General features: G+C 42.5%; 2 protein-coding genes and 2 non-coding genes across 6 annotated transcripts; 1 reads left to right on the top strand and 3 right to left on the bottom strand.

Annotated features, from left to right (window-relative positions):
- The first annotated feature begins 21562 nt into the window (after positions 1 to 21562).
- TRNAS-GGA (transfer RNA serine (anticodon GGA)) lies at positions 21563 to 21635 on the top strand. The gene has a single exon. It is a non-coding gene; the product is annotated as a tRNA-Ser (tRNA).
- A 4374-nt stretch (positions 21636 to 26009) lies between these two features.
- AICDA (activation induced cytidine deaminase) lies at positions 26010 to 36824 on the bottom strand. Its single transcript, NM_001038682.3, has 5 exons — positions 36744 to 36824; positions 31299 to 31446; positions 28362 to 28635; positions 27978 to 28093; positions 26010 to 27175 (listed from the first exon to the last, which is right to left on the bottom strand). The coding sequence occupies exons 1-5, from the start codon at positions 36749 to 36751 to the stop codon at positions 27122 to 27124; spliced, it is 600 nt and encodes a 199-aa protein (NP_001033771.2). The 5' UTR covers positions 36752 to 36824; the 3' UTR covers positions 26010 to 27121.
- Positions 36825 to 43286: 6462 nt separating this feature from the next.
- TRNAE-UUC (transfer RNA glutamic acid (anticodon UUC)) lies at positions 43287 to 43359 on the bottom strand. Its single transcript has one exon. It is a non-coding gene; the product is annotated as a tRNA-Glu (tRNA).
- A 14220-nt stretch (positions 43360 to 57579) lies between these two features.
- Positions 57580 to 69339, bottom strand: MFAP5 (microfibril associated protein 5). 3 transcript variants are annotated; one of them, NM_174386.2, is given in 10 exon segments: positions 57580 to 58016; positions 59697 to 59770; positions 60710 to 60797; positions 61696 to 61725; positions 63277 to 63312; positions 63712 to 63744; positions 64229 to 64273; positions 67192 to 67227; positions 68753 to 68812; positions 69278 to 69339. In NM_174386.2, coding segments are annotated over 9 exon segments (513 nt in total). In that variant the 5' UTR covers positions 68811 to 68812; positions 69278 to 69339; the 3' UTR covers positions 57580 to 57903.
- Positions 69340 to 71446: the final 2107 nt, after the last annotated feature.

Raw genomic sequence — 71446 nt, 5'->3', positions numbered from 1 at the left:
TCTGCACCTCTATATTCCACTGTCATCTTTTTGTTGACATCTTCTATCTTTTCTTTGTTCCTCTCTTTGTTGACGTCTTCTAAATCTACTTCTTTAGTTAGGCCTCTCTCCTAAAATAATTCCCAGCAAAACATCTGCACCCATATAGGCATAAGAAAATCAAACTCAGTTTTTGAAAAGCAAATATTCTTTATTCTGTAAAATAACTCCACTATCTACTTAGTCACTCAAAGCAAAAAACTGAACCTACAAATGGTTGTACTGAGTGAAGTAAGCCCGACAGAGAAGGACAAATATTGTATATCACTTATATGTGGAATCAAAAAAAAATGGTGCAAATGAACTTATTTACAGAACAAAAATAGAGTTGTTACAGATGTAGAAAACAATCTTATGGTTTCCAGGGAGGAAATGAGGGGAGGGATAAATTGAGAGATTGGAACTGACAAATACATACTACTGTATATAAATAGATAACTAAGAAGGATCTGCTATATAACACACAGGAAACTCTAATCAATACTCTGTAATGATCTATATAGGAAAAGAATCTAAAAAACAGTGAGTTTATGTGTATGTATAACTGATTCACCATGCTGTATAGCCAAAAGTAATACAACATTGTAAATAAATTATATACCAATAAAAATTTAAAAATATATAACATTTAAAAAAAAAAAAAAAAAAACAACGAAAAAAACCTGAGATGTCTAGAAATTTCTCCTCACTCTGCCTTCCCTCTACTGCAGAATGGTCAGGATAGGTAGTAGGCTAAGATGGTAGAAAAAAATTTGTGTAATCAAGAGTAATTAAGATGTAAAACTAGGGGTGATTGGACATGGAGGTTGCAAAAGAAGGAGGTGTCCTATTGTGCAACTGAAATATTAGTGCAATCAGAGTGTTGTTCACTGACACAAAGCACATGATGAATATTGTTTGATATATCATTAAATAAATACTTTTTTGGCCCTCAGCATGCCATATCTTAGCTCGGCAATCAGGGATGAAACCTGTGCCCACTGCCATGGAAGTGTGAAGTCCAAACTACAGGACCACTCCCCAAGTACAGGAAACTCCCCAAAAGTACTTTCTAAGCCTACAATTGCTAAGTTGCATTCTGTGGTGACTACTGCTGCTAAATCGCTTCAGTCGTGTCTGACTCTGTGTGACTCCATAGACGGCAGCCCACCAGGCTCCCCCGTCCCTGAGATTCCCCAGACAAGAATACTGGAGTGGATGAGCAGAAAAGCTCAAAAATCAAAAAATGAATATCAAAAGACTACCCTTGTCCTCCACGCAAAACCCACCCAAACAGCCTACCATTTCCCTAAAATGTTGATACCAGAAGCTTTAAGGTACTTAAAGCTGCAGCAGTAACTGTAGAAAGCACGACACTACAGAGGAAACTCCACAAAGGGTTCAGCAGCCGCCCACCCAGTCCTGACCACCACCACCCCAGTAATGTATAAAAGCTCCTGTAAAGTTTTTTTCTTATGCTAATAAAGGCATACTAGACTCTCTTAAAGATTCATTATGGACATTCATTTTTATTTATTTATTTATTTTGGACATTCATTTTTAAAACACGCATTGGGAACTTTTCAGAGATTCTGTGCAGAATTTCCCAGCTTCTTAAGAAGCAAACTTTAAAAAGACACATATTTGAAAGTCATGTAAAAATAGAGTTCCATGAAACACACTTTGAGAAATGGAGAACATCTGTAAGGAAACTGAAAAGCCTAGGAAGGAAACCCACTTCTGCGGAAATGGTACAGATTTAAAATATCAACAAAACTGCAAATGTTTGACAGGTGGCAGGTCTCTTATAGGTGCGAAAATTCTGCCCAAGCAAACTTTCAAAAATCAGGTGAAGCTAGACGAAGTTGAATCAAGAAATTCTTACTCACTGGTAATCAGGAAATTAGCCAACCATTTGAGTGGCTGGGATAAAGTCTCTTTAATAGATAAAGGGGTTAGGCACCAAGTCACGTCTGACTCTTTGCTATCCCATGGACTGTAGACCACCAGGCTCCTCTGTCCATGGGATTTCCGTGGCAAGAAGACTGGATTGGGTTGCCATTTCCTTCTCCAGGGATCTTCCCAACCCAGGGATTGAACCTGCATCTCCTGCATTGGCAGGTGGATTCTTTACCACTGAGCCATCAGGGAAGCCAGTAGACATAGATTCTCATTCTAACTATACTCCCTCTAGTTATGACGGTTATCCTGGTTATCAACAGATTAGGGAAACTTTAAGGTAATTTCAGCACCCAGAAAAGTGAAGTCCTACTAAATGCAATGATATTGCAAAGGAATGATATAAGCATCTGAATGCAGAGTTCCAAAGAATAGCAAGAAGAGATGAGAAAGCCTTCCTCAGCCATCAATGCAAAGAAATAGAGGAAAACAACAGAATGGGAAAGACTAGAGATCTCTTCAAGAAAATTAGAGATACCAAGGAAACATTTCATGCAAAGATGGGCTTGATAAAGGACAGAAATGGTAGGGACTTAACAGAAGCAGAAGATATTAAGAAGAGGTGGCAAGAATATGCAGAGAACTGTACAAAAAAGATCTTCACGACCAAGATAATCACGATGGTGTGATCACTGACCTAGAGCCAGACATCCTGGAATGTGAAGTCAAGTGGGCCTTAGAAAGCATCACTAGGAACAAAGCTAGTGGAGGTGATAGAATTCCAGTTAAGCTATTCCAAATCCTGAAAGATGATGCTGTGAAAGTGCTGTGCTTAATATGCAAGCAAATTTGGAAAACTCAGCAGTGGCCATAGGACTGGAAAAGGTCAGTTTTCATTCCAATCCCAAAGAAAGGCAATGCCAAAGAATGCTCAAACTACCACACAATTGCACTCATCTCATAAGCTAGTAAAGTAATGTTCAAAATTCTCCAAGCCAGGCTTCAGCAATACATGAACCGTGAACTTCCAGATGTTCAAGCTGGTTTTAGAAAAGGCAGAGGAACCAGAGATCAAAGTGCCAACATCTGCTGGATCATTGAAAAAACAAGAGAGTTCCAAAAAAGCATCTATTTCTGCTTTATTGACTATGCCAAAGCCCTTGACTGTGTGGATCACAATAAACTGTGGAAAAGAAAGAGATGGGAATACCAGACCACCTGACCTGCCTCTTGAGAAACCTGTATGCAGGTCAGGAAGCAGCAGTTAGAACTGGACATGGAACAACAGACTGGTTCCAAATAGGAAAAGGAGTACGTCAAGGCTGTATATTGTCACCCTGCTTATTTAACTTCTATGCAGAGTACATTATGAAAAACACTGGGCTGGAGGAAGCACAAGCTGGAATCAAGATTGCCGGGAGAAATATCAATAACCTCAGATATGCAGATGACACCACCCTTATGGCCGAAAGTGAAGAGGAACCAAAGAGCCTCTTGAAGAAAGTGAAAGAAGAGAGTGAAAAAGTTGGCTTAAAGCTCAGCATTCAGAAAACGAAGATCATGGCATCCGGTCCCATCACTTCATGGGAAATAGATGGGGAAACAGTGGAAACAGTGTCAGACTTTATTTTTCTGGGCTCCAAAATCACTGCAGATGGTGACTGAAGCCATGAAATTAAAAGACGCTTACTCCTTGGAAGGAAAGTTATGACCAACCTAGATAGCATATTAAAAAGCAGAGACATTACTTTGCCAACAAAGGTCCATCTAGTCAAGGCTATTGTTTTTCCTGTGGTCATGTATGGATGTGAGAGTTGGACTGTGAAAAAAGCTGAGCACTGAAGAATTGATGCTTTTGAACTGTGGTGTTGGGGAAGACTCTTGAGAGTCCCTTGGACTGCAAGGAGTCCATTCTAAAGGAGATCAGTCCTGGGTGTTCTTTGAAAGGAATGATGTTGAAGCTGAAACTCCAGTACTTTGGCCACCTCATGTCAAGAGTTGACTCATTGGAAAAGAGTCTGATGCTGGGAGGGATTGGGGGCAGGAGGAGAAGGGGACGACAGAGGATGAGACGGTTGGATGGCATCACCGACTGATGGACGTGAGTTTGAGTGAACTCCGGGAGTTGGTGATGGACAGGGAGGCCTGGCGTGCTGCGAATCATGGGGTCGCAAAGAGTTCGACACAACTGAGTGACTGAAATGAACTAAAATGCAGTGAAATGCTTGGTGACTTGAGATAATGGGAAAATTGGGATTACAACTGTTCTGCGGTATAGAAAAATATATATAATTACTGATGCCGAAAGCTCAGTCTCTGTACACTGATGATGAATCAAATATCGGATGCAGAGTTTTGGGAGAAGTAGGAAAGGATTGCTTGGGACTTTCCTGGTGGTCCAGTGGTTAAGACTCAGACCTTCTAATGCAGGGGGTGCAGGTTTGATCTCTGGTCAGGGAAACAAGATCTCACGTGACTGCCTTGTGGTGCAGTGGAAAAAAAAAAAAAAGGTGACCTTTATTACTTTGCCAGACAAAGCGGGGACACAGCGGGCTCCTACCTTTAAAAACTGTGTGCCCCAACTTGGAGAGGTAATTGAGAAATTTTGTAACAATACTTCCCAAGGGTGGGGTTGCTGACAAGATTAGAGTATAGGATCTCAGGTGGTCTCCTAATCTTAATGAGCTTCTCTGGTCCCTTTAGTCTTGCCTAGGGTGGTTTCTTGGCTGCTCCTCCCTTGATTAGCATCTTGTTAGAATCTGCCCTTTGGAACTTAGGGAAGGTCGTGGAGGTTGGAGTCTTGCCTACCAGAGATGGCGGAGCCAACACAAGAGGCCTCGTACCTGACAGTCTCACAGAGTCCTACTCAAGTTTCATTACCCACCACAATAAAAAAGTCTGAGTTTATAGATTTCCATGAGCTTCCCTGGTGGCTCAGACAGTAAAGAATCTGCCTGCCATGAGGGAGACCTGGATTTGATCTCTGGGTCGGGAGGATCCCCTGGAGGAGGAAATGGCAACCCACTCCAATAGTCTTGCCAGGAAAATCCCATGGACATTCCAGGGGTCACAAGAGTCAGACAGGACTGAGCAGGCATGCACGCACTTGTGGTGGGGCACAGCCTCCTGGTTGTGGCGGGCTTCAGTAGTTGTGGCTCCCAGGCTCTAGAGTTCCTGTCAATTGTTATGCTGTAGACAAACTTTAGCTGCTCCAGGTCATGTGGGATCTTCCCAGATCAGGAATAGAACCCATGTCTCCTGCAGTGACAGGAGAATTCTTTACCACTGAGCTACCAGGGAAGCCATGACCCATGCTTTTAAAATTCTTGAAGATAAAATGTTTCTCAGCTGACTTCTACAGTCAGCCAAGCTGTCTAATATCAGTGGGAATAAAGACATTTTTGACATGCAAAGTATCAAAAAAAAGTGATTTTCTATGCTCTCTCAAGAAGCCACCAGAGCATTTGCTACATCAAAATGAGGAACTAAATCATAAAAGGAGAATGCTTGGAATTCAGAACACAAGTAAGTCAACACAGAAAAGAAGGGGGAAAAATTCACAGGATGATAGTGAAGGGAGAGCCCAAGGCAACAGAAAGTAATGATCTAGTTTGGAGAAGAGGAGTACAAAGATCCAGAAGAAGGTATCCAGGAGAATGTATCCAAAAAAAAAATTCCAATTTTCTTACATCCTTGCCAACATTGGATAATGAAAAAACACACTCATGTGTATCTTCCCTTTATTCTCAACCTGCTTTTCTATATTACTTTTGACACTAGAGGTGTGGGTTTTTGACACATCAAATAACTCTCTCATTCTCGGCGCTCACTATCAGGTATTCCACAGATCTAATTCAGTTCTGATACTATCTCAGGTCAGAGCCCACTGGTTAAGGGCTCAGTCTCTCGAGACTGCCCCCACTTTAGAAGTCAGTTGAAAGTCCAGGTTGGGCTTCCCTGCTGGTCCAGTAGTTAAGAATCCGCCTGTCAATGTAGTTTGATCCCTGATCAGGGAAGATCCCGCATGTCTCAGGGCAACTAAGCCTGTGCACCACAACTACTGAAGCTGCAGCGCCTAGAACCTGTGCTCCCCAACGAGAGAAACCATCGCAAAGGAGAAGCCTAAGCACTGCAAGAAAGAGTAGCCCCCGCTCAATCCAACTAGAAAAAGCCCAAGCACCGCAATGAAGACCCAGTCAAAAATAAATAAATCTTAAAGAAAAAAAAAAAAGTCCAGATTGTTACCTGTGCTTCTTGTAAACTGAGTATAAATTTGAGATTCCCTTGATTGACTCTTGGGGTTCCATTAATTTGCTAGAGTAGCAGTTCACAGTATCCGGGAAGCCAAATGACTTACTAGATAACCAGCTTATTAACCAATTAACCAAGGATATTAAAGGAGACAAATGAACAGCCTGATGAAGAGATACACAGGGTGAGAACTGGGAAGGTCCTGAATCCAGAGGCTTCTGTTCTGGTGGAGTTTGGGGTGTGCCCACCCTCCTGGGATATGGTTACTTTCTGGCTCACCAATATGAAAGCTCTTGGAAACCCCTCTTTTTGAATTTTTATGAAGGCATCATTTAGTTCAGTTCAGTCGCTCAGTCCGACTCTTTGCGACCCCATGAATTGCAGCACGCCAGGCCTCCCTGTCCATCACCATCTCCCGGAGTTCACTCAGACTCATGTCCAGCAGAATTCACTAAATCATGGTCCACAGTGATTGAACTAAATTCTCTCCAGCTTCTTTCCCTCAAGGTCAGGGGCTGAACTGAAAGTTCCCGGCTTCTAGTCACCTGATTGATATTCCCAGAAGCAAGACTTCAGCTTTAAATGACCTAGGGGGATTTCAAAAGTCACATGGTAACTGTAACAATGAACACCTTTATTGTGCTCTGACACTTGGGAGTTTCGGAGGGTTTTAGGAGCTTTGTAACAGGAACAGAATGAGGACTAAATAATATTTCTTATTCTAAATCACTATGTCACACTGGATATGATCAATCTCTTAAACATTTGACAGTCTGATGGATGAACAACAGCACTTCAATTTCTAATTCTTTATTTTTAATTTATTTTTTAACAATTTATTTTATTTTATTCCCTGGTGGCTCAGACGGTAAAGCATCTGCCTACAATGCGGGAGTTCAATCCCTGGGTCAGGATGATCTGGAGAAGGAAATGGCAACTCACTCCAGTATTCTTGCCTGGAAAATCCCATGGATGGAGGAGCCTGGTAGGCTACAGTCCACGGGGTCGCAGAGTTGGACACGACTGAGCGACTTCACTTCACTTTATTTTACTTTGGCTGCTCTGAGTTTTTGTCGCTGTTCAGGCTTTTCTCTAGTTTCGGTGAGTGGAGACTACTCTTCGATGCAGTGTTCCGGCTTCTCACTGTGTTGACTTCTCTTGTGGAGCACAGTAATTGTGTCGCACAGGCTTAGTTGCTTGGCAGCATGTAGAATATTCTCAGACCAGGGATCGAACACACGCTTCCTGAGTTGGCAGGCAAACTCTTATCCACTGTACCACCAGGAAGTCCTAATTTCTAGTTCTTTAATTTGCAATTTCCAGCATTTTGTGTGTGGGTGTTCATTGACTGTCTTCTGGAAATTGTGTTTTGCTGCTGGGAGGAAGAAATTTCCCTCTATTCTTCTAGCTTCTTCAGGCTGGTCAAAGAAATACACTGACATGGGACAGATAACAGGAGAAAATTAAAAGTTCAGTAACGTGTACATGGGAGTGTTAGTCGCTAGGTCATGTCCGACTCTTTGTGACCCCATGGGCTGTGGACCACCAGGCTTCTCTGTCCATGGAATTCTCCAAGCAAGAATACTGGAGTGGGTAGCCATTCCCTTCTCCAAGGGATCTTTCTGACCCAGGCATCGAATCAGGGTCTCAAGCATTGCAGGCAGATTCACCAGGGACACCCATATTCACAGGACTGACCCAGGAAAACAGAATAACTGACCCAAGTGGCTGAAGCCCTAATTTTAAATACCATCATCGGCTGAAGACAAAAGAAGAGGCTGGAAGTAGTGATTTGGGATCTCAAAGGGGAGGAAGGCAATTCACATGGAAATGGAAACTGAATGGTAAACAGAAGTTTTTCCAGGCTATGCATAGACATCAGAACACCGAGTGTATTCTCATCTCTAGGACCTGCCCAGTCTCCATCACACCCTCAGCGCTTCTTTGCAGATATTTCTGGTGATAGCTCTATTCTGGGAATAGCAGCTATATACATTTCTTAAGGCAGTTAGAGGAAAGGTCAAAGTTTTTTCTTGAGTCTTTTGGGCTTTGATTGCAGCTTGAACTAATCCACATGCCAAAGACTTTTAGGACATGCTTTTCTACAGTCCTTTGCCCCACGCCTCCCCTACTTTTTTTCCTATTGGTTCATCTTCACTCTATTAATTTATGAGGAAATTTTGCAGATTTCTGTTTCCTTGGAGGCTCAGACAGTAAAGAATCTGCCTGTAATGAGGGAGACTCAGGTTCGATCTCTGGGTCACTAAGATCCCCTGGAGAAGGGAATGGCAACCCAGCCCTGTATTCTTGCCTGGAGAAATTCATGCACAGAGAAGCCTGGTGGGCTACAGTCCTTGGAATCATAGAGTCGGACATGACTGAGAGACTAGCACTTTGCATTTTAGAGAAAACATCTATATCTCTCATTTGTGATTTTTCCCGGTCTCTTGACTTTATTGAAACCGAGCTGGACTGTGTGGGGCCTTCCTAGGTACAAAAGCCCCTCTGTGTCCCCCTTGTTTCTTGTTTGTTAGAAAAAGGATTTAGTCTTCAAGCTCTCCCCTGACTTTCAAAGACCAGATTTCAGCAGTTACTAATTAGGAAGCTGAGAGAGTGCAGAAACTTAGGAAAAGCAGTCAAGAAGCAATAGTCCCTTCCCAGGCGGCTCAGTGGTAAAGAATCCGCTTGCAACGCAGAAGACACTGGAGACTAAGGTTCAATCCCTGAGTCAGGAAGATGCCTTAGAGGAGGAAATGGCAACGCACTCCAGTATTCTTGCCTGAAAAACCCCATGGAGAGAGGAGCCTTGTGGGCTACAGTCCATGGGGTCGCAAAGAGTCAGACTCCACTGAGCAACTAAACAGCAAAGAGCCTTCCTTCCTCTTCAAGGGATTTGCCTGCTCACTTGCTCAGCTGCATCCGACTCTGACCCCATGAACGGTAGCCTGCTGGCTCCTCTGTCCGTGGGGATTTTCAGGCAAGAATACTGGAGTGGGTTGCCATTTCCTCCGCCAGGGGATCATCCCAACTCAGGGATCTAACCTGCATCTCGTGTGCGTGTGTGGTGTGTATATATAACAATCCAATGCATATCTTTGAATTGCTCTGCAGAAAATAGGACCCCAGCCCAGGTGAAGGATGCTGAACACAAACATGTGGACTCTAGACGGGTTGGAACCAGAAGGTTGATGACTTAGATTTCTGAAGCACCACCCTGTTACTTCATCACCAACCAATCAGAAAAAAGTCATGCCCTCTGCAGCCCTCACCCCAAATGGTGCCTTTAAAAACTCTTCCCTGAAAGCCATCGGGGAGTTCTGGTCTTTGGGATTGAGCCGCCCCATCTCCTCCCTCCATACTCTGCAATAAACGCTGTCCTTTCCCCTCACACAACTTGGAGGCAGTAAATCGACTTTGCTGCGGGACCGGCGAGCGGATCCAAGTTCAATTGGGTAACGTTATGAGTTTTCTTAAGAGGAATTTAAAATTTTACGTAGTCAGATATATAATTTCTAGTTTATATGGCATGCTGATGAAGATACTTTTTTTATGGGGACTGATATTATGAATTATAATGTGAATTATAATAAGGAATACATATTGGGACTTTGTTCCCTTTTTAAGGCTGCCCTTCTAAAACAGTTGGAATTTCCTTAGTGATGAGAGAGATAAAGGTGTTTTGCTATGTTAATGAGGCAACTTTTGGAATGCCCTTATGTCGCCTAAGGATAAGGGCTGGTTGCCAAGGGAGATACACTATGTTTGTAGGATTGGTACTTTCCGTTCCACCCTTGGACCTTCTAGGAGGGGTTGTTGCTGTTCAGTTGCTAAATCGTGTCTGACTCTTTTGCTACCCCCATGCAATGCAGCACGCCAGGCTTCCCTGTCCTTCACCACCTCCAGGAGTTTGCTCAAACTCATATCCATCGAGTTGGTGATGCCATCCAACACTCTCATTCTCTGTCATCCCTTTCTTTTCCTGCATTCAATCTTTCTGAGTATCAGAAAGAGCCAGTGAGTTGGCTCAGCGGTAAAGAATCTGCCTGCCTATTCAGGAGACGCAGGTTCAGTCCCTGGGTCGGGAAGATACCCTGGAGGAGGAAATAGCAACTAATGGCAACCCATTCCAGTATTCTTGCCTGGAAAATCCCATGGATGGAAGATCCTGCCAGGCTACAGTCCATGGGGTCCCAAAGAGTCAGACACAACTGAGGGAGTGAGCACTCACGAACGTGTGTGTTGGTTGGGGCCAGGGGCGGGGGTGGGGGGAGGTGGTAGAACTCCCCGGCAACAGTGGAATTGGGTCCAGAACCTAATTTTGGGACCCCCGGAATGGAGGCTAGCCCACTTTGAAACTTGAGTCAGCCCTCACGTAAACAGGAAATGCCCCAGGGTCCAAGAAACCTAACATAGACCAGTCACAACCCTCCCACTCCGCTTTATCTTACCTAACCCTAGAAAATAAGCCTGCAAGCCTTACAAGAAAACCCCTGAGCTCCCAATCATGAATGGCTTGTTTACAAGTTGCTGCTTCTAATGCTTTATAAAACTCACTCTAGCCTAGACATCCCTAGGGAAGAGGGTTCCACAGCTTCTGAGGCTCTGTATTCCCCCAATTTATGGTTTGTTTTCCCTCTGTGTAAAGAGCATCAAACTGGTTACTAAGGTTTTTTTTTTAATAATTTTAAAAAATTATTTTTGGCTGCCCTGGGTCTTCATTGCTGTGCATGGTTTTCTCTAGTTGAGGAAGCTACTCTCTAGCTGTAGTGCCCCGGCTTCTTGGTGCAGTGAGTACTCTTTCTGTATGTGTAGTCAAGGGTATGGTTTTTCTAGTAGTCATGTAAGAATGTGAGAGTTGGACCAAAACCAAGGAATTGATGCTTTTGAATTGTGCTGCTGGAAAAGACTCTTGAGAGTCCCTTGGACTGCAAGGAGATCAAACCAGTCAATCCTAAAGGAAATCAACCCTGAATATTTATTGGAAGGACTGATGCTGAAGCTGAAGCTCCAATACTTTGGCCTCCAACGTGGGGAGGATGAGTTGACAAGCGAGATAGAGTAGACTCACTGTTGTTAGTTAAAAGAGCCCCTTTGGGATGCTGGTCATACGTTTATAGTCTTTAACCTGCCCTATTGTGTGGCATTTCCCCACTGAACTGAGTTGGTAAGGTGCTGGCTTGGAGTATGCTGCTGCTGCTGCTGCTAAGTCGCTTCAGTCGTGTCTGACTCTGTGCGACCCCATAGACGGCAGCCCACCAGGCTCCCCCGTCCCTGGGATTCTCCAGGCAAGAACACTGGAGTGGGTTGCCATTTCCTTCTCCAATGCATGAAAGTGAAAAGTGAAAGTGAAGTCGCTCAGTTGTGTCCGACTCTTTGCGACCCCATGGACTGCAGCCTACCAGGCTCCTCCATCCGTGGGATTTTCCAGGCAAGAGTACTGGAGAGGGGTGCCATTGCCTTCTCCATGAAGTATGCTGACAGCCAGTTTTAGAATTCTGGCAGATGAGAGCAATAAAAAGACTTGAGGGACAGAAAAGTTTTAGATGAGTCTATCTGAGTTGGATAAGAAAGAAAATGAAGAAAGGAAGAGGGCTGGTGGGTTGGGGAAAGTCAGAAAGGTCACTGAATTGAATCTTGATAAGATCATTATACAGGTTTTGTTGTTCAATCGCTCCATCGTGTCCAGGCTTTTGGGACCCCGTGGACTGCAGCACACCAGTCTTCCTGTCCTTTACCAACCCCCGGAGCTTGCTCAAACTGATGTCCATTGAATCAGTGATGCCATTCATCCCAATTTATCCCCACCCTAATCATTCTTCATTTTCAGAATTTTCTCAGATTTCTCACATGCTTTTTCTACTAAATAAACTTTAGAATAATTTTGTAAGAGTTCTTAAAGAGCCAGCAGAATTTTCAAAGTGTCACTAGTCAAAGTCTAAATACCAGATAAAAGAGGTAGCCCTTCCTCTATTCTCCAATTATGTGTTAACCTCATGGATCCATTTTTTCCCAGTCAGGTTTCTGGAAATACTAGTGTAGACTCATTTTTCTATTTCTTTGTTTTAAAAAAATTTTTCTATAGCTGTCCAACTTGGCATGTGGCTTTAACTTCCCCAACAGGGCTGAAACCTGCACCCCCTGCATTGGGAGCGCAGAGTCTTACTACTGGACCACCAGGGAAATCCCTCATTATTCTTTTCTGTATCTTTTGTTGCTCAACTCCTTTGTAGGCCTTTGCTAAGGCCACCAATGGGCTCTCTTCAATATTTAACTTCTTTTACCTATTTGCATTGTTCATATGTTTGAGCACATTATACTTGGAACTCTTCGATATGCAAGACCTATTCTCTCCTGGTTCCCTTCTTTCCAGCTTTCTTCTCAGGCATTCCTTTCTTTGTCCACCACTGAATTATTAATGTTTCATAAGATTATCAGCTCTCATTCATTCATTCACTTATTCAGTAGATTGAGTAAAACCAATTTGGTAATCAGTTCAGTTCAGTTGCTTAGTCATGTCCGCATGGACTGCAGTACCTCAGGCTTCCCTGTTCATTACCAACTCCCGGAGCTTGCTCAAACTCATATCCATTGAGTCGGTGATGCCATCCAACCATCTCATCCTCTGTTGTCCCCTTCTCTTCCCACCTTCGATCACCCCCAGCATCAGGGTCTTTCCAAATGAGTCAGTTCTTCCCATCAGGTGGCCAAAGTATTAGAGTTTCAGCTTCAGCATCAGTCCTTCCAATGACTATTCAGGACTGATTTCCTTTAGGAGGGACTGGTTGGATTTCCTTGCCATCCAAGGGACTCTCAAGAGTCTTCTCCAACACCATAGTTCAAAAGAATCAGTTCTTCGGTGCTCAGCTTTCTTTATAGTCCAACTCTCACATCCATACATGACTACTGGAAAAACCATAGCCTTGACTAGATGGACCTTTGTTGGCAAAGTAATGTCTCCGCTCTTTAATATGCTGTATAGCAGTAAATGGGCTCCCCTTGTGGCTCAGCTGGTAAAGAATCTGCCTACAATGTGGGCATGGGTTTGATCCCTGGGTTGGGAAGATCCCCTGGAAAAGGGAAAGGCTACCCACTCCAATATTCTGGCCTGGAGAATTCCATGTGGCCGCAAAGAGTCGGACATGACTGAAAGACTTTCACTTTCACTTTTTCACTTATATAGCAGTAAATAAAACAGATCCTGTCTTTGCTTTCACAGTGATCAAACATTAGGTTTCCCATACTATATCAACACACTTCCTGGGACATCTCATTCATTTCTATGGCTTCAACTACACCTATAATCAGAAGTGGTCATCATAATATATTAACATCCATACACCAACTAAATCAGAACAGAGTATCAACCAATCAGACTGTCTGGTTGTAAGCTGTTGGAGTGGCTGAATATCAGCTCAACCTTTAATATGTAAATATGATTTACATATTAAGTGGTAGTCTGGTAGTAACAGGACAGATTGGAACCTCCAGACTACTCAAATTCCAGCTGCATGACCTGCGGCAAATTACTTCACCTGTTAGTGCTTCAGTTCCCTCTCCTATAAAATGAGATAATGTACCTATATCACAGGGTTGTTATGAGTCATACAATATAATACATATAAAGCATTTAGAACAGCCTGGAATATAATAAGCACTCAATAAATGATAGTTATTATTATTTATTATTTCACAACTATGTTTCCTTTTTTTTTTTCCCCCCCAATAATTTGCTTATTTATTTTTGGCTGTGCTGGGTCTTCATTTCTTTGAGGGCTTTCTCTCGCTGTGGTAAGCAGGGGCTACTCCAGTTGTGGTGCCTGGGCTTTTCATTGCAGTGACTTCTTTTGTTGTGCAGCACAGGCGCTAGAAAGTGCAGACTTCAGTAGTCGTGATTCCCACAAAGGCTCAGTAGTTGTGGCACATGGGCTTCATTGCTCCATGGCAGGTGGGATCCAGGGATCAGGGAACGAACCCATGTGTCCTGCATCGGCAGGCAGATTCTATACCACTGAGCCATCAAGGAAGTCCAGAGTCATTTTATTTTGTAGTGAAATACTTATGAAATGTCATTTTTGTGTGAACTAATGTGAAAACATTTCATTAGGAATTTAAACTTTTCTAGTTAGGAAAAAAAGTGTTGGAGTTTGCAGTCCAAGATTTTATTCTCTCCTTGACTGATTGTGTGTTTTTTAGACCCTAGTTCAACTTCACCAATTTTCATGAAGGCCTTTGCAAACTTCTGTAGCTCACTGATTTTGATATGCTTTATCCCTCTTGGCTTAATTTCACATTCAGATCTCATCTATGATAAAGGGTACATGAAGCTCCCTTGGGATTTAAAATTAGAAGGAAAAAGAAACCAAACTGCGTGGACCATGACAGCTTTAAAACCCTAGGGGCAGAATTTATTTGATTAACCCCCAGAGATGGTTATTTGTACTGGGTAGGTTTCATGGTCCAAAGATTAGGACAGCTTGTTAAGCATCAAGCTAGCCAGCCTTTCTGCCTGTCTTCCTGATGGCCTGTGACTTCACAGACATGTTCTGTCCAGAGCTGGCTCTCCCTACAGCAAACTCTTCCAGTCCTGAAGATCATACTTTTCCTGGCCTCTCAGCCAAGATTTGGGATAACGCCTAAACCCCAGGATACTTCATTATCTCTTTTTGGCTCCCATAAACTCTTATCTTCACCTTATAGAGTGTACACTCTGTTCTTGCCAGAGTTCTGATTTGTTATGAAGACAATCGGAAATATATATATATATATTTTTTTTTAACTTATTTTACATTATAGTCGATTAACAATGTTGTGATAGTTTCAGGTGGACAGTAAAGGGACTCAGCCATACATATCCATGTATACTTTCTCCTTCCCCACCATACTTCTCTCATCCAGGCTGCCACATAGCACTGAGTAGAGTTCTCTGTGCTATACAGTATGTCCTTGTTGCTTATCCATTTTATTATTATTATTTTAAAATATTTTTTCATTTATTGGGCTTTTCCAGACCTTAGTTTTGGTATTCGGGACCTTTGGCTGTGGCTTGAAGACTCTTAGTTGTGGCCTGCTGGATCTTACTTGCAGTGTGTGTGATCTGGTTCCCTGACCCGTGTCCTCTGCATTTGGAGCGTGGAGTCTTTTCCACAGGACCACCAGAGAAATCCCTATCCATTTAAAATATATCAGTGTGTACATGTCGATCCCAAACTCCCTAACTGTCCCTTTTCTCTATCCTCCCCTCGTGGAAATACATTCTTGTTCTTCCCAGATTTTGTAGGCATTGGCAATATTTGTGAATGTATTTGTGGATCGGCATATGAATGCATGAATTAGTGAGTTGTGGCTTACACAGCCAGGAATCCACAGATAGCCGCTCTCAGCTTGTACACCTGTGTGGAATGGAAACTGGGGACAATTTTTGTGTACCTAGCTCTGCAGGGCCAGCAGAAAAACCAGGATACCATACTGCAGGGCGACTACCCAGAACCTGTCTTTAAGTCACATGACCTTCCCACACTGCCAAGTATTGGAGATGGCCAAGGTGTCAAAAAAAATACTTCATCCAAGCATCTACTCTATTTTTCTTTTTACTTGAGGCTAGATGTGGGTTTCTGAGCTAGAAGATCCAGGAAGGATGTTTATGAATAGACAAAAATTGTTGAAGATGAGAATCTTAAGGGTTTAACTTTATCACCTTCAGTAACTTAAAAGAAAAGAGAAAAAAAGAGGGGGACGGGCTTCCACTTTGGACTGGAGAGAGCGGGGCATCAAGAAACAACCCCTGCATGCCCCGCCCCCCGCAAAAAAAAAGCAGAAACCAACACAATTCTGTAAAGCAATTATTCTTCAATTAAAAAATGAATAAATTTGAAAAAAAGAAGCAAACCAGTCAGATCTCTTGATTGAATTTTCTCTTGATAACTGATGCTTTCTTTCACTTTATGCTACAACTTAATATCGTAAAAAAACCTGGTAAGTGGTATGGAACTCTTCCTGGGTTTATGATAGTACATTGTGCTATGAGCAAGCTGGTAGGATAAAACCACACTTGCTGTAGACAATATACTCTTGGTAGAGGAGCGAATTATTCTACCGGTTTTCTGTGAAGGCAAAGTTGGTGGGTCAGTCATGTTCTCTGGCAGATAAATGGCAGGGGTATTCTCCCAGGTTCTGACTACTCATCACTGAGAGAACTCAAGAGGACTTCCCCAGTGATCCAGTGGTTATGACTTCACACTGCCAGTGTAGGGTGTGTTGGTTGATTGGTAGGGGAACTAAGATCCCACATGCCATGTGGCCTGGCCAAAAGATTAAAAAAGAGAGAGAGAGGACTCAGACAGTGCTTTCTAAACTGGTGCTATCAAAAGGGAGCTGTATGAGAGATTATATAGCCAGGTTAGCAATGGAGGTAAGATAATTCAAGAGTCTTTTGGGGAGGAGTCACACCAAAGGGCATGCAGGATCTCAGTTCCCTATCCAGGGATCGAACCCATGCCCCTGCAGCGGAAGCAAGGTGTTCTAATTACTGGTTAGCCAAAGATTTCCCAGAGTCTTAAAGTAATATGGAAAATTACCTGTGTCTTCCTGAATCCCCAAATCCTTGAATATGGAAATGTTTGTATAATTTTTCAGCTGTATCTCAAATCACATTCCCATGGAGGGTCACATGTTTCCTATGAATGTTCTCATTCTACAAGGTAGTAAATTCTTTAGCCTTAAGTAAAGTTTTTTGTATTACCTCAAGGCATATTTTTCCCCCAAAAAGAAACAGAAGTTATCCTCTGCATAACAATGCATAACAAATACTAAAGCCATGTTGAAATATAGATTCTAGGTTGTTAGTTTCCTTTACACCAGCCTTAAAGGTCATGCACATACAAAATAAAAAGTAGTGTATATTATAGCAATTTAGTCTCCTAGGGAAATACTAAAACCATACGGAAGTAGAAATATTTTTCCTTTCTATCTGGGTTCTTTGGCTGGTGTAATTAATTAGCACAAGACAGAGTAACCAGAGGAAAACAGTTTTCATTTTGTGTATACAGGAGCCCCATAGAAATATGAGATTTAAAGAACTAATCAAAGCATAGAGCTTCTATGTAATTTAGGCAAAGAAACAATCGGTTGTGAAGAATGGACTGGATAAAAGGGGTTTGGGCTTGCTATAGTATGCAGATGAAGAAGTAACAAGATTTGCTTACATACCCTTCTTGGCTCTTAATTTCTTGTCTCTCGTGGCTCAGTGATGAAGAATCCACCTGCCAAGCAGGAGACTTGGGGTTCTATCTATCCCTGGGTTGGGAAGATCTCCTGAAGAAGGAAATGGCAACCCATTCTAGTATTCTTGCCTGGAAAAATCTCATGGACAGCCCACCCCTGGTGGGATAGAGTCCACGAGTCCCAAATGACTTAGCAACTAAACAACAACAAAACAAGGAGGGTACCTTTTGCCTGAGAGGTTTAGCTCTAATTTAGGTAGACAAGGGAGGGTCAGAATGTCTTTGTACCAATTTTACCATCTTTCAGAAAACTAGAAACACTCTCATGGGTTAATGGGAATCAGTTCAGTTCAGTCACTCAGTCGTGTCCAACTCTTTGCGACCCCATGAATCGCAGCACGCCAGGCCTCCCTGTCCATCACCAACTCCTGGAGTTTACTCAAATTTATGTCCACTGAGTCGGTGATGCCATCCAACCATCTCATCCTCTGTCGTCCCCTTCTCTTCCCACCTTCGATCATTCCCAGCATCAGGGTCTTTTCAAATGAGTCAGTTCTTCGCATCAGGTGGCCAAAGTACTGGAGTTTCAGTTCAATATCAGTCTTTCCAATGATTATTCAGGACTGATTTCCTTTAGGATGGACTGGTTGGATTTCCTTGCCATCCAAGGGACTCTCAAGAGTCTTCTCCAACACCACAGTTCAGTGTATTATGTATGACTTGGGTTAGGGGTAAAGGCACCAACTGGATGCATACAAGGCCTTGAGGGAATGAGTCAAGGAGATAGCTAAATGTTATCTTAAGACCTATAAGCCTGAGGCAGTCCCTCCTTGGGGGATGAAAGTGTTTAATATCTTTTTTTTTCTGTTTTATATTCCTTTGTGAGAGGATCATTCAAGTGCAGCCATGAGGAGACACAGTAAAGTTTATTATATTCACAGATCTTAACACAGGAGGCACAGTATGCCACACAGGGTCACAGGGAAGAACAGCAGAGTGGTCAGGAGACACAAGACAGAAAGGACAGGTTTAGATCAGAACCATTATTGGTGTTTCCAGGAGGAAAGGCCAGAAGACGTGGGTTCGATCCCTGGGTTGGGGAGATCCCCTGGAAAAGGAAATGGCAACCCACTCCAGTCTTTTTACCTGGAAAATCCCACGGACAATGGAACCTGGCAGGCTACAATCCATGGGGTCGAAAAAGGGTCAGACATGACTTAGCAGCTAAACAACAAAGAGGAAGGACACGGCAGTGCAGGGTAAACAGGTTAAGCCTGGCTAGTTTGAATTAATTTCATCGGGTTCTAACCTATGGTGTGTTAGTTGCTCAGTTGTGTCCAACTCTTTGTGACCCTATGGCTCACCAGGCTCCTCTGTCCATGGGATTTCCCACTCGAAAATACTGAAGTGGTTTGTTATTTCTTTCCCCGGGGGATCTTCCCGACTCAGGGATCTAACCCTGGTGTCTTGCATAGCAGGTAGATTCTTTACCGCCTGAGCCACCAGAGCTACTCTAACCTATAGGGATGGTCGATAGTTGCCTGCTACCTGACCCTGGGATGATTAAGAGAAATGAATAAAGTTGTTCCTCAAGAATCAAAACCGGAACTGGCAAGGAGTAAGGGTGTTTGTTGAGCAAGGTTTGGTTGGGACCTAAAATGGATGCATCTTTACAAGGCGGGACCTTGAGACCATAAGCGTGCAGTTGGCAGTGGATATTATTTTCAGATTGGTTAGTAGTGTCCCTGAGTTAGATACAGTTCAGAAAGTTCAAGTTCTCAGTCATGGAAGAACATGTCCGAAACTACATCTACAATGGCTACCCAGTTCCATTTTGACGCCATTTTGAGTTTTAAATGAATTCTTTTCTTTAATGGTTAATTCTTTTCTTCAATGCATATTTAAATGACCACACAGCAGGCTGTTCTAATTAGCGTACACTTACAACAGGTAGTAAGCCAGGATGACTTAGGCATACCTCAGTACTGTAGGATTTCTTCCTTCATAGTCAACTATAACTTCTACAGCTGATTAGCAAAAGATAGGTGCTACTCCCTAGAAGTCACATCCCTTTTATGAGGACATAATTATTTTTTGTTTGAAAAAATCCTTTCAGACATTCTTTATAGCCTGCGGGTTTAAAAATTAAACCCCTCAACTTAATAAAGGGTTTTTCATGATCAGTCCTGTGCTGCCCCACCCTCTAGACTCCTCTTCTCCTACAGCTGCACCTCCTTAAATGTTACCCTAACCTCTCCATCTTTAAAGTGCTATTCTCTCTGCCAAATGTATCATTAGCTCTTCTCACTACTAATTTTTCATTTAAACAAGCGCTGGGACGCAGAATAAGGGGAACTTTTGGAATGTTAGCTGTGTTTTCTTTTCTTTTTTTTTAATGGCATGTGCAATTTCCCCAACCAGGGATCCAACCCATGTCCCCCTGCAGTGAAAGCATGTAGCCTTAACCACTGGACCACTAGGAAAATCCTTGTTTTATTTCTTTAAACATTTTTAAAAATGTATTTCTTTATTTCTATTTTTGGCTGCATCGGGTCTTAGTTTCAGTACATGGGACTCCTTCGTGGTGCACAGGCTTAGTTGCTTGGTGGCATGTGGGATCTTAGACCCCCAACCAGGGATCGAACCAGCATCCCCTGCATTGGAAGGTGGATTCTTTACCACTGGAACCCCAGGAAAGTCCCTTGTGTTTACTTGTTGATTGTGCTATTTGTCAGACATTTATGAAAATTCTCAAACTGTTGCTTAGGATTCTGGCACTTTTCTCTACATAGAATTTTATTTTAAAAATTATTTAAGGACTAAGAATAAAAAATAGAGGGACTTCCTGGCAGTCCAGTGGTTAAGACTCCATGCTTCCGCTGCAGGGGGCATGGGTTCCATCCCTGATAGGTGAACTAAGATTACAAAAAAAGAACAGAAGATTGGAGAATCTATGAAAAGCTGAGGTCATATGGAGCAGGAACTTTCAGAAGAAGACAGCAAGTAATGGAGGCGAACAGAGGGAACCCTTGTTGTTGTTCAGTTGCCTAGTCACGTATGACTCTTTGTGACCCCATGGACTGCAGCATGCCAGACCTCCCTGTCCCTCACCATCTCTCGAAATTTGCCCAAGTTCATGTCCATTGCATCCGTGATGCCATCCAGCCATCTTATCCTCTGACACCCTCTGCTCCTTCTGCCTTCTACCCTTAGGGAGAAAAAAGACACTGAGAGAGACAGAAGCCATGTGGTCCCTGAAAAAGCCAGGAAATGTAGCTAGTCACTAGAACCTCTTCGTGGTCTAGTCACTAAGTCATGTCTGACTCTTGCGGCCCCATGGACTGTAGCCCACCAGGCTCCTCTGTCCATGGGATTTTCCAGGCAAGAATACTGGAGTGGGTTGCCATTTCCTTCTCCAGAGGATCTTCCTGACCCAGGGATCAAACTCAGGTCTCCTTCATTGCGGGCAGATTCTTTACTGATTGAGCTATAAGGGAAGCCCAACCTCTTAGTCACTAGCAAAACCATCTCATTTTTCCAGTTATTGTCTACATGTGACTGTAAAACAAATTTGCTTTTTATGAGTAGATTGAGTTAGTCTCTGCTATCTGCAACAAAATGAGCTACACTATGGAAATGACAACCCACTCCAGTACTCTTGCCTGGAAAATTCTATGGACAGAGGAGCCTGGTAGGCTACAGTCCATGGGGTCACAAAGAGCTGGACACGCCTGAGCGACTTCAGTGTCAATGTCAAGACAAGTATTGGGCTTCCCTCATAGCTCAGTCAGTAAAGAATTTGCCTGCAATGCAGAAGACCTGGGTTTGATCCCTAGGTCAGGAAGACCCTCTGGAGAAGGAAATGGCAATCCACTCCAGTATTCTTGCCTGGAAAATCCCATTGACAGAGGAGCTTGGTGGGCTACAGTCCATGGGGCCGCAAGAGTCAGACACAACTTAATGACTAAACCACGATTAAACCAAGACAAGTATGGAGCTTAGCTGGGTCAGTGATATGAAGCAGTTAGTACTATGACAATCAAATCTGCAATCAAATGTTAACTCTCTGTGGTAGTGGGTTGTTTTTTTGTTTTTGTTTTTTTTTAATTTTACTTTGGTTTTTTTGTTGCTGCTGTTTGGTTTCTTACATATACATTCTATTTTATGGGTCAGCTTCCCTGGTGGCTCAGAGGTTAAAGCGTCTGCCTGGAATGCAGGAGACCCGGGTTCGATCCCTGGGTCAGGAAGATCACCTGGAGAAGGAAATGGCAACCCACTCCAGTACTCTTGCCTGGAGAATCCCATGCAGGGAGGGGCCTGGTAGGCTACAGTCCATGGGGTCGCAAAGAGTCGGACACGACTGAGCGACTTCACTTTGGTGAAGCAAAGAGTCGGACACGACTGAGCGACTTCACTTTGGTGAAGCCCCAGATATTCGGTCAAACACTGATCTGGGTGTTGTTGGGTATTTTGTAGATAAGAAGTCAGTAATCCCTTAGATAAGAAGTCAGTAATCCCTTAGTTGGAATTCCAGTGATTAGGACTCTGCTTCCACTGCAGGAGTCACAGGGTTCAATCCCTGGTAGGGGAACAAAGATCCCGAATGCCCTGAAGCACTGCCAAAAAAAAATGCTTGATTGTATTTTACATAATCTGAGTGGGTCTTATTCAGTTAGTAAGGATTTAAGAGCAGAACTGAGAGGCTTCCAGGGAGATATTTCAGTAGAGGACTGAAGCTTCTGCCATAGAGTTCTCACCAGTCCTTCGTGCCACCCTGTGCTGCAGATTTCAGACTCTGTGCCAGCTCCTACATCTTAATGTATATCTTTTTGTTTGTTTGTTTTATTTTTTCTCTTTTAAACTTTTTATTTTGCATTGGGGTATAACCAATTAACAAACAAATGTTGTGATAGCTTCTGGTGAACAGCGAAAGGACTCAACCATATATATACACGGATCCATTCTCCAAACTCTGCTCCCATCCAGGGACATAACATGGAGCCACATAACATGGAGTAGAGTTCCATCTGCTATAATGTATATATCTTTTTCTGGTTCTCTTTCTCTGATGGAACCCTGACTCCCTTTCCTGCACATTGTCCAGCCTTTAAAGTGTTTCATAAATCATTGGTAAAGAAAGTTTCTAGACATGTGCTCACCTATGCACTCGAATCTTCTCAACCCCTGAAATTAGTGAAATAGTCTGTATGTTAGTAAATAAACATTGGAGAATGGAAAACGAGAATTGCTATTGACTCCTAAGTTTTCAATGGTATTTTTCTAAAATTTTAACTATTAAAAACTTATGCTTTTTTTTGGTAGAACTGTATGGAGTAAAAAGCATTAAGTTCCCTTTCCCCTACTTTCTTTCTCCCATCCTACTTTTCTCTCTGGAGATAACCCCAGATGAGTTTGGATTTTATCTTTTCAGTCTGTAGTGGCTAAGTGTTATGTGTATCTTTAGGTGTCCAACTCTCTATGACCTCATACACTGCTTCCCAGGTGGCTCAGTGGTAAAGAATTCACCCGCCAATGCAGGAGACTCAGGAGACTTGGGTGCCATCCATGGGTCGGGAAGATCCCCTCGTGGAGAAAATGGAAACCCACTCCAGTATTTTCACCTGGGAAATCCCATGGACAGAAGAGCCTGGTGGGCTGCAGTCCTATTGTGCTCAGTCATGTCTGACTCTTTGTGACCCCACAGACTGGAGTGGGTTGCCATTTCCTTCTCCAGGGGATCTTCCTGACTCAGGGATCGAAACTGTGTCTCCTGTATCTCCTGCATTGAAAGGCAGATTCTTTACCACTAGTGCCACCTGGGAAGCCTGAAGAGGAGAGGGGGCCCTGAAATACCAGGTGGTTAGTTTTTATGGGCTGAGTAGTTTCCTGGGCTGATAAGTGGGAGGAACATTCTAACCAGCTTGGAGGAGGGGTGGGGATTTTTCAGAATGGAGCCACCACCCACTTTTTGGCCTTTTGGGCCCTGAACTGTCCTGGCCCCTGTGGGTGTGTCATTTAGAGGATAATGAATTATAATTATTGTTTAATGAGACTCAAGATCTACTGAAAGTTAAATCTAGTTGGTTCTAAGCAGTTTATGTTAATGGTTGTGTCCTGCCCCCTTTCTTCTGGTCTCCAAATCTATTTGTTTTTAGTTCAAGATAATATGCATTCAAATATAGTATAAAGAATCCTACATTAAATATTGGCATTTCAAGCTGAAAGTTTTAAGAGAATTTGAGTCTCTACACAGTGTTGAGATGTTTGGAATACTTAACTTTTATTTTACCTTTTTATAGGTTTAATTTGTTAGATTTCTTTGCAACAGGCTTCAGTAGTTGAGACTCATGGACTTAGGTGCTGTGTGGCAAGTGGGGTCTTCCTGGACCAAGGATCAAATCCGTGTCTCCTGCATTGGCAGGTGGACTCTGGACCACTGGACCATCAGGGAAGTCCCTAGGTTTCTGTCTTCTGAACAGAAAATGGCAATGCTATTCACTAAAATAGTGCCAGCTTTGTGTAATCCTCTAACTTCATACGAAAAATATATGAAAAGTTAACATCATACCCATTTTACAGATAGGAAAGTAAAACTTTACAAAGGTTAAATACTTTGCCCACTGTTGCAGGGAGTCAGAACTCTGGATTTATCTGTTTTGGAAGTGGACTTATACAATACTTGGTATTTTATATCTGGTGTCTTTCACTTAGCATAGTGTTTTGAAGGATATATTGCAGGATATGTGTGTGTGTGTATCTGTCACTGTCATTCTGACTCTTTGGTCCCATGAACTGTAGCTGGTCAGGCTCCTCTGTCCATGAGATTCTCCAGGCAAGAATACTGGAGTGGGTTGCCATGCCCTCCTCCAGAGGAATCTTCCCAACCCAAGGATCAAACCCAGGTCTTCCACATTGCAGGCGTATTCTTTACCATCTGAGCCACCAAGGAAGCCCAAGAATACTGGAGTGGGTAGCCTATGCGTTCTCCAGGGGATCTTTCTGACCCGGGACTCACACCGGGGTTTCCTGCATTGCAGGTGGATTCTTTATCAGCTGAGCTACCAGGGAAGCCCTTCCACTTTTAGGCTACTACCAGTAATGCTGCTAGAATATTCATGTGCAAGTTTTTGTTTGAACCTTTGTTGTTAGTTCTCTTGGGTGTGTGCCAAGGAGTGGAATTGCTGTGTCATACAGTAATTTCGTACTGACTTTTGAGGAACCACCAAACTTTTTAATGTAATTTCATACTGACTTTTGAGGAACTACCAAACTTTTTAATAGTGGTTACACAATTTTACATTTCCTCTAGCCAATATATGGTTCTAATTTCTCCACATTCGCACCAACAATGGTTATTTTTTTAGTTTGTTTGTTTACACCCATCATAGTAACTATAAGTGGTATCTCATTGTGGTTTTCATTTGCATTTCCCTCATGACTAAGGATGTTGAGAATCTTTTCATCCGCTTACTAGAGGTCTGTGAATCTTCCTTGGAGAAATGTATCGGCATTTTTTTTTTTTTTTTTTATGGAGCCACACAGCAGGTGGGATCTTAGTTCCCAAACAGGGATGGAACCCGAACCCCCTGCATTGGGAGCGCTGAGTCTTAACCACTGGACTGCCCAGAAGTCCCTAAATTAGGTTGTCTATATTCTGGATACTAGACTCAGATAATATCTGTAAATTTTTTCCTCAGTCTGAGTTTGAAACCGAATCCTCATAAAACAGAGTTCCTCTGCTGAATTTATGATTAACATCTCTATCTAAAATTTTGTTCCCCTCTTGTCTCACTCCCGTTCCCCTCAGTATTGAGTCCTATCAAAAGGAGGACTGAAAAGGACATGCCCAGGAAAGGCCGCGCTGTGTTCCCTGTTTCTTACTTGTAGAAAAAATCTTTAGTATCTTAGGCTTTCCCTGAGTTCTGAAGAGCAGACTTATGCAGGCATGAATTAGGAACTTTCTCAGACTTAGGTATTTGATAAACTTTGAATTAATTTGTGTGTGTGTGTGATCCATATTCAGTCTTTTGTCGATGGATATCCACTTGTTCCAGCATCATTTGCTGAGAATACTGTTCTTTCTCTACTGAATAGTCCCGGCACCCTTGTCAGAACTCAGTTGAACATAGATGGGTGCACTTGTTCTTGGACTCCAAAGTCTATTCCATCATACGGACTTTTCTGTAGTTTAACTTTTTAAAAATCACCTTTGGAATTACTTTGGTTTGACCTTTTATCTCCAAAGCTCCAAAATTATCATTTATTCAGCTGATTGAGCCAGAATCAAATTTGCTGTGGGAAAAATTTACTAAAAAAATCAAGAAAATGGATTTCATAGCAATGTTAATACAATGTTAGACTATGTTACAATTATATGGTTTACTACTAGCATTTCCAAAGGTATAAATGTATGAGACATTACAAATCCATTTTAACAAAACAAAAAGGAAAATTATGATAAAAATGAGACACTGCATACCATAAACATACAATATGAATACATGAATAAGGATTTTTAATATTTAATTCTTTCACAAATTATGTACAATAAGAGTAAAACAGTACAATTATGCATTCAAGTTTTTTTCTTTTTTTGCTTTCAACTTTTCCTGTAGATCTGTTTATCTGCATTGCAAGGGTTGCTAGGTAATAGTTGTGTTATGGTTATTCTGAATATTTTTCTGACAGTCCATGATAGTTATTAGGAACAAATAACCAGTTTGTGCTGTGGTGGATCATTCCATTTTAATGGATAAAACACTATTTCCTTGCAATGCTCTGTCGTCCTTCTCTCTCAAATACTGTCTTCTGTCACAGTCTCTTATATTGTCACATCTTTGAGAGAAGGGACCCATACATGCAAAAAAAAGGGAAAAAATCTTGACCTGGTTGACTTTGCTGAGGTTCAGAGAGAATGGACTTTTTTCTTTTCTCAACATTCAAGCAACTCCCTTCCAAGTGTTCACTAGTTACGTGGGAAATGTGTGTTTGCACAGTTAAGATTCTAAAAGGATCTTTTTGCAGATTTGTTACCTGAGGTATCAATTCACTTGTAGCATGTCTTTTCCACAGCCCTCAAATTCATTTTAAGCTCCTTTATTATACAGCATCCTAACGGTGATCATGCATATTCCGTGCCAAGAAAAAATTAGTATGTACAAACATTAAAATCAGGCTTCAGACAATTAAACACAGAACACATGCTTGGATATTAATGCTTTGAACAGACAGCTTGGGGTTGCAGTCACCCAGGTTCTCTCATTAGGTTCTGTGGATCACAGGGTGGCAAGTTTGTTCACTTGAAAGTGAACCCCAAAGGAAAAGAGTAGAAAAATCTATCGTTAATACCGTTAGAAAACGCAGAACAAGAATCAAATAATTAAAAATACTGGTCATAAAACCTCTGATCCTCTCACCATGCTCCTCAGCATTAACCTCTTGCTTTCTCTGCTTAAAAGTCAAGAGTACTGACACAGGGGTTCCCAGGCCCTGCAGTTCTGCCATTTCCCAGTAGGGGGCGACGTTACATTGAAAAACTGAACCAGTGTTTTGGCATTAACCCTGGTGGGTCTGTGTTCCTTCTCTTTTCAAGACAGTTTTTTAAAAAAAGTCCTCTATGAATACTTTTTTTCTAAACTCAAAGTGAGAGTTGAAGAACAGCAGAATTCTTCAAAGATAGTTCTTTTACACCACTATAGATACTTCTTTGTATGTGACATTCTTGAAGGTTGGTATCAAAGTCCCAAAGTACGAAATGCATCCCGCAAGTCATCAACCTCGTAGAGTGGCTGTGGAGAAAGACAGTGGGTGACTTTGTAATTTTTGTGTTAATTTTTTCTTTTTAAAATTTATATCTTTTGGTTGCACCACATCTGGGATCTTAGCTCCCCGACCAGGGGTCGAATCCATGTCCCCTGCCCCAGAAGCTCAGAGTCTTAACCACTGGACCACCAGGGACGTTCTCATTAATATTTTTTAAGAAAAGAAGGGGAGAGGGAGAGGAAAGAGAAAGAGAGGAAGAAATTTTCCTAGCAGTAAAATGGATTCTGAGGAGAGTCTAAGTTAAAGATGTGAGTGAGGAAAAGAGAGGGGAGGGGATTAGGGTGGGGAAGAGGGGAAGGGAAAGGAATCTTACTGGAAGGCTGGTGCTTGGGCTAAGTCGTGTCTGACTCTTTGCGACCCTATGGACTGTGGCCCACCAGGCTCCTCTGTCCGTGGGATTTCCCAGCAAGAATACTGGAGTGGGTTGCCATGCCCTCCTCCAGGGGATCTTCCCAACCCAGGGAACGAACCTGAATCTTTTTTGTCTTCTGGATTGGCTGGCGTGTTCTTTACCACTAGCGCCACCTGGGAAACCCCAGAGGGCTAGTAGAGGGCTTTGAATTGTGAAACAACATTAGAGCAAACTCAGTTGTAGGAGAAATGACAACAAAAACAGAGAAGAGAAAGTTTTCATCAGGAAAAATAAGGGGAGAATGATAAACACACACAAACACACACGCGGAAATGTAGGAAATATAAGTAGTGCCAGGGATAGATAACTTTGGAGAGAGAAAGAAAATGAGAAGCAAAGAAAGCCCCCTCACTTACCAAAAGGATGCGTCGAAGCTGTCTAGACAGACGAACCGAATTTTCATGCAGTCCCTCCCAGGCTTTGAAAGTTCTTTCATGATTTTCCACAAAAGTATTCCAGCAATAAAAATAATCTATTTGAAAATTTAAAAAGGAGAGGGGAGGGGATGGGTCAGAGCTCAAATCATGAGGAAAGAAAGAAAACCCTGCCACCCCCTCCCCCAAAGTCTTGGGTCCACCGATTCTTTTCCTCCAATTCTCCTTGACAGCTTTCAGCCCCAAAAGGCGAGTTAGGACTTTGGGGGCGAGTTAGAATTCTGCCCGCTCTCTCTCACCCTGGCTTTTTCCAATCTGAATGGCCAGTCCTGCTCTGGAGAGCCGGGCCGAAAGTTCCCCGCGCACCTTTGAACGTCATGATGGCGATCTGGACTCCAGCGCGGTGCAGCCGCCGCAGCCCCTCTGGCTCGGCCTTGCGCTCCTTGTCGCAGAAGTAGAGGCGCGCCGTGAAGATCCGCAGGCTCAGGTTGGGGTACCCCCGCAGGAAGTCGGCCACGTGCCGCGCACAGTCGTAGCAGGGGCTCCAAGACGTGAACCAGGTGACGCGGTAGCACCGCCCAGGGTCCAGATCCCAGTCAGAGATGTAGCGGAGGAAGAGCAACTCCACGTGGCATCCGGCCTGGGGAGAGAGCAGAGACTCGGGATGGTGACCGACCTTGACTGTCCTGCTGGTAGCTTCATCGTCATTAATTCGTGTCCCTCCCAGCGGTCAGCCTTTTTGGCGTGTCTGTCTTTGGTTTTGTCCGAGGTTACAGAAAGGCTAAGCAGCTGCCCGAAAGGACATAATGATGAGTGGTGATCCTAAACTCTTTGCACTTTTGGCTTTGGGAAGGGAAAAGGGTGCAGATTTTCTGTGGAACAGTGGGAGGATGGAATGAGTTGAGTGGGTCAAGTAGCATCACACCATCTCAGATTTAATTTTGTTTGTGAAGTTGCTTTTCCTTCCTTGGAGAGGAAGAAACGGCTTGGAAGTGCTGTTGATGTAACCGTTGTGAAAATACACTGGACTCCACTACACCAAGTGGAGAATAAAAAGTTAGGGTTAGGAGAGTCTGAGACTGACAAGTGGGTGTTGTAAAAGAGGTAGTAGGCACCGGTTGTGGTTTAAGAACAATTAAATACAGGGGTCCCTTGTTTTATTGTGCTTGGCTATATTGGACTTTGCAGAGACTTTGTGTTCTGAAGGTTTGTGGCAACCCTGGTGTCATTTTTTCCAGCAGCATCCACTCACTTTGTGTCTCTGTGTCGCAGTTCGTGATTCTTGCAAATTTCAAACTTTTCATTATTATGGTTATCTGTGGTCAGTGATCTTTGCTACTAGTATGACTCATTGAAGGCTTAGATGATAGCAATTTTTAGCATTAAGCTTTAAAATTAAGATATACACTTTTTGTTTTAGATATAATTGTATTGCATACTTAAAAGAACTGTAGTATAGTGTAAACATATAACTTTTGTATGTACTAGGGCTTCCTTGGTGGCTCACATGGTAAAGAATCTGCCTGCAATGGGGGAGATCCAGGTTTGATCCCTGGATCGGGAAGATCCCCTGGAGAAGGCATGGTAACCCACTCCAGTATTCTTGCCTGGAGAATTCTATGGACTAGAGGAGCCTGGCAGGCTATAGTCCATGGGGTCACAAAGGGTCAGACAGGATTGAAAAACTAGCACTTTCAGGAAACCCCCAAATTTGACTCACTTTATTGCAATATTCTCTATTGCAATATGCTTTATTGCCATGTTCTGGAATCAAATTTACAAAATCTCCGAGGTGTGCCTGTAATGAGTTTGCTCTTTGTATGACCCCCATGATTGTAATAGTAATCACCATAGTGAGATATAGCAAGTCCACTTCATAGTGCAGAGAAGTCATTGCTCCCAGAATCTGAAGACCTAAGTTCCATAAGTCACCCAACTCTTAGATCTTCTGATTCCTCATAAGTTAAATGGAGTTTTGTTGTGAAGACTCAGGGAGAGAGAAGGAAAGGAACACAAAAGCTTTCTATGTTTAGAATGTTTCTTATCACCAAATAGGGAAAAGATTAGAAGCTAAAACAATTGCAGTGGGACAATGAACACAACACAAATAGAGGCCAAGAAAAGTGAGATACGTCAGTGTCATTCTGCCCAGGGATTCTTCCCTGCGTTTCCACCAAGACCACATGTCAACTGCATGTTATGTAAACTCTTCTGGATTTTGGTGATGAAGTCTCTTGAAAATGTAATTCTCCCATCTTCTAGGTTTTTTTTTTTTTTAATGCTAGATGTGTTATTGCTCAGTTGGTGAAGAATCTGCCTGGAATGTAGGAGACCTGAGTTCAATCCCTGGGTTGGGAAGATTCCCTGGAAAAGGAAATGGCAAGTATTCTTGCCCACTCCAGTATTCTTGCCTGGAGAATCCTATGGACAGAGGAGCCTGGCAGGCTACAGTCCATGGGGTCCCAAGAGTTGGAGACAACTGAGCGACTAAACCACCACTGCTGCCATATTATTGAGAAGCAGTTTTTATTATTTATCTATTCATGGCCTCTCGTTGCAGAACATGAGCTCTTGGGTGCGAGGGTTCAGTAGTTGCAGCATGAAAGCTCAGTAGTTGTGGCACGTGGGCTTAGCTGCTCCAGGGCATGTGAAATCTTCCTGCACCAGGGATCGAACCTGTGTCCCCTGCACTGGCAGGCAGACTCTTCTCCACTGTGCCCCAGGGAAATTCTGATCTTCTAGTTTTAATTCATGGCTTCCCTGAATTTTCTGAGGGTCACTATGATGAATGTACTTGCTGGCTTATGATCTAGGTGAGCAGGAAGGAATAGAAATCATTTGAAAGATAAAACTGAGTCATTAATTTTTCCTAATTCTTCTTCCTTCATTATTTAAAATTCCAAAGCCACAATTTGTTTTTCCACGTTTACAGTTCAGCTTGAATGAGCTGATAAGATTCCCCCAAATAAAAAATCTCTTTCTTTTGGTTTCTTCCTTAATCTGAAAAGCAATTTGGATGCTGGGGAAAGGAGAGGAAGGTTTGGGGCAGTGATTCTTAGCACTGAAACAAAGTGTGGCCTTGATGTGCCCAGCAGGATTCGGGAGGATGTTAAATGACCGCCTTTGGAACCTGTCTATTGTGGGTGCAGAGACATATAAAAGAGAAAAGATATCTCAGAAATCTAATGGAGACAAATGAACCAGGCTGAGTAGCATCATCAGCAGGTGGCTATAAAAGTGCCCTCAGTGTAGCTGCTTGGGAAGCAGGCATTAATTAATTAATAGCAAGATATTAATTGATACCTTGTTTCGAAGGTGCCCGAAGTCCAGTGAGAAGGAGGTGGGACTGTCCCGCCGCTTCACCACGTAGCACAAGTAGGTCTCATGGCGGCCCTTAGCCCAGCGCACGTTTTTGAACTGGTAAAGAAACTGTCTCTGCTTCATCAAGAGGCTGTGGGTGAGAGAGGAGGGAGGAGATGCAGCCTTCTTGGCTTTCCATCAGCTTTTAAAGAAAAATCTGTAATACTTGGGCCAAACCAGAGGAGACGCTCTTGCTTCCTTATGCTGGATGCCTAAGAGTTAGTGCACTTCAGATCCACTACAAACCCCTTTTCATGCTTGTACTTAAGACCAGTTGAGACAGCAAGAACCCCAAAGCGATCCACGCTCACAGGACAGGCTCCTCCCATGGCTGCCTTCTAGATGTTGATAACTTGGAATTACAGACGTCTTTCCCAGTTTCATCTTTTCAGGTTTTCACTCCATTATTAGTCATGTCTGACTCTTTGCTACCCCACGGACTATAGCCCGCCAGGCTTCTCTGTCTATGTCAAGAATACTGGAGTGGATTGCCATTCCCTTCTCCATGGAATCTTCCTGACCCAGGGATCGAACTTCTGTTATCTCCTGCATTGGCAGGTGGATTCTTCACCACTGAGCCACCAGGGAGGCCCCAACCTCTACCTAAATGTCCAACATAGATCTCAGAGTCTAAGTGGTCAAAACAATATTCCCAAATTGCCCTGTCCTGACCTCCCTCTCCTATCCTACCAACTTGCCATCCCAAGTATGCAGTCTAAAAGCTTGGAATCATTTTTGATTCTCCTTCACTCATATTTAATTAATTAATCATCTAAATTTATTGAGTCAAACTTTCCAGTATTTCTGGGAGTGTCCCTGCTCTGTTCTCTCAGTTCTGTGCTTCAATCCAATCCCTAATCTTTCTTTTTATCACATTGTCCTGATCTCTTAACTGATCTCTCTGCCTGTAGTCCCTTCAAAATAAGTTTCCATGAGGTGCCCTAGAGATCTCAGAAAATCTAGAATAAACTCCAAACTCGTTAATTGTGGTAAAGCTTTTACAATTGGACACATCTACATTTCTAGCCTTGTTTCCTAGTATTTCTCTCTTTTCTCCCATCATTTCACCCCCTTCCTTACCCCTGTAGCAGGCCCCCTGGCACTAGTCTTTAGTTTTCTTTCCAGCCGTCTTGCTGGAATACATCTCCTGACTGAATCCTTACTTGCCTTTTTTACCCCCACTGTGCAAAAACCTACCCCCCTTTCAAAGCCTAACATCAATTTCAGCTCTTCTAGGAAGACCTCTCTCAACTGCCACTATCCCCTCTTTCTAGGCAAAATTGAACATTAACAGCAACAAAAAAAACCCTCCTGAAGTTTCCTGCTGTTCTCCACTCATCCCTATCAAAGAATTCAACTTTTGTTATCAATTGATTGCTACATCTGTCCCCCTCAGATGTAGAATGTGGATTAGAATTTCTGTGCTTTGAGTCAGGAAGTGACACTTTTTGAGTCATATGTTAAAAGTGTGAAAGGTATTTGACCATTCTCAACTTGAACATTACAAAAAAAGTCGAAAGTGAAAAATTTTTTAATGTTAAAGAATTAAAGTTTAAAATACCAATTATCTAGTGATAATTAGACATGGGGCTTCTCTGGTGGCTCAGACGGTAAAGAACCTGCCTGCACCGTGGGACACCCTGGTTCGATCCCTGGGTTGGGAAGATCCTCTGGAGAAGGAAATGGCAACCCCCTCCAGTATTCTTGCCTGGAAAATCCCATGGACAGAGGAGCCTGGTGGGCTACAGTCCATAGGATCACAAAGAGCTGGTCACATGACTGAGTGACTAATACTATTTTTTACTAATTAGACATACTATCTAATGATAATTATTACTGTTAATATACTTATGTTTTTCCTTCTAGTCTTTTTATGCATATGTATTTACAAGATTTGAGTTAGGCTGATCTCATGTATAAATTCACAATATAATCTAAATATTTTGCCATGTTCTTCCCACACCGGGGATGGGGGTCAGGGACAGATTGCTTTTTGTTTTTCGGCACAGTGTCTTGCATGTTATAAGCACTAAATTTTAGAGTTGAATTTGTAGAAATAACTCTCTGCCAACACAAGTTCCTTTGTAGTGTGAACATAGCACAAGCTATACAGTGTGTGTGTGTGTGTTAGTCCCTTAGCTGTGTCCGACACTTTGTGACCCCATGAACTGTAGCCCAATGTGGTTGATAACCAAAGCATCAGTAGTGAGTGTCCCTGGTTTTTGTCCTTTGTGTTTTTCAGCAAATTTATCTACCAGTAGAGATAACGCTGCCACCTAGTGGCATTGAGCAGAAGTGCAGACAACTTGTCAAAGTCATGATCTAGGCAGTAATTTGAATACGGTTTGCTTGCAAGAGAATTGAAACTTATTTCAATTTTTTTTTTTTTACATTGAGGTTTCCAGGTGGTACCGTATAGAATCTCCCTGCCAATGCAGGAGGATCAGGTTTGATCCCTGGGTTGGGAAGATCCCCTGGAGAAGGAAATGGCAACCCACTCCAGTATTCTTGCCTGGGAAATCCCATGGACAAAGGAGCCTGATGGGCTCCATAGCATTGCAAAGAGTCAGGCATGACTGAGCGACTGAGCACACACACACATAATTTACATACTTCACCCATTTAAAATTCACAATTCTGTGAATATTGTCAGATGTAAACACCTAAAACTGCTGCAACTATCAGTGTACAGAACATTTTTAGGGTACCCCTCCCCCCAAGTTTTCTCATCCATCTCTTCAGTAGGTTCTTTTTCTCCCTCCCAGGCAACCACTAATCTGTAACTATAATTATGGTTTATTTTCTAGAATTTTATTTTAAGTATACATTATCACCTCATTTGTGTCTGACTTCTTTTATTAAGTATATTATGACTTTGACATTCATCCATGGTGTTGCATGTATCAGTAGAGTTTGTTCTTTTGTCCTGCAAAGCAATATTCCATTGCTTCCATACTGCACATTTCGTATATTCACTCACCTGTTGATGGACATTTGGATTGTTTCCATTTGAGGGTTGTGAATAAAGCTTCTACACCCACTTTTGTATGGACATGTTGGTTATTGATACTTTGATAGTGAAATACATGAGATAGACCCAGAAGTCAACTTCCCAAGTATCACCCTTAGTAAATCAGTAAGCAAGGACCAGAGATTTTTAAAGGTGTTGTAATTTGAATGTTTTTCTCACACACATGAAGTTTATTGGAAATCTTTTGGCGGGGGGAGTGTGGGGAGGTGGGGTGCTGTGCCACATGACATGTGAGATCTTAATTCCCCAACCAGGGATCAAACCCATGCCTCCTACAATGGAAGCATGGTGTCTTAACCACTGGATTACCAGGGAAGTCCCTGGAATCCACTTTAAATCCTGAGGCAGAGAATTAGATGTATCACCAGTGTATACATTACATATACGAAACAATATACAAATTAGTCAATCAAATTTTTATAATTAAAAATTCACATTTAACAGGAATCCAAAATGAATGTTAACAAAGATCTAATAATCACTGGCTTTATTCTAAAGTGGTAATAATTTACTATGGTAAAACCACCACAGCACTACCTCTGTTACTATTACTATTGTTAATTAATTAACATAACCACCCTCAGCATACTACATAAACCGAATACATAGTAGATGCATAATAAGTACTGGAGAGGAAGAAAAAAAAATTCTGTCCTTTGGGCCCAGTTTTAAATAGATTAGGCATCATCTCTTACCAATAAATTCCTTTTGCATTTAACCTGTCCTCCTGGGCTGTGTGGATGAGAAGTGGGGGAGGGGTACAATATCATGCATTGCAGGTGGTATTGGCAGGGGGTTCCCGTAGGAGGAAAAAGTGTCCTGGGAGTATAAGGAAGGATAGGACACAGATTAAGGAATTCAAATGGCCTTCTACCCCCACATGAAAATACAATTTCCATCAGAAGTTACCAGTCACAGTGAATTGAATTGCATGCCTGTGACCTTGTTAAATATCTTTAATTATAGCTGGGGGCCTAGTTCCAGCACCCTATTCTCTGGTTTCTCTCTCTCTCTTTTAAGAAATATTTATTTATTTGGCTGCACCTGGTCTTATTTGTGGGATCTAGTTCCCCCACCAGGGACTGAGCACAGGCCCCCTGCATTGGGAGTGTGGTGTCTTAGCCACTGACACACCAGGGAAGTCTTCTTTGGTGTCTCTTAAGGATGCAGAGGACTCAGTAGAGACTGTCTGTAAGGCCCACAGGTTGACAGCTGTGCCAGACAGCTGTGTGCCCTGAAGCGGAACGCTGGCTGCATCCCCAGCAATGCAAACCAGAGACAGATGGGTTAAAAGTAATCGTGACCGAGTCATCCTTTCCTGCTGCGTGCCATCAGTACTGTGCTCTGCAGATAGTATTTTCCTTAATGAAAATCACAGTATTTCCCTTTTTCTCCTGTTGAATTTCATCCTCTCTCCTTCTTTGACTTTCTCTGAATTTCAACTCTGATTTTACTGTTGCTTTGCATTTCATTATTTACAAGTATCTCCATTGAGCCTTTTTCCTCTCATACCACAGATTAGTTTTCACTGTAAACTGAGCTGACGTGTGATATTTTGCCCTCAGTTTTCTGAAGGACATTTAATCCACCATTAAGATTCTACATTGAGATTGAAGTATATGGATTAGGTGTAAATTTGCATACATTTGCAATAGAAATAGATTAAGTTCTATGGTAATAACAATTGTCATAAACTTCATGTGAAGACATCATCAAAGTTTTAGAGTATGCATTAAAGAAGTAAGTTAAGTCATGTCTGAAGAAATGGAAAGACTAGGTAAAGAGTAAAAATGCCATTAACTGCCTCTTTGGCCTATAATATTAAAGAAGTTTTTTCAGTTGAATTCATCTCCTTGTCACAGACATAGTGACTGACCTTCAAGCAAATACTTTTGAATATTGGCATTTAGAAAATAATTTCTCGACTATGTAATTATTCAATAAAGTCTCCATAGTCAAGTTTTTCTTCAAGAGGTTCTACAGTTGAATGTTTACAGAATTATTACCATTACCACTACTGTTTTTAGTACAGTATTGCCATGACCTTTTCATGATTTGAGTCTCTTTGCCTGATTAATATTACTACCATAAACTATCCTAACTGCAAGGACCAGTCAATGCATGGTGCATAAAAGTACTTTCGAGTATGGAAAGAAAAAAAGAGAGAGATAATTGGGCGGAAAGCACGTAAGATCTGAACAGAAGATGAGACAGATCCAGAAAAATAACTGTGCATCTTGACCAGGCAGATCCTGTGAGTCAGTGTTAGGGGAGAAAGGGAAAGTTTGCACATCTTATTACTCAGATTTGCTCTGAGAGGAAAGCCAGAGCAACTACCCACAAGCAGACTGCTTTACCTGTCCATGGTGGAATCCAGTTTGTCTTTCTTGGCTCCCTGAAGATCTTAGGAAGAAAAGCTTGCCTCCAGCACTTCTGCTGCACTGGCTGACAAGGCACCGGTCTCACACATTCAAATTTGAACTCAGCCCTTTAGGCTCCTCCCCCCAGCAGCATCACCACCAACAGGTAACCCATACCCCAGCAGGCTTCCTCCTGTTTGGGTCCACTGGAGGTGGGTGGGGTTTTCATAGGCAAAAAATCACAGAGAGAAAATGACTGCGGGCCACTCTGCCTAATGTATAGGTTCCTTTAGTTCTGCTTCTTTAAAAATGCAGTCTACCCTCCACAGGTAGTAAAGATCAGGAGACAGGAGGAGTAGACAGTTTGTATATTGTAATCCTGGTAAAAAAAAAAAGATATCTTTATTCATTTATTTATTTCTTGGCTGTGCCTCAAGGCTTGTGGGAATCTTAGTTTTCTGACCAGGGATTGAATTGAGGCCATAGCAGTGAAAGCACCAAGTCCTAACCACTGGATTGCCAGGAAACTCCTTAAAATGGTATCTTTAATTTTTAAAACATAATAATAACAATAAACTTAAAAGCATCGTGTGTTCGATTAGCCAAAAGCATCTATTTCTCATTTAATTACACAATAGCTCTGAGTCTCAATGAAGACTGACACTAACTGTTCCTGCTTGGTTGCTGGCCAAGTACACTCAGGACTTAGGACAGAGGTTTTTGCCTCCCAAACCACTGAATTTTTTTTTTCCTTTGATTGCTTTACAAGAGTTGCTAAAAGACTAGATGATTACACCAAAGGATAGTTTTTTTTTTTTTTTTTTAATCTTATATATTGACCTTCCCCCACTACCTCTTTGGAGCAGTCCTTCAGCTATCGGGGAGAAGGCAATGGCAACCCACTCCTGTGTTCTTGCCTGGAGAATCCCAGGGACCGGGGAGCCTGGTGGGCTGCCCTCTATGGGGTCGCAGAGTCGGACACGACTGAAGCGACTTAGCAGCAGCAGTAGCAGCTCAGCTGAGCTGCCGCCTCCTGGGCACCTCATCTTGCCCCAAATAAATATGCAACTCTCAACTTGTACATCTTTAGAGGACAAATGTATTTTTTGTGTGCCTATTCGAAAAATTTAAATTACGTATGTGGCTTACAGTGGGCAGCACTGAGTTGAAGGATAACCAAAGGAAAACAGCCATGCATGTAAATCCTGCAAGTTCTTTAGTAACAGCTTTCTCTCTCTTAACGGTTCCTCCCAAGAATCATCTGAGATAAAAGTCACGTCTCCCCGCTAGAGGAGTAAGACCTCGGTAGCACACTAGGTTCTCTGCACCTCTCGGCTTGCGCGGGAGCGGCGGGGCGGCGGGGGCAGCGGCACCCAAGAGCCTCTCGTAAAGGATAATTTTTGCATACGCTCATCTTTTCCACAGAAGCCATATATTAATTTGAAGTCAGAAGCAGCAGCATCTCAAACAACAAAAAGATTTATTTCATCACACAGAATCAGCCTCTAAGTGACTGCACTGAACTTAGAAAACAGGTTGGGCTTTTCAAATAAGATGCTTTAAGTTCCCTCCTTCATACAAGCTGGTCTAATATTTTTACTTCTCCCTCCTGCGTTCATATGCATTCTATCTGTTCATTCAGTAGACATTCAATACCCACTAGGTGACAGAAGCTGCCAGGTGCCGGTGTTGCAATAGTGAGCCAAGCGGCCAGGGTTCTTGCTCTCTTTCTGCTTCAAGGCTTTAAAAAATCGTCTACATCTTAATAATCCTCCCCCTGCCCCAGTCTGTAGTTCTAGCCTGGAACTCTCCCTTGAACTCGAGGCAAGTATGCCCATCTTCCACCTCAGCATCTCCCTCTGGATGTCTGGGCATTTCAAACATGGCTAAAAACAAGCACCTGTTGTCTCTCCCAACGTATAATCCGGTCCTCTTACCTCTTTGTCTCAGTGGCACTCAGAGCCATCCTGGCCATCTTCTTGGTTGCTCTCTTTCTTTTAAATCTTGTGCCCGAATCCTGTTAACTCTCCTTTCAGAATAAATCCAGACCCTGACCACTTGTCACCACCTCCAGATCTAAGCATCCTGAAAAATTATATTCAGCCGCTCAACTGGCCTTCCTGCCACCACCTTTCTTCAGTTACAGTCTATTCTTACAGCAATCAGAGTAATTCTTGGGGCGGGGGGGGGGGGGAATATATATATATATTTATTTATTAAGATTTATTTTCCTTTTTGGCTGCATGGCATGCAGGATCTTAACTCCCTTACCAAGAACTGAGCCCATGCCCCCTGCATTGGAAGTGTGGAGTCTTAACCACGGGGCCACCTGAGAAGTCCTATTTTTGAAATATTTTCGATCATGTCACTCTGCTGTCAACTCTCCCTGACCCCTCTTTTTCTCAGTAAGAAGTCAACATCTTTACAAATGGCTCCCCAGACCCTCTGCCCGGCCCTCTGCCCCTGCCTTACCGCTCTCCTTGCTCTGCACGAGGAACACACAGGCGTCAGCCTCTGCATTTGCTTGTCCCTCTGTCTGGAATAAGCTTCCTCTTACTATCATTACTGCTTGGTCCTTTGTCTTTACTCAGATACTCCTTGTATCGAGTTGAGACTTTTTCTCATCTCATATCTAAAATGTCCACTATATCCCATCACCCTGACCTTTCTCTTTCCACTTCCTTAACATATATTTTTATTTAGCACTTATAACTTCAAATACGAAATTGTCTATGTTCACTGAGTCTTAGGTCCGTGAGAGGTTGGTTCCTCTGCAGGGATTCTGCTGGTGGTGGTCTAGTGGTTAGCAGGCTTCCCAGGTAGCACTAGTGATAAAGAACCCTCCTGCTAATGCTGGAGATATCCCCGAGTGGGGAAGATCCCCTGGAGAAGGGCATGGCAACCCACTCCAGTATTCTTGTCTGGAGAATCCCATGGACAGAGGTGCCTGGCGGGCCACAGTCCATAGGGTCGCAAAGAGTTGGACACGACTGAGAGACTTATCACGCATGCACACCAGTGATTACCACTCCATGCTTTCACTGCCAAGCTCGCTGGTTCAATTCTTGGTTTAGTTTCCTCTAATTGAGCGAATTAAGATCCCACAGGCAGTGTGTCATGACCCCCCAAAATAGAAAAAAAAAAATTCCTCTGCAGAGGCCAAGGTGGGATCATCCAAGGGCGTGTAAAATCTGATCCTCTTGTTTCCTCAGATATGAGTAGTATCTTTACTATATTATCAACTGATTGTCTAGAGAGTGACATGCACACACATCCTTCCAAAATAAGTTTAAATATTAATTCTCAGAGATGGTAACATGACAAAATCTGAAAATTAGAAAAAAATTTCCCAACTTACCCCAGTGGGAAGCTCAGTTCCTGATACTGATGGTGGGAACTTGACGTGATCTGACAATGCTGATGAGCTCCTTTTGTATATTCTCTCTCTTCAAATTATGCCCTTTTGTTCCAGGCAGAAATAGGAAAACAGACTGGCTGCTGATGCACCTGCTTTGTTTCTGTTTAGTTTTGGATTGGTTTCTGGGATTCTAACTTTTTCCCCCCTTTGGCTGCACTGCAGATCATGTGAGATCTTAGTTCCCTGACCAGGGATCAAACCTGTACCTTCTGCAGTGGAAACACAGAGTCTTAATCACTGGACCCCAGGGAAGTCCCTCTAACTATTTTAAAAGGCACAATTCAGTGGTATTAACTACATTCACAATGTGCAGCCATCAAAAACCTTTTTCATGACCCCCCAAAAAAACCCCATAATCATTAAACAGTAACTCACCATTCCCCCTGGCCGTCTCTGGTAATCTTATATGGATATGATGATTGTAAACACTCGTAAGTGGAAACATACAATCTTTGTCCTTTTGTGTCTGCCTTATTTCACTTTTCATAATGTTTTCAAGATTGATCCATGTTAGAGCATGCATCAGAATTTCATTCCTTTTTATGATCTGCCTTACTTCAAAGCTCATGCAATGCTATCTTGCTGGTAAAATCAACCTTGCAGATCTTAGTCAGATTGACCATATCCGTTTAGAAATCTTCATCAGAGCTGCAGAGAAGAGTCTTCCCCCCGATATTGACTGTGTCATTAGAATTGGGTTTGGCTGTGTATGTCAGACAGACTCAATAAATTGCTTGTGCAAGATATGATTTCTTTTGCACATAAAAATGTAGACAGTTGGTCTAGCAAGTAATTAAATCTAAATCTAACTGAAGCGTGGATTTTGGAGCTCTTTGTTTTGTTGAAAGAGTCTCTGGTGGCCATTTTTCGCCAGAATGTTTCCCCACCTCTCAGTTCAATAATGGGACATGAGTCTCAGCCAAGCAGCAAAGAGAAATAAAACACTGTGTTTTGGGAAGCATATAAGACCAGGCATCGTGGGGAAGAACAGAGAAAGATGGCGATCATGGTGGCCTTTCACTGCCATGGACCGTTCCACTCCTGGTCAGGGAACTAAGATCCCACAAGCCACCAGTTGTGGCAAAAAAATAAACACAAAATTTTAAAATTTGGGAATTCCCCGGTGGTCCAGTGCTTAAGACTCCATACTCCCAATTCAGGGGGCATAGGTCGATCCCTGGTCAGGGAACTAGGCATGCCTCACAGCTTGGCCAAAATAAGAAAGAAAAAAAGGTGGCAGTCAAGTCCATTCCTCCAGAAGCAGAATTATCCTTTCAGTTCAGTTCATTTGCTCAGTCATGTCCGGCTGTTTGCGACCCCATGAACTGCAGCATGCCAGGCCTCCCTGTCCATCACCAACTCCCAGAGTTTACTCAAACCCATGTCCATTGAGTCTGTGATGCCATCCAACCATCTTATCCTCTGTCGTCCCCTTCTCCTTCCTCCTTCAATCATTCCCAGCATCAGGGTCCTTTCCAGTGAGTCAGTTCTTCCCATCAGGTGGCCAAAGTATTGGAGTTTCAGCTTCAACATCAGTCGGTTCCTCTGCCTTTTCTAAAACCAGCTTGAACATCTGGAAGTTCACGGTTAACATACTGTTGATGCCTGGCCTGGAGAATTTTGAGCATTACTTTACTAGCCTGTGAGATGAGTGCAATTGTGTGGTAGTTTGAACATTCTTTGACATTGTGTTTCTTTCGGATTGGAATGAAAACTGACCTTTTCCAGTCCCTTGGCCACTGCTGAGTTTTCCAAATTTGCTGGCATATGGAGTGCAGCACTTTCACAGCATCATCTTTTAGGATTTGAAATAGAGCAACTGGAATTCCATCACCTCCACTAGAATTATCTGTGGATATTTATTTAATTCTATTTCATAAATTAGATTTGATAGGGTTGATGACTGAGCAACTGAACAACAAAAACATCAAAGCATTGGTAGAATCTAATAATGTACAATTCAATGTACATTTTTATATACTGTCTCTTGTTTTGAAAATCTTACTTTTCAGTGTAGAGATTGCATAAAGAAGATTCTCTCCAACATACACAAATTCAGTACTTGAAAATGAAGGTTGTGGGGGAGGAAAAAAATCTATTGTGTTTGTTTTAATGTTTTACCCCTTTGGAGATAATTCAAAAAGTGCTTTTATAAGTAATTTATAAACAGCATCTTTGAAAACTGAAATTCATTCATTTAATACTTATTGAAGGATTATTATGAGAAAGCATAAGGCTGAGCTTTGAAGGGGAACAATGATGCATATTATAGTTCAAGAAACTTATCTTTCAAGCTTTAAAATAGGTGATCTTAAATGACAATATAAAAGAATTAAGTGTCAATAAAAGACTTGAAATAAAAATGAGAGAATCATTGCATCTCAAAATTGAAGGGACGACTGCCTTGTGCTTCTAAAAACTGGATACGCATATCTTCATTGGATACGCATATCTTCATGCCTAAATGTGAGTACATGGCAATATAGGGCTTCCCTGGTGACTCAGTGGTAAAGAATCTACCTGCCAGTGCAGGAGACACAGATTTGATCCCTGGGTCAGAAAGATCCCCTGGAGGAGGGCACGGCAACCCACTCCGGGATTCTTGCCTGGAGAATCCTCATGGAAAGAGGAGCCTGGCGGGCTACAGTCCTTGGGATCACAAAGAGTCAGACACGACTGAATCAACTTACCATGCACTCATGGAGGGTAAGTCAACATCTGGCAGGCCCACAAGTAAATAGAGCATCGTGTTAACATTAGAGAAAAAACAGATTCCAAAGACATTTCAGCCCAACATGTGGCTGGTTTAAGATGCTCAGCATTCCTTATTTTACTTCTCTTTTATAGGAAAGTTTAATGGGAAAACACTTTGAGGAACAATGGAAAAACACATTGAGGAACAATGATTCCATGATTCTCTGTAGAAAATTCTTGGTAAAGCGTCCCATACAGTGGTCTCTTCACCTCTTATTTAATCCTAGTAACAGGATACCACTGCCCACTTAGTATGATGAAGTCAGAGGAAGAAAAGAATTCACAATCTATTGCTTCACAATAGACTGATTTCCTTTTTTTTTTTTTTTTCCTTTTTTGGCCAAGTGATTTGGCTTGTGGGATCTTAGTTCCTTGAACAGGGATTGAACCTGGGACCTTGGCAGTGAAAGTGCCAAGTCCTAACCATTGGACTGCCAGGGAATTCCCTAGATTGAGTTCTCAATTAAGATTCTGATGAATGGATAGAATTTTAATAGCGTACAGAGCAGATGGACTTCCCTGATGGCCCAGTGGTTCTACCCTTCCAATGCAGAGAGCATGGGCTCAATCCCTGGTTGGGGAACTAGGATCTCACATGCCTTGTGGCCAAAAAAAGGGGGAAAAAAACGTACAGAGCAGAGAATTTCTGGAGGATAGTCTGAAATCTTGGGTCCTGGGTCTGTACCTTTCACTTATGAAGCACATGACATTGGGAAAGAATTCTTCACAAAGTCATTCCAAGGATCTGCTTAGCTTTACTGTGTGTGAAAGCTTAGTATCTGGAATACATGAATATGTTTGATAAAATTTCTCATCCTCTCTCCAAGTTGGCAGAAACAACATGAGCAAACACAGAGCTTTGACATGTGCTTCATATGTTTTAGCCACGATGATAGCTTATTCTGGTATGAGTGATGACTTGTAAGAAAACAATGATGACAGATAAAAATGAAATGTCAAATTCAAGAGGAGACAGCAGCATTGATTTCAAAGAGATATTTTTATATGTGGAGGTGGAAATATGTGAGGGTGTTTCAGTATAATGCCCCTGTTATCAAAATGTTTCTTAATTTGTGTGCCACATTAAACAGCAGTATCTCTCAAAGTTTGTCAACTGGAGGAAAAAAAATGTTCAAATCTATTTTTCTTAAGTAAATTTGGTGATATAATTATCTATGGTTGGTAAAAGGTTTTTTGTTTGTTGAGGATTTGAGCTCAGTTAAAGAGTTAATTTTATTTTAAAGGAACATAGACTTTGAATAACAATTTTCTGGGCATGTTTAACTAACCTAATTGAGAAAACCATGGTGCTGTTTAATTGTAAATAAAGTGATGTAAGATTGGACCAATACTTGATGTGTACAAGTTTAGTATGTAGGGTTTTTGTGCTTTTAAAAAACAAGTTCAGTTTTTCTCTTTTAAAAAAATGAGATGTCATTCATATTCATATAAGCTTCTTAAGAAATGCTTTCTAACAAATGGAGAGTTAAATAGCTTGCATAATGGCTGTAAGAATTATTTTAGAAGCCTGACTCATCCAGCATTAGAAAATAACCTTATTTCTCAGAAAGTTATAGTACCTGCTTACCTTTCTTCTATTAAAGGAGAAAAAAAAGTACATCTCTTATCATGACAGTAGCATTTTTCATTCCTGGAGATTTGGAGTTAGTGAGATTAACAAAAAATGGGGTTTCCTTCAGGTATTTTTAAAAGTTATTTTCCTTACTAACTACCCTCTTCCCTCACCAACTTCTCTTAAAAAGTCGGAAACCACAGGACTACCTGGCTAGGTTATTTTTAACGGAAACAACATGACTTGGAAATTGTGCCTCTAGTGGCTGAGTTGTCCTGGACATCTGGGCTTCACCACCAACTGGACTTTCATGAGAAACACAAGCTGGGGTTTCGTTATGGCCAGAAGTCCCCCTGGTAGTTCTCCAGGGCACGCATTCCTGTGTCTGAGAGATGAGATGCTCAGACAATGACTCCCTAGACCACTATTTTTGGACACCAGGTAGATTGTTCAATATGATACTTTGTTGTTTTTGAAAAGAGCCCAAAAAGGTTTCCGCGTGGGTTAAAGTGTGGTCTTGGAGTGCTTCAACTTCTGCATTTCCCAATTTTTGTTTTTCTCACTTTACTGCCAGCCATATTACTGAATTTCTCTGGGGTATGAAAAAGTTGAGGGACATATACAGGAATTACTCACTCAGTCTCTGCTGTGCAGCTGCCCAGAACTTACTGAGGTTGAAAGAACACAGAAGCATTCATCAAAAGCCTGGGGCTGGCCAAAGGTCTAAAAAAAGTTATTTTTGATAGGAACATTAACTAAAGCTTCATTGATCACGCATATACAAGAAAGAGTGAAAAGTTAGGTTTTTGTAATCAAAGACAGGAAGACTTAAGTTCTGTCTCCATCATTTCTTAGTGAACTGTCTTTGTGGGTTGCCTGCTGCCATATGTTATACTTGCCCCATGTATAAAATGTGAATAAATAATAATAACTAACAATTTTTGTGCACTTTATGATAGGCTCTGTGTAAGCAAGTTGCACATATTATCTCATTTAAGTCGAAGAGGTAGAAACTATTATCCCAATTTTCAGATGTGAACATTGAGGGCCAAAGAGTTGAAATGCTTATCTTAAGACTGTGGAAAGTAATTTTTAAGAATAAGTTATTTACTGTTGACTGTATTGGGTCTTTGTTGCTGCAGTCTTTCTCTAGTTGCGGCAAGCAGGGGCTGCTCTCTGGTTGTGGCAAGCAGGGGCTGCTCTCTGGTTGCGGTGAGAGGGCTTCTTGTTGCAGTGGCTTCTCTTGTTGTGGAGCACGGAGCACCAGCTATAGGTGTGTGGGCTCAGTAGTTGTGGCTCCTGGACTGTAGAGCGTGGGCTCAATACTTGTGGCCCATGGGCTTAGTTACTTTGCAGCATGCGGGATCTTTCCGGACCAGGGATCAACCCGTGTCTCCTGCACTGGCAGGTGGATTCTTTACCACTGAGCCACCAGGAAAGGCCCTCGTTAAAAGTAATTTAAATAAGAGGTTCTGCATGTGGTCTAGTGCATGGAAGGTATTCTATAAACAACAACTGTTTTGATAAAATAGTATCTTATAGAAGCTGAAAGTATTAAGAAGATCAGATACCTTAAAAACATAAATTATGATCATCAAAGTAATCTGCTCCCATGGTTCAAAGTTTTCTGATAATAATAAAATGTGAGTAATAAAATACTTTTTTTAAGTAATAAAATGTGAGTAATTTTGAGGTTCTCATACTCTGAGGAAGTGTATAAAATTGCATATTCCAGTGTTTAATTCCTACAGATTTTGGAGTCATTCTGGAGTACAGCCCAGTACTCTGCTTTTTTGACAAATTCCCATTAATTCCAAGCAGGTGGTTAGTTTTCATTGCCTAGAGGACCTTCAAGGTCTTCCCCAGCTCTAAAATTCTATGATTGTGTGACTTTATGTACTTCTGAAACATTTGTGTGTATCTGTGTGTGTGTTTGCTTGCTTGCTTAATAGACAATTGAAATGCCAGGGGAAATGAGAAGTGCTTCAAATAACGTACAGGTCTTTCTTTCTCTTTGTGGGCATTTGGAAAACCAAATTCCATATTATTTGTATGCTCAGTGATGCAGTATAAAGGATGATGTGATTTCATTGACTGGTAGAGATAATTTTGATTAAAAATAGCTCTAAAATGAATAAGGGATAGGTCCTGAAGCAAGGATAGCAAATAAAATGTTACTTGTAGAATCACTATTCTCTACTCTTTCTGACTACTCACCAACAGTCATTGGTATCAGATCATCCTCTCTTTAGGAAGTCCTGGCATCATATTGGCACATTCTTTCTCCTCAGTTCTCACCTTTTTTGAGGGTCTGTAGTGATCATTGCCTTATAATAGTCATTCCATCACTACTAATTAGATCACACTGCTTCTTGATTTAACTAATTTCAGGATCTTAGAAAGTTGAGAAGCATTTATTTGACATCAACAGCCTCAGATTCCTTAGTGTGTGAACCAGGTTTCCTCCTCCTTCAAGATCCCCTTGTTTTTCCTCTCCCCCAACCCATCCTCACGTGGACTAAATATACCATCAGGAGGTCTTCACTTTGTTACAGAAGGCAGGAATTGTCAACTTGGCATAGTTAGAAAGTCATTCAGTGCACTCAGCACTTTGCTGACATTGAACATGGTTCTGCTACTCAAATGTCCTGGTTACTGATTGCTTTATTTCATTATTTCATTATTTTTAATTTTTATTTTTTGGTTGTGCCAAATGGCATGTGAGATCTTAGTTCCCAGACCAGGGATTGAACCCACATCCCCTGCATTGCCAAGTGGATTCTTAACCACTGGATCACCAGGGAAGTCCCTGTCCTGGTTACTTTAGACCTCCATTCACAGGTTCCTTACAGGAGGTACTGCTACAGCATAAAAAGAAGTAGAAGTTGCTTCTATTAGTCATTTATGTCCCATACGATCACCTTAAAACCTGATGATGGCAGACACAAAAGACCACAGAGTGTATGATTCCATTCTGGATATTATATGAAATATCCAGAATAGATAAATCCAGGGAAGCAGTAAACAGATTGGTGGTTACTCAGGTGCTTGAGGCAGCGGGGAATAGTCATGAATGCTTAATGGTTTAGGATTTTCTTTTTGGGGTGATAAAAACTTTTTGGAAGTAGATAGAGGTGGTAGTTGAACAACAATATATGCACTAAATGTCACTGAATTGTATATTTTTAAATTAATAACTTATGGCTGTGCTGGGTCTTCATTGCTGCTCTCGGGCTTTCCTAACTAGGGAGAACGGAGGATACTACTCTCTGTTTGTGATGTGTGGGCTTCTCACTGCAGTGGCGTTTCTTGTTGTGGAGCACAGGCTCTAGAGTGCGGATTCAGTAGTTGTAGGGAAGGGCTTAGTGGCATATGGAATCTTCCTAGACCAGGGATTGAACTCATGTTATCCTGCTTTGGCAGACAGATTCTTACCCACTGGACCACCAGGGAAGTCTGAATTGTATACTTTATTTTTATTTATGTGAATTAACCTCATGCGAAGATTTGACTCATTGGAAAAGACTCTGATGCTGGGAGGGATTGGGGGCAGGAGGAAAAGGGGATGACAGAGGGTGAGATGGCTGGATGGCATCACCGACTCGATGGATGTGAGTTTGAGTGCTTAATGGTTTAGGATTTTCTTTTTGGGGTGATAAAAACTTTTTGGAAGTAGGTAGAGGTGTAGTTGAGCAACAATATATGCACGTCCACCAACTCCGGGAGATGGTGATGGACAGGGAGGCCTGGCATGCTTCGATTCATGGGGTCGCAAAGAGTCGGACACGACTGAGCAACTGAACTGAACTGAACACCTAAACAACAAATTTTAAAATCCTGATTAATTCGGAGAAACTTCAAGGATCTGAAGAGCTGGAGAAAACATGGGAGTGATGGGTATCTCTCAGCTGTCAGTATGTGTAAACAGAGGAGAAAGCCCATAACTTTCAAAGGTGATACATTCCCTGGATCAGAGGAGAGTAAAGAACAGGAGTGGGAAATTCAGGTGCACAGAATGGGTACTTACAGGGAACTGAAGGCTGTGAGCCAGGCTGTACAAAAGTATGCATCTCTCTGCCCTGAACAAGAGAAAACAGTCGGTGGTATAAATGAAAGCTCTGCTTTATCTTTGATCAAAAATCAAACCTGGAAAGAGAACAAGAAAACACGCGCTATGGCAGGAGGTGAAAGTAGAAACAAGTTGAGTAACCCACATGACTCATCTGCTTGGTGAAGTCAGGATTGGCAGCCATGAGGGCAAGCTGCAGAGTTTGTGCTCAGAATCACTTTCTCTATTGCCCAAAGAAACCATGATTAAAACTGTTGACTAATCAGCCAACAAACTGGTACTCCATCCTTCTGATAAGAGGAAAAGTATGGCCATCTTGGGCTTTTCTCACTTTCTTCCTTCTAACCAGGCTCATGGTTCACAACCCCTGGCTGTCCCCACAGAATTCCAGAGTGGCGCAGTTCCTGGGTGGTTCATGTGGTGTGTGACACCAAGGGCTGTCTAGATTCGCTCACAAACCTTCAGCAACCAAGGAAATTACTTGTAATTTCTAAACAAGATGTTTCTGAGTTTTCCTTTTGCAACTGAGTGAACATTAATATTAACCTAAGGTTTAGAACTTAGTTCAGGCATGGTTCTGCCATACTTTATCCAGTAAGTAGATGGGTCCCTTCACTTTTATAAACCTTGTTCCCTATCTGAAAAAGAAGAATGATCCCTCTGCTGTCCATCTCAAAGGGTAACGCTCAAAATGAAACAATGTTTGTTCAGACAAACAAACACACCCACCCCTAGCCAAGCAGTAGGCTCCATCAGTAAGTGGACTTCTTCCCAAAAGTTCAGCACAGGGAGCCCAGGGCCAGGACATCTCCCAAGGGTGTTGGTCAAGCTGTACAAATTTTTGGCCAGGGAACCAACTCCATCTTCAGCCAAGTTGTGCTGAAGAGTCTGTTCATGACTTGCCCCAGGCAGCCGAAGCTTTCCCTTTCTTTTGTGGATGGTCGGGAAGATAAAACTTCCTGGCTGAAAAGACAAGACAGCTGTGGTTACGGGGGTTATGCTGCATGATGCACATGTCCAGGAACAACCCCCAAACTGCACACCTGCCCACACTGCAGGTGTGCACTGCATGGGCACAATCACGGCAAGGGCTGCATTCCCAAGGCCAGAGGTGAGATCATTATTTTTGCCCATTTGGCTCTGGACTCCCTCAGGGGCTGTGGCCCTGTCCTGCCCTCTGGTGCTTGGAAGGGTTGCAAGGTGTCTAGTTGTCCAGTGCTTGGGAATGTCACACAGCCCTGCCCATCCTACCTGCACTCCAATCCTGCAAGTTTGAGCATCAGAGGCTGACCCGCCAGCTGCTACTGCAAAAAGACCCTGCTCTGCCCAAAAGATTTTGGATGCTGAAAAAATCAAATTTAAGTTAGGAAGGTCAAACTGTAGAGAAACTAGCATTGGTGGCATTGTACACCCTTGGCAAGTTTCCATACCTCTCCAGGCAAAGCCTACTCCATCAGGGTCATTTCACTTTGGCCTTCCCTGGTGGCTGAGATAGTAAAGAATCCACCTGCCATGCAGGAGATCCGGGTTTGGTCATTGGGTCAGGAAGATCTCCTAGAGGAGGGCAAGGCAACCCACTCCAGTATTCTTGCCTGGAGAATCCCATGGACAGAGGGGCCTGGTGAGCTACAGTCCATGTCGTCACAGAGTCAAACACAACTGAGCCACTAACACACCCGTATACACACACACACCTCAGTTTGTCACAAGGGAAAGAAGAAAGTCAACCTATTCAACGAGAGTTAGGGAGAAGCCAAATGGCTTAACTAGGAAAAAAGTCCCTTACTTTTATTAAATACACTATAGTCTTACAGGGGAAAAACCTTTGAATACATGACCTTGTTAATCCTCAGAAACACTCCTAAGGCAGATGTATTGTGACCAATTTACAGTTATAACTGGTGATTACCTTAGGATCACACAAGGTGAGTGTGACATCAGGACTTGCCCAGAAACAAGTATCAATTCTTCTATGCCATTCAAACAAATAGGATGATACAAATACACATTTTATTATACCTAGAACCACACTGATTTAGATTTTAGATGCTCTGTGTTTGGATGGTATAGTTTTTTAGTTTGTTACATGGCGAGAGGGAAATTATAATTTTTTGTGTGTGATTTTATTTATTTGCCTGTTTTTTGGCTCCGCTGGGTCTTCGTTACTGCTTGGGCGTTTCTCTAGTGAGGCCAGTAGGGTCTTCTCTCCAGTTGCATTTGTGGGGTCCTAGGGCATGCGGGCTTCAGTAGTTGCAGCAAGTGGGCCCGTAGTTGCGGCTCGTGGGCTCTGGAGCACAGGCTCAGTAGTTGTAGGGCACTGCTTAGTTCCTCTGAGGCATGTGGGATCTTCCTGTGTCAGGGAACCCACGTCTCCTACATTGGCAGGTGATTCTTTACTACTGAGCCATCAGGGAAGCACAGAAATTATTCTTGTCTGTTCATTAGAACAAGATTCCTATGAACTGTAAATTACAGTTTTATAGGAATCACAGTATGTGATTTAATTATGAGTTATTGTACTTACAATTAATCAATTTATTGCACAAAGACTGGTCTTTTGATCTCAGGTAGCTAATGGCACAGAAAAGAGCATAGTTGTTTAACTCTATCAGATTTTAGCTCACCTTCCAATAAATAATAGGTTTCTCTCAATAACCATTTAAGGAGCTGCCATACATATATATATATATTTTTTTTTGTTTTTTGCCATACATATTTAATATGAGCATTTTTGAAGTAATTTTTGTTTTTAGCACTTTGGTTTTAGTGTTCATATTACACATTTTCATAGGCTTATTTGTATGTAGATTATTTTATTTTCCTTTCCCCCTCTGAATTTAACCCATTTTCAAGAATGGTGTTTCTGTACAGTTCTCACTACCCTTCATTGTAGCTCTTGTGTTTCATCTTTTGGGAAAGGACAAAATATTGGGAAAACATACAATGACAGGCTTGATACCTCAATGCCCACAAATCCCATTTTCCTTTAAAATATTTACCTGTACCTGCTCAAAGCCTATCACTATTTTTTTTTTAATTCAAGAAAATTTCTTTTTTGGATGGATTGGGTCTCCGTTGCTGTGCACGGGCTGTCCCTCGTTGCAGCGAGTGGGGTCTACTCTCTAGTCATGCTCAGGCTTCTCATTGTGGTGGCTTCTCCCGTTGAAGAGCGTGAGTTTTAGGTGCACCGACTCAGTGGATGCAGCGCACGGGCTTAGATACTCCACGGCATGTGGGATTTTTCCTGATCAGGGATCGAACCTGTGTCCTCTACATTGGCAGGCGGATTCTCAGCCACTCAATCACCAGGGAAGTCCTCTATTACTTTTTATAACAGTTAGGGGAGGAGGTGAATCTCACGCACATTTATGAGATCATCCCGAGTTCAGCCCTTACGGATCGGTACAGAACTATGGTAATGTACTCCCAAAAAGCTCCACAGTATAGATTTATGGCTGGGTAAACACACAGCAGAAAGGAAAAGAGTGAATGAGAAGAAAGCCGGAGACAGAGAAACGAGCTTAGAACCTGTGGGTTAAGAAAAAGCTAGAATCTTACTGAAAGTGATTGGACAAATTGAAAGAGAAAAAAAAAACCCCGTTATCAGTTATTTTTAAAACCATTGAAGGTTTGAGGTGAAGCGAAGCTCATTTTGTCAACAGGAAGCTATGGTACAGGCTCTACGTTTCTATTTATATAAACAACATTTGCTTTTCCATCTTAGGTTCTGCCCAGAAGTTATCGTCTGACCGCCACTTCTGGCTTTGGTTGACTGGTTTTTAGAAAAAAAAACAAACTGTGACCACCTGTTTCTCTCTCTACCACAGAGAAAGTCAAGTCACTTTCGCTAGTGCTTGGTTAGTGAAAAGTGCTAAGACACACAAGGATTTCAATTTTTATTAGAATGTTGTATTTTTTAATTAATTAATTTATTTTTGGCTCTTCTGGGTCTTTGTTGCTGCACGGGCTTTTCTCTGGTTGCAGTGAATGGAAGCGACTCTCTCGTTGCAGTGCATGGGCTTCTCATTTTGGTGGCTTCTCGTTGCAGAGTAAGTGCTCAAGAGTACAGTCTGAAGAGTACAGTCTGAGTAGCTGTGGTACACAGGCTTAGTGACCTCGTGGCATGTGGGATCTTCCCAGATCAGAGATTGAACTCATATCTCCTACACTGGCAGGCGGATTCTTTACCACTGAGCCACTAGGGAATCCCTGGAGTGTTGTGTTTTTAACCAAATCTTTGTCTGCCAGAGTTTGCCTCCCCAGTGTTCACTCTACCCTGTAAGGTTCCAGATGGGTTGGTATGGAACTCAGATCCTCCACCACAGTTCTCCCAGACAGATTTGTGAATTTCCACCTTCTAGCCTCTGGGTTCCCCTTCTCTGGTGTCAATCTCTTGACACTCTGCCATCCCCTACTCCCCCTTCTCTGGTACTCTTCCAACTTCTCTTTCTATTCAGCTGTGTTCCAACTCTTTTCAGTGTGTTCCAGCTGCTTCTGTACAGAAGGAAGCAAAGTTGCTTGCACCTTCTGATCAGGTGTAAACATCAACTTTCGCCACGAGCGCCAGGCATTGTGGAGGGGGAGGAGTTTGTGGCTGGTAACACATACTGCTTGGGGACATCAAAAGAAAGGTCCAGAAGTGGGGAGACAGCTTTTTGCACCATGAGTCAAATGAATACTCAGAGAAAGTGTGCAAGGAGCTCTTTTTAGCGAGTAGAGTGCACATTTAAATCTCCAGAACTTCTTCATTCAAAGAAGAAAGAGAATTTATTTCAGTCACATGCATGAAATGATGGGGGAAAGTTAGGTTCAGAACAATTTTGGAAAAGAAGACAAGAAGAAAACATGTTGTTTTTTTTTTTTTTTTAGATGAGGTGTACAGGCAGCTGAGTCTGTCTGTTCAAGGTGCCAGGAAGAGATAATCATCACTGCCTAATGATACTTTTGCAGGCATGCTCAGTCATTTCCAACTCTTTGCAACACCATGGACTGTAGCCTGCCATGCTCCTCTTGTCGATGGAATTTTTCAGGCAAGAATATTGGAGTGGGTTGCCATTTGCTTCTCCAGGGGATCTTTCCTACCCAGGGATTGAACCCCTCTCTCCTGCATTGGCAGGCAGATTTTTTGCCACTGAACCACCTGGGAAGCCCAATGTTACTTTTACCAAATCTTTTATTTCCAACACTAAATATTCACTGTTTCAGTTCAAAAATTTTTTTCTTTTTGGCCATGCAGCAAGGCTTGCAGGATCTTAGTTGTCCACCAGGGATTGAACCCCGGGCCTTGGCAGTGGAAGTGGACCCCCAAGAATTCCCTCAAATAACTTTTTTTCATCAGAATAGAAGTTCCTTGCTTAAGAAGGTTGTCATTTGTGTTCACCTTGAAAAGAATAATATTAATACCATTAAGAGTAAAATGTTTTCAAATCTTTTTCTGGGGTGGACCAAGGAGGAAAACTAGAATACCAGGGACCTGAAATGGGCTGAGAGTAAACAGCAACAAAAAGGAAGTGAATGAAATTTTAAACTTTTTATTGTGTTTTGGAGTATAGCCAATTAACAATGTTGTGATAGTTTTAGGTGTTTAGCAAAGGGACTCAACCGTACATATACTGCTAAGTCACTTCAGTCGTGTCCGACTCTGTGTGATCCCACAGATGGCAGCCACCAGGCTCCCCCATCCCTGGGGTTCTCCAGGCAAGAACAGTGGAGTGGGTTGCCATCTCCCTCTCCAATGCATGAAAGTGAAAAGTGAAAGGGAAGTCACTCAGTCGTGTCCAACTCTTAGTGACCCCATGGACTACAGCCTACTAGGCTCCTCCGCCCATGGGATTTTCCAGGCAAAAGTACTGGAGTGGGGTGCCATTGCCTTCTCCGTACATATACATGTATCCATTCTCTCCTAAACTCCTCTCCCATCCAGGTGGCCAAATAACATTGAGCAGAGTTCCCTGTGCTGTAGAGTAGGTCCTTGTTGGTGATCCATTTTAAATATAGCAGTATATGTCCACCTATATGTATGATGTACATGTCCATCCCAAACTCCCTAACTATTTCTTTCCCCAATCCTTGCCCCTGGCAAGCACAGGTTTGTTCTCTGAGTCTGTTTCCATTTTGTAAGTTCATTTGTACCATTTCTTTTTGGATTCCACATATAAGGGATGTCATACCATATTGCTCCTCTCTCTGACTTACTTCACTTAGCATGGCCATCTCTAGGTCCATCCGTATCGCTGCAAATGGCACCATCCTTTTTAATGGCCCAGTGATATTCCATTGTATATATGCACCACATCTTTGTCCATTCCTCTGTTGGATGGGCATTTAGGGCCTTCCATATCCTGGCTATTTTAAATAGTGCTGAAATGAACATTAGGATGCATATATCTTTTTGAATTATGGTTTTCCCTGGATTATGCCCAGTAGTACGATGGCTGGATCATATGGTAGTTCTATTTTTAGTTTTTTAAGGAACCTCCACACTGTCCTGGCTGTACCAAAAAGGTGGATGGAATTTTGTAAATGGGGAAGAGAGGACAGAGGGAAAGAAAACTGGAGCCAAAACTAACCTCCCGAAACTGCCCTGGGACTGTTCTTAGAGCAAAGTTATGAGAGAAAACAAGCCTTTGTAAGGGGGAGGAAAGCGAGGATGAAAAGTGAGTTAGAAGCGTTGCTTTCCACTTGGAGAAGAAGACAAAAGCAGAGAACATCAGAATAGCGAGAAACGGCAAAGCACAGGAATTTGATGCAAAAGAAAAGGAAGGGTGAAACATGAAACTGCATCCCGTAAGACCAAAGGGGACAGAAAAGAAAGAACCTTCTGGAGAAGAGAGGAGTGGGCCACATCTGGGGGAGAGTAAACAAGTTTGTAATGTTGGGGAACCAGTGGTCAAGGAAGGAGGCAAAGATGGAGAAGAGCAGAACAAAGATATGTGAGCGATGCTGCTACTCAGCTTTCAAAGGGAGATAAAAGCCCAAGTTCAGGTCTTCTTTCTAAACATAGAAAAGAAAAATAGACCAAAGGAGATCACTGTCCTCTGAGAAGGAAGTTGGAAAAAGTTGATTTTGAATGTCTAATTTGCAATATATACAATAATGGGATTGGGGTGCTTTCTGGTGGGAATGCCCCCTCTCAGTCAATGTGCAGTAAGGGTCAGTTTCATGAAGAGGCTCTTAAATGGTTCTCAGAAACGCGGTGCCTTCTGAAACCTCTCTCCTTTGGCTACAATATCCATGGACTCTGTCTGTATACAAGTACATCTGCTTTGAGGGACTGAGGCAAGGATTCCATGCTTCAAGGGTTTTTTCCTAGTATTTCTCTTTAATCAGTTATGCGAATCCTATTAAACTAAGCTGCTTCTTAACAGACTTTCCTAGTGACTCAGACTTCCCCTGGTGGCTCAGATGGTAAAGTATCTTGCATCTTGCTTACAATGCGGGAGACCTGGGTTTGATCCCTGGGTCGGGAAGATACTCTGGAGAAGGAAATGCTTCTTGACAGCAAGAATCTAGTCCTCATATTGGTAGTTTTTCTGCAAAATGGAAGGAATCCAACCCTTACCAAGTGGACTTCTGCCACAAAGAACTGTCTCAAAGTCCCCTCATTTCTGTTTGAATTCCACTGGCTTTTTGGAAAGGTTCTGCGTTATCTCGATGAAAGCATCCATGATGTTTAATGTGTCACTCATAACATGGTTTTGTTCTATGACGTTGTGGACTGTTGTCCTAATATAGAGTATTTCTCTTCTTTTAAAGCAGACATGATAGTTGTGAATTAGACTGCATTTAGGCTTCAAGCAATATGAACAATGCATTTAAATCTCATCGTTGAATGAAAAGAAACCTCTGAATAAACATAAATTTCTTCCATATTAAAGATGGGGCAATTAAACCAGGGCTTAATATTGAGGGAAACTGACTGATCTGAGTTTACCTGGTTCCTGCCAGAGCCAGGATAAGAATTCAGGTTGTCTGAATATTGTGTTTCTTTTACTCTTCTCTGTAAACCATAGAGTATACTTTGTACTTGCCTATTAAAATTCAGGTCTGAATTCCCTTCTTTGGCCCCTAATCAGATTATTCCTGAATCCATCTGCATGATAATCTCTAGATTATGGTGATGAGGATAAAAGAAGTAGCAACAGCTCCAGGAACTTCAGAGCAATGATCTGATTTCAAGTTAAGCTGTCTGATTAACTTGTGGAGGTGGAGGTAGAGGTGGAGGTGCGCTAACCCCATTACCACTGCAAAGAATAACTACACAAGACTTTCTAGCTCTGCTTGGTGATTGAATAACTGACCGCATGAAAAACTGGATACCTTTATACCTGGTGTACTCCTCTCTCTAGCCTCAGCTTCTGAGCTTAGCAGAAGACAACACTTTGGGTCTTTATAGTAGGACTGAATAACTCTTGTTTCTGGAGTACTTTCTAGAACTACAAAATTACCATAATCCTTCTCATAAAGAGAGCATATGAAGAAGGCTGAGCCCCAAAGAATTGATGCTTTCTAACTGTGGTGCTGGAGAAGACTGAGAGTCCCCTGGACTGCAAGGAGATCAAACCAGTCACTCCTAAAGGAAATCAACCCTGAATATTCAATTGGAAGGACTGATGCTGAAGCTGAAGCTCCAACACTTTGGCCACCTGATGCAAAGAGTCGACTCATTGGAAAAAAACCCTGTTGCAGGAGGAGAAGGGGACAACAGAGGATGAGATGGTTGGATGGCATCACTGACTTGATGGACATGAGTTTGAACAAACTCTAGGAGATAGTGAAGGACAGGGAAGCATGGTGTGCTGCAGTCCATGGGTGTAACTGAGTGACTGAACAACAGAGGACATACCAGGCAAAAGTTAGGACAGTCCAGCAAAATAGTAGGAATAAAGAGGACCACGTAAGTGAATGGGGAGTTAATCTAGGAAATGCTTGAATGTAAAATATTGACGTTCTGTAGTCAATTGAGATTGATAGTGATAGCATCTTCCCCCCTAAGATCTATCTCAAACAGATTCAGTAGTTAATATTTTTAATAATTTTATTCAAGTTTATTTTCTCTTGACATTGTACATAGAATGTTTCTATCTAAGCGACACGTTAATCATTTATCTACCGGGTCTATGATATGGAGAAGCAGCAAAACCATGCAATACTACAAAAACTATATGTTATGTACTGAAAAATGACAAAGTGGGTAAAAAAAAAAACTGAAGAAGTAGGGGCAAAAGCTAGACATTGCAAAGGGATTGATTTAAGAACTACTCATGTCTATGGGTTAGCTGACAATGGTTGGACAAGGAGTTCCCTCCCACCCACACATTCTTTGCTTCCTCTTCCTTGTTGATCACAGACCACTGGGTCCCTGCAAATTCACATTATCACAGGGAGGAAGGCGGAAGTAGTTGGAGCGTCGGAGTCGCCTTGGGGGCAGACCAGCCTTCTGACGGCAGAGTTCATCTAGAAGAGAAGCAGAGCATGTTGAGATGAGAATGTAGGAAGGTGGCCAGGGCTCCAAGAAAAGAGAAGAAGAAAGAGGAGACTGCAGGGTGGTGCAGTGAAAGGGTTGAAGAGAAATAGATCAGGGTTAGAACCTAGGATCTGTAACTTAATGGTTATTTACTCCCTACCAGAAAGAGTCTTTTCTGAACCTCACCATCCTTTTCTGCAAAACAAGCATTGAAATACCTGCTTCAAGAATGTAGTTGAAAATGAAAGACTGGATGCAAAAGAACTGAGCACAGGTGGTCAGTTCTTATTCACACCTTGCTTCCAATTCTTCTAATTGTGGACTTATTAAACAGCAGGGAAAAAAAAATTAGGTCCAGTCATTCAAAAGTGTTTACTGTGTGCAAATGGCTAACTTTAGCAAGTCCCCCGAGACACTTGAAAGTGCCTCGAGTCCCAGATACTCATCCTCAGTGTCAAGGTGCTTCCCTTGCAGGTGGCTTGCAGAGCCAATGAAGGCAAGGGGTAAGTTTCCTTCTGCGAAGTTAAGTACAGCTCTTACTCAGAGGGGGTTGGTGCAAGGCCGGCAGCTGAGTCAGAGTGGCTTTTGCATGTGGTGACTTTGACGACGGCAGCCATCATCTGGGGCTGGGCCAGGGGAAGGTGAGAAATAGTGTTTTCACACCATACATAGTGTCTAACCACACATCTGGACTCTTGTAATTTTTTTTTTTTTAATAAAATCTTTCTACTTTGCTCTACCTCTAAAATTTCACAATAAGCAAGGGAAATTATTCTTGGAATTGGTAGACTACTGTAAAGGTAGCTGGTGTTCAGCCAATGTCTAAGTGACTTTTTATGTATCCAAATGTTATAGTCTCTAAATTAGTGGCTTTTTCCCCACCTGGGCTTATGAACATGGCTGCAGGACTAGTAGAGATTGTTTGTTTTTTTTTTTGAGATTGTTATTTGTAATAGTGGACTTGGCTTTTTATCTCTGGTGAATGATCTTCAAAGTAGCAGAGCATCCGAATGCACTATCTATACATAAAAGAAGTTAGGGGTTGCTGTCTAGTTGGAAAGGGATTTAGCGGTGCTTTCTTAAGGGTTATCAATTTTTTAATGTTAATAATGGAAGATAATTGCTTTATGATGCTGTGTTTCTGCTGTATGACAAAGTGAATCAGCTATGTGTTGTTTACTTGCTCAGTCATGTCTAACTGAGTAGCCTGCCAGGCTACTCTGTCAATGGGATTTCCCAAGCGAGAATACTGGAGTGGGTTACCATTTCCTTCTCCTGGGGATCTTCCCAACCTAGGGATCAAACCCGAATCCTCTGCATTGGCAGATGGGTTCTTCATGGCTGAGCCACCAGGGAAGCCCTATATGCATTCATATATCCCCTCCCTCTTCAGCCTCCCTCCCTCCTCCTCTCATTCTACCCATCTAGGTCATTACAGAACACAGAGCTGAACTTCCTGTGCTGTACAGCAGCTTTGAGGGTTATGAATATACCAAACATGGTGCTTTCTTTATATTGTTTATTGGGGTAACTAGGTGGAGCAGGAACTGATGGAAGTCGGAGAGCAGCCTAAAGCTCCTCCTCCACAGCCACATCTTGGATCTGTTAGCACCTTGCCCCAGTTATCAGTTGCTCTCATTATTGTTCCTCCCCATCAAAGCTAGTCTTACCTTTCATAGCTTCGTGTTCTTTACAGACAAGACGGGAGCAGATCTCATTGTTGATGACGTACATACGCCGTGAACTGCCATAGATCCAATGTCATGGTGCAAGAAGGATATGGAAAAAGCATTGAGAGGGAGAACTAGCCTCTGCCTGAGATGCCTCTTTCAACTCCTGGAAATACTTGGATTTCCTTAAGTATTTCAGACTTCCCACTCCCACCCCTTCAAGTAGTGTAGAAGATAGAATGGTATCGATCACGCTTGTTAGTTACAACTTTGCACATTCCACCTAGACTCAAGCTCTAATACTTCCCACACTACTCCCTACTATTTTCTACCTTCACACTTGCATCTTCAGCTCCAGCTTATTTCTTGGATGTGATGAATTTGATAAACCAGTGTTTCCCTCATGACCATCCTTCCTCTAGTACTCACCGTCCTTGCCTTCAGCATCTACATTTGTTAGTTAAGCTGTTCCGTGTGCCTCAATCCAGACTCAAGGTTCTTTTTTCCTTCTATCATAATACACTTCCCATTACTTATTTCTCAGGTCTTAAGTCTATTTGCTTTTTTTTTAAATATTTTTATTTTTTAAAAAGCTTTTTATTTTGTCTTGGGGTAGAGCTGATTAATAATTTTGTGATAGTTTCAGGTGAACAGCAAGGAGACTCAACCATAATATACCCGTATCCATTCTCCTCCACGACACTGAGCAGAGTTCCCTGTGCTATACCTTAGGTCCTTGTTGGTTCTCCATTTTAAATACAGCAGTGTGTACATGTCCATTCAAAACTCCCTAACTATTCCTCACTTGCATCCTTCCTCAGCAACCGTAAGTTCATTCTTTAAGTCCGTGCAGACTCTAGGTTCTAATTGGCACCTTCGGAATAGCTTAAAGGGTGATGCTTAAAACTTCTGCCCCCTTAGAGGCTGAAATTCCAGAGCGGGTGCTCATTAAATGGTTACTGACATGAAAGCGCTATCATGGGTGGCTCTCTGGGTGATATGGGACCCTTTACCTGGTGAAGCATATCTGATGGAGGCATTGCTTGATTGGCCGATGCACGGAGTAGAGTCTTGTGCAGGCAAATTTCTCATCCCGGCACTCTGAATATACCCACCATAAAAAACACATGGTTAGAGGAATGGAGGAGGAGATAGAGAGCTGGGAAAACCTACAGAGTAGTCTCTACAGAGGATCACTGTAAGCTGGGGTATGTTCTTCCTGTAACCAATACAAAGCAATAATGTCCATCTCTTTGTGACCCCATGGACTGTAGCCCTCTAGGCTCCTCTGTCCATGGGATTCTCCAGGCAAGAATACTGGAGTGGGTTGCCATGCCCTCCTCCAGGGGATCTTCACGACGTTGAACCCAGGTCTTCCGCATTGCAGGCTGATTCTTGACCAGCTGAGCCACCAGGGAAGTCCACAAAGCAATAATAGATGTTGGCTAAACAATGAAATTTAGGTGCTTCCCTACCTGAAAGGAAAGAGAATAAAATAGTCCCTGTGGGTTCTTCTAGGAAAAAGTCCTTCTAGGGTTAGACAGGTGGCAACATGAAAGATGAAATGCTAACAGTCATATTCTGAAGAATTTGAATTCTAAAGTGGGTCACTATTTCTCTGTTGGTGGTTTTTAACCCTAGCTGCACATCAGAATTACCAGTATGTTAGAGAAAGCATGACATCTACAGTAATGCTGAATCCTTGAGGTCACTTCCTGACCCACTAACAAACAGATGATGTTCAAAGTTAGTTATGGAGAGGACTGTTCTGGGACCATGCAGTAGTGATCCCATCTTTTCCCCATGACCTTTAGAATAGGAACTCATAGACACTGAGGTAGGGTGGGAGGGATATGAAGACTACAAATATTCTTTGAAAAAGAATTGGAAATAAAACTAGAAGATGTACCAAGTATTCTCCCAAGAACAAGGAGATTAGGCATCTTCAGAAAGGAAAAAAAAAAAGCTTAAGAAAAAGACAGGCAAAAGACAATCATACCTGTGGTGGTATTTTTGTCGTTGAGTGAGGCTGAAAGGAGGAAATTTTATTCAGTTATTACTGGTTCTAGAAGTCACTGCCCTGTAACTGTCATGCCTTACTTGAGACCCACGTGTGTGCTCAGTCATGTCCGACTCTTTGTAACCCTGTGGACTGTAGCCCACCAAGCTCTCTGTCCATGGGATTTTCCGGGAAAGAATACTGGAGTGGGTTGCCATTTCCTTCTCCAGAGGATCTTCCCGACTCAGCGATCGAACCGGCATTTCCTGCATTGAAGGTGGTTTCTTTACCCCTGAGCCACCAGGGAAGCCCCAGTCCTAACCTAGGGGCAAGTTAAATACTGGCTGAGTTTGTAGAATGGAGAGTAAGTCAAGGAGTAAGATGCATCTTGAAGAAATGGACTAACCACGGGAGTTAGCTGTAAAATGTTATCGGAAGGATTGCTAATAGGATACTATAGGAAGAATGTTAGCTGGGTGATCTCATCTATCCCCGATTTCTTTGTTTCCACTGCACTGGTTCGTAACTGCAGCATGCAGGATCTTCACTGGGGTATGCAGACTCTTAGCTGTGGCATATGGGATCTACTTCCCCTACCAGGGATCGAACCCAGGCTCCCATGGTTTCAATCACAGGTTTATATGCTGAGAATTCTCAAACTTCTATGTCTAGCTCAGAACTTTCTTCTAATAAGCTCCAGGTCTACAAATTCAACTGCCATTTTCTGGAAGAGCTCATGGATTTTTTTTTTTTTTAAAGATCCTTGCATGTCTCAAACTGCCTTCTTTCCCTTCACCAATTCAAAATGTTCAGTGAATGGTGCTACCATCCACCCAATAGCTACCATCTATCTAATAGAAAACTGGACTTCCTCTCAACAGTCTCTGCTCCCTGACAGCTCATTTCTCTCCCATACCTCTAACAAAATAATTCAGGATATCATATTTTATTGGGACTAGGCAGCAGTGTTCTTGCTGGCTTTCCAATTCAATAATCTGCTTAGAACTTTCCTTTGCATGAACTGTTCTCTGGCTGGTTTTCATTTCCATCCTAAGCCTTTGCCCATATTGTTTTCTTTACCTGAAAGCTCTTCGCCTTTCCATTCACTTAATTCACTTCTATTTGTTTTCCAGGAATCAACCTAGTCAATGTGCCCTTCAGAAAAGCCTTTAACTCTCAACACTGAATATAATCAAGGACTCTGAGATCTCACAGCTTCTTTTGCTTGATTATATATGTTTGGTGAAACTGAATAAAATTATCCATTCCTTTGTCTTATCTCATCTGTTAGACAAAAGATGTTTAGAAGAAAATCAGTTTTGTTCACCTTTACCTTTACCCATTCAATCTTGGAAACTTGGAGAGAAAAATCAAACCTTGGCAGTTTATGTATCAAACCACAGTTCTTGCTTGTTAGGGGCTCAAACATGTCATTAATTTAAATTAAACTGTTGGACAAATGCTCTGCATAACATGTAGTCTTATTTAGGGTTCTTCACCAGCTGTACTGTCTTCCATCATGGGTATTGCGGGAAGCCCAGAACAGCCCCCATGGCCCTGAGGTCCCAGATCTGAACTCACCCAGGTCATCGGTGGAAGGCTGGATATCAGCCAGAACTGAAAAGGCACAAAACAGTGATGTGAGAAGGTCTCCGGATTGACAAAGGGGAAGGCAGAGTACAGGAGGGAGAATGTGGGTAACAGGAAAAAGCTGAGGCAATGGCTGGGTTTTTTATATTGTGTCCAGGGGAAGAGAGTTCATTGAAGATAATTTTTTTGAGCATTATTTGGCCTGTTGACATTGGAAGTCTTTATGTATGTTTTTTAAAGCTATGAATCCACTTTTTTTTTTTTTTATGAATCCACTTTGCTTCCTCTTTTTTAGGGGGCCAGGAGCATCTTTTCTTTCATCCCCTTCCCAGTGATAAAAATTATAAGATTAATTCAAGAGCTAGAATAAATACTGTGACTATTAACATGAAACGTGCCATTTTTAAGAGCTGGAGTGAAACCTACCTGTTTCATCTGTAGCAGGATCATTCACCAGATCTGTAAAAATACGATAGATGCAGGGAATGGAAAAATGCAAGCAGGAAAAACAGCAAAGGGAAAAACAGGGTGAGGCATGATGATCTAAAAGGAGGCAAGATTGAAGCGAAAGAATGCGGACTCTTGGGGAGAAATATAAGGGACTATCACAGAAGGAAAAGGAAGTGGCAAAAAGATTGGGCATGTTTATAGCCTTGGTGGCATCTAACATAGACAACAGGGCTCTGAATCTGTCTCTCTCTCTTTTTAAATATATTTATTTATTTGGCTGTGCCAGGTCTTAGTTGCATGCAGCATGAGGGATCTAGTTCTCTGAGCAGGGACAGAACTTGGGCACCCTGCATTGGGAGCGTGGAGTCTTAGCTACTGGACTACCAGGGACGTCCCTGAAACTCTTTAATAGTCTTCCTCTTACTTTATACAGACATCATCCTGAATCCTTCTAGCCACAGTGTGAGAGCAAGGAAATAAAAGAATATCTTACTAGGATCTTCTGTGAATGTTTCTGAAGTCACTGTGGTCACATCATCTGCATAAAAACAATCAGAAAACACTTTCTGAGCATTCTCTTCCCCTCATCCCCCACCCCTGCACTCCCAAGAAGTGAAATTGTCAAGCACAGAAGCCATCATGTAGTAAGATCCTAAAAGGATTTTTCTTTGTTTCCCAACCAAAGTCCTTTCCCCTGTAACCCAAACAAATGTCACACTTTTCCTACTCCCATGAATATACTCATACAATCCTAACCCTAGACTGTCCCTTTCCCATTGTTCTTATTTAGAGGAATGAATGAACTACGTGGCCATCAGATAGTCTACTGATTAAACTTTGGTTCAGCATTGGACTGCAAGAATGACTTCATCCTAACAGATAATAACTGATACAGCTAGTTAGGGATTACTATGGGCTTGCTTTACAGATGGCAAAACTGAGCATCAGCAGAATAAATAACTCATCCAAGGTCATAGAGCTTGTTGATGGGCTGATGACCTCTTTGTGATACTTATTTAAATGAAAATTGTCTTTCTCAAAAAGACTGTGATTTTTTAAAAAAATCTTTTGACTGTGCTACTGGGCATGTGGGATCTTAGTTCCCCGACTAGGGATTGAACTGGCACCCCCTGAAACGGAAGTGCAGGATCTTAACCACTGGATCACCAGGGAAATCCCCAGACTGTGATTTTTGACATTCGTGATTTTGATATTTTTGGATATCTGATGATACTCTCTACACAGAGTTCACAAGAGGTTACATTGGTCGTTTTCTGATGCTCACAGTGACAAGTGAGGTAGAAAGAGAGGAGAGGAGGGGAGATGCTTTGCTCTTGACCCTTGGAAAGTAAAGACAAAAGAAGTGAAAAATGGTCCAGGTCTTAAGATGGAAGATATTTGGATAAATTAAGAAAACTTCATCTGAAACTGTACATAACAGCAACTCCTGAAACAAATAGTCTCTGTTTTAATAAGCAACACAAAAAAGCAGTGTGAAGAACTAGACGTTTAACAAACCTCCCATCTGTAATGAACCTTCACTGTAAAAGGCTTATAGTCATTATCGGTTTTACCCACTAGAGGTCAGCAAATCCGCATAATACTTTGCCTTGAGGTCTGCATGCAAGTGTCAGATTTACAATCTGGTGAGAATAGCATTTTTATAAAGCATATCAGAGTTACTGATCCTTGTACTAGAAGCAAAACACAAAACATTGTAAAGGAATTTCCCCTGCTTATTCCTCACTCATCTTTTAGAAAAAAATTCCAGATAGAAAGGCATCAGATGGGACAGGAACCTTTTTAACATCTTTTTTAACACTTTTTAACATAAGCTTTCTTCTTTCCGAGCAGATTTTGATAAAAAGGAATTCAAGTTTGCTCCAGTCCCACAGGATAAATGAAAAACCACTGACCCGATTCATTCCAGAGGCTGTAAGAAGGGAGTGGATTTTCTCCGGGGTGTAGCCAATTCCTGTCCTGTTTCCATTTCTCTCCAGCTACATTCCAGTCCAACCACTCACAGAAATAGAGGAAGCAGTGGGTGAACAAAGGGTTTGAGAATATCCTAGCTGTGTTTTTAGAATTTCAGGCACAGTACTAGTTTTCTGTATATCCCTCAGTTTACCCACCTTTTCCATGAGCTACCTCCATAAAAGCTTTATTAAGGACTTATGAAGGTTTTCTGAGAAGGAATCTTATGGAGACATTTTCATCAGCTCTTACAATATTTCTGCTCAACAAGCATCACAAAGTCATAAAATAGGACTGGACCTTAACCAGCCCAAAGAAAGGAATTTGGATTTGTAGTTGTGCTAGTGCTGGGACTTCCCAGGTGGCTCTAGTGACAGAGAATCTGCCTGAAATGCAGGAAACATGGGTTCGATCCCTGGGTTGGGAAGATCCCTTGGAAGAGGGAATGGATGCCCACTCCAGTATTCTTGCGTGGGAAATCCAATGGACAGAGGAGCCTGGCGGGCTACAGTCCATAGGGTCACACAGAGTCAGGCACGACTGAGCATCTGAGCACAGCACAGCACAGGGCTGAAATAAAATCTGGGTTCAAAAATGTAAGGATTCAGACCAGAAAAGAGCAAAGGGTTTTCTGTATTTTTATTTTTTCTACCAAGATGCACAGTAAGAAATTATATTGTGAGCCAGTATACACATATAAAACTGAAAGAAGAGTAAAAATAATACTTCTGTCATCTACTTGCAGTGTACTCTATCTTCTAAGAAATATTTATTTAGGCTGTGCAAGGTCTTAGTTGAGGCTCTTAGGATCTTAGTTGTGGCATGGGGGTTTTGGTTCCCTGACCAGGGATCAAACCTGGGCCCCCCTGCATTGGAACCATGGAGTCTTAGCCAGTGGACCACCAGGAAGTCCCCAGGGTACTTTGTTTTTATTTTAGTCTATCTTAACTCATTAAAAGCACCAGTTGTGACCTACTCATTAGATCTTTCGACTCATTAAAGGGTTATATACTGTAGAGCTCTCAAGGGTTGGGAAAAGCAAGAGAAATTATAATTATGTTGATGCCAAGAGGCAACTGCAGATATTGAATCGAGCTGAAGGAAGCGGACCTTTGGAAGCCAAAACTTATGGATTCTGTCTCATTGAGCCACAATTTCTCTGTAGGACTGGGAAGACTTCTTTTTCTGTCTGCATTTTAGTTTTTCCACTCTTACATAGATAGGAAAATCCTGTTAGGAGTAGCAGGCGTTATCCGAGGGTGTGGAAATGAGAAGGACATAGAGATTTGAGTGAAGTTATTTCAGTAGTGAATGAGAAAGTTTTATGAATGGGATGACAGGATTGTTGAATTCAATTCTATTATTTTACACACCTGGGCACTTCATCTCTGTATGGTATGACAAATTCTTGGAACTCTGACCATTTGGTTCCATTGTCCTGATAAGAACCCCAACAGAGCCCAGATCCATGGGATCACTTACCTCCTCGCTGTCCGCTGACCCCTAGGGGTGTCCGGCCTGCACAAAGGAAGGAGAAGTATGTGAATGCGTCCAGCTCTATACCTCATAAAGCTTTTCTGAGACGAACCAGAAAATGATGGGAAAATTGCTGTACTTTATCTTGCCATGTTTTATTCTGTTACAGCTCCATATAGAAAGAGGCAGACTGTTAGTATTACACACAGACCTGGAAGCACTCAAAGACAGGAGACTGCTGAGCACAAAGGGGAGCCCTGACTCAGGAGGCCTCTTGTTCTCAGTCTGTCCAGAAGGGGTGGGGTCCTGTCCACCCTCAAGGCAGCAGCCCTTCCTGATGGCCTGTCCTTCCGTCCCCACAGCCAGCCCCTCCAGCTACACTACTGAAAAAGACCCCAAATGATTATCTCACAGTCTGTGTTGGGCAGAATAAGAAAGAAAAAAAGAAAAAAGAGTAAGATTTTTTTTTTTTTTTTTTTCTGGAAAGTCCAAGGTTCACAGAGTGGCCAGTCGTCTAGTTCAATTCTGTACAATCTATGAAGATCATTTTCCTTTTGCCTATAGAGGCGGCAACATTTTCTGTATGCGCGTGAATCTGCTTGTGTGAGTCTGGTGCTTGTGTTTGTTAGGTTAATATATCCCCACTGTTTTCCTTCACAGTTTTAAGATGTGGTGTGTGCTCAGTCACTCAGTCTGACTCTTTGTGACCCTATGGACTGTAGCCCGTAAGGCTCCTCTGTCCATGGGATTCTCCAGGCAAGAATACTGGAGTGGATTGCCATGCCCTCCTCCAGGGGATCTTCCAGACCCAGGGATTGAACTTTTATCTCCTATGGCTCCTGCATTTCAGGGCAGGCAGATTCTTTACCACTGAGCCACCAGGGAAACCCCTTCTTCATGGTTTAAACTTGAGTTTCTTGTGAGGAAGTCCTTATGTCTGTGTACACAATTGTATACATCAGCTTCTCCTTTTGCTTTCTTTTTTCGGGGGCGGGGGCGGGGGCGCAGGGAGTTGCTGGGATCTTAGTTTCCTGACCAGGGCTTGAACCTGGGCCATGGCAGTGAAAGCACTGTGTCCCAACCACTGGGCCACCATGGAATTTCCTCCTTTGGTATTTGTTTCCCTGTTTGTACATTTATGAGAGTGGCCCTCTTGGTTAATATGCATTTGTGTGTATCTTAGTTTTGCTTTAATTTCATAACTCTCAGGCTGCCTGCCTTCCCCCAGATCTGAGGTCATCTCCAATCACATCCCTCTAATCGCAAAGTCTTTCTTTTCTCTCTCTCATTTTTTGGTCATGCTGCAAGGCTTACAAAACCTTAGTTCCCCAGCCAGGAATTGAACCTAGGCCCTTGGCAATGAGAGTGCAGAGTCCTAACCAGGGGACTGCCAAGGAACTCCCCGTGTTCTTTTACTTCTCTTTAATGGGAAATTCTAGAATTAAATAGCAAGCATCTCTCCTCCCATTCCCCTTCAGCCTCCTTCCATCCTCCCTCTAACATACACCTCCACCCACCTAGAGGAGCTGACATTTTAGGGAGAAAAGAAAAAAAGGTAGGGACTCACCAGAGGACATGATGAGGGCGGTGAGAAGCAGGAGCACTTTGGGTCCAAAGAACGCCATGTCTGACAGGTGAGTGGGGAGAGTGGAGACTGTGATCAGCACTTCCGCTCCAGGCAAGCATATCTATAGGATGCCTTGCTTTCCAAGGTCTTTCCTGGTCCCCCATAAGTCTCAGACCCTTCCTCTCTTTTCTTCCAACACTTCTTCAAACTCTCTTCTGTGATCATTTGCCATTATTCTCACCCCTTCTTTCCCAGCAATTCAGGAAATTTTATACTGATGGAATCCCCATCCACCCCATGGCCTCTTTAAACCCTAGTATCTAAACTTTTGTTTTTATATCTGTTACTTTTTTGAAAAAAAATAATATCTGCTCATCTAAGTTTCTCCTCATTTGAATTCCATGGATAATTGGGATGTCTAAATCAGTGACATTCTCCATTGCCTGCTTCCAGCCCTTTAACACACACACACACACCCCCCCTCCCTCTGTCTATTTAGGGTTTTAGACAATCCAAGCCACTCACTGTTGATGGTTCTCTGCTCTTTCCACCGAGCCCTTTGGTTGTTGAATGTGTCTCTCTCCTTCTCTGTTCCACTTTGGCTGGGGTGTAAGATGAACAGGGCCACTCCCTGGAAAGGACTTCGAATTTGGCCTACTCTGAAACAATGAGATGAGGGAGAGCAAGGAAGAGAGAGAGAGAGAGGGAGGGAGGGAGGGCGGGAGGGGGAAAGCCAGGCTAGAGGAGTCTGATTCAGTGCTACTATGATGCGGGGAGGATAAGGGCGATGGGGCTTTGCAATCACTCACACCCTCGTTCCAAAGGTTATGATCACACTGATGAGAGATGGTGCTGCTGCCTTGACGGGTTGGCTCAAGCTCATATATGCCTTTCTTCCATGAACCACCATCTGGCCCCAGTCTCACTTTGTCCTTGGGTTACTTTTTACCTAAAGAGAAAGAAAAAAAACAAACCCGCTGAATCCGTTTCTGTGTCTCTGGCTGTCTTCCATATTTGAATCATTCTTCCAACCCCCTTTCTCACTTTTGTCTTCTTAGAATTCTACTCCCCCAAATGTCTTTGTTTCTTTGTGTCTCTCTTTTTTCTTTTCCTCTTCTTGACCCACACATTTAGCCTCCCCCCGCCCACCCCCATAATCTCATTTATTGCCACATCCAAGCAAACAGACACCACACGAGTTTTGTCCAGGAGAAGGGCTGGCTGTCTTAGGGTTAGGGAAAGTTAAGGAATATAGGACCCTCATCCTTTTGTAATGTGGAGGAGCTTCATGAGAGAAGACGCCAGCCTTAGGCTGTCTTTTGGTTTTGTTTAAGCTTATGTTAAAAATCTTGGTTTCTTGCCTTTGAGGACAAAAATGCCATCAGAAGGCCAATGAAAATTGGGAGCCAAGTTCATTCTGCTTGCTTTGTTTCCCATCATATCACATAATATGTATATAACACTTTCTCTGATCCAGGAGCTATAAAAACTTTGTCTTTGCTCTTATTCCTAGAAACTCTCATGCTTAGACCATTACAACATCTCCACTTCAGCAAGAATAAACTTGAATGACAGAAATGCAAATCTGAAAATCTGACCTCAGGTGCACTAGCAGGGTGTCAAATTCAAGTTATCTGTTAGCCTCCTTACTCTATATTCCGTTCCCTAAACAGCTAAATTAGAGAAGCATCCAGGTAGACCCAGGTGGCTCAGTGGTAAAGAGTCTGCCTGCCAATGTAAGAGGCTCAGGTTTGATCCCTGGGTTGGGAAGATCCCCTGGAGAAGGAAATGACAACCCACGCCAGTATTCTTGCCTGGAGAATCCCATGGACATAAGATCCTGGTGGGCATCCATGGGGTCAACGAAGAGTCGGACATGACTGAGCAACTGAGCACCAGCACCAGCACAGGTAGACAGAGCAGATAATACTAATGTGTTACGGACCAGAAGAAAGAAGAAAATTAATGATGTAAGGGAAGAAGGGAGGAAGGAAGGAAGGGAGCGGTCCTGAGGATGGAAGAGCTATGGACATAGAAAGAAGCAAATAGCACCTGTGGTTTCTCTTTGGAAGCTGTACCTGCTCCATCTCTGAACTACACGGGTTCTGGTTAGTTCCCAGAACAAATCTGTGGGCCAAACCCAAGTCTTCCTCACCAGCCTGGTCCAAAACTTGATCTTTTTCCATCTGTTCCATAACGAGAGTGCAGAGGCTGCAAAACAGATGTCTGGGGAGAGCCAGAGCAAGGAAAGGCAGGGTGGTGGGTGTGGGGAAGGAACGAAAGCAGACGCAGAGCAGAACTCAGGCAGGACGCACAATAGAGGGCCTAGACACACTCATGTTTTCCGTGAAGCACAGACAGATGGAGGAACTGAACTCCGGCCAGTCGTTTGGCAGGGCCGGCAATGACCTCAACTTGCTGGCCCAGCCAGAGACTGTAAGACTGTATCTCCGGAAAACCTCCCCAGGCAGTAGGAGGGGGCGCTCTCCTGGGGTCCCAGGGGGCGGGGAGTCTGAAGTTAGAGCTGAGAAAACAGGGACAGAATGTTCAGAGCAAGCAGAGGGAGAAGGCAGGCAGCGAGTGGGACCTCAGAAGGAAGGGAGGGGGGAAGCTGGAAAGAAGGCGGGAACTAGTGAAAGCAGAAACCACCCTGTATTCATGCTGATCCTTCAAGGATGTCATTTATTTGCAAGT

The sequence above is a fragment of the Bos taurus genome, chromosome 5 (genome assembly GCF_002263795.3).
Source record: "Bos taurus isolate L1 Dominette 01449 registration number 42190680 breed Hereford chromosome 5, ARS-UCD2.0, whole genome shotgun sequence".
In the NCBI taxonomy this organism is placed as follows: domain Eukaryota; kingdom Metazoa; phylum Chordata; class Mammalia; order Artiodactyla; family Bovidae; genus Bos; species Bos taurus.
Note: the sequence above shows the minus strand (reverse complement) of the source record. Positions and strands in the feature narration are given on the sequence as shown.

What these genes read in the sequence shown, in the direction of transcription:
- AICDA (NM_001038682.3), bottom strand. An exon ending in CGCCATCATGACGTTCAAAG is followed by an intron (nt 28,094 to 28,361) that starts GTGCGCGGGGAA and finishes ATTTTCAAATAG; the next exon opens with ATTATTTTTATTGCTGGAAT. An exon ending in AGCTTCGACGCATCCTTTTG is followed by an intron (nt 27,176 to 27,977) that starts GTAAGTGAGGGG and finishes CTTTCTCCACAG; the next exon opens with CCACTCTACGAGGTTGATGA.
- MFAP5 (XM_005207048.5), bottom strand. Translation starts at nt 68,810, where the DNA reads ATGGCGTTCTTTGGACCCAAAGTGCTCCTGCTTCTCACCGCCCTCATC. An exon ending in GGTCAGCGGACAGCGAGGAG is followed by an intron (nt 64,274 to 67,191) that starts GTAAGTGATCCC and finishes GTTTTTATGCAG; the next exon opens with ATGATGTGACCACAGTGACT. An exon ending in AGAACACGAAGCTATGAAAG is followed by an intron (nt 58,017 to 59,696) that starts GTAAGACTAGCT and finishes CTTCTCTTCTAG; the next exon opens with ATGAACTCTGCCGTCAGAAG.